Genomic DNA, 72,089 nt, shown 5'->3' with positions numbered 1-72,089 from the left:
CTCTGTGGGCAAGGGTCGCTTTCTGAGCGATCACCCTTCTAGCTTTTCAGGAGTCAGTGGGGTCATTAGCCTGGTAGGAATCATGGTGTTTGGATGGTAGGGGCAGTTAAAAACTGGAAAGCTCCCAGCCCCAGCAGGGAGAGGGACTTAGAAAAGGGAATTCAGTGACTCTAGAGCAATGGGTTGAGTCAGAGATCCTCTCAGAGAAAGGTTCTTTCAAGGTTTGGGCAGGGGTCAAGTGTTTTTAATTGTGGCATTTGTTAAGTGCTCACTGTGTGTGAAGCACTGTACTAAGCTCTAGCTTTGGGGTAGATACATGATAATCAGGTTAGACACAGGTCTGTCCCACCCGAGACTCACAGTCTAAGGAGGATCAACAGATATTTAGTTCCCATTTTACAGATGGAGGTAACTGAAGCATAAAGAAGTCAAGTGACTTGCCCAAGGTCACACAGCAGGCAAGTGACAGAGCCAGGATTAGAACCCAGGTCCTCTGACTTCCAGATCCATTTTCTTTCCAATAGACTATGCTGCTTCTGTTTCTACTAGATTTCATTAAACTAGGCGATATACATAACAGTGATTCATTCATTCAATACAGCGTGTCATACGGCATGAGATGGTGATGAATTTTTCTCTGCAGCACTTAGACATACAAACAGTACAGTGGAGTTAAGGTTATGCTGTGAAAATACTCTATTTAAAGAGGAAATCTGTATTACTCCCAGACCGCAAAATTGAGAGTATTAGATGGTTGTGGTAGTATTCCAATGGGTTGTGTTCACAAAATGTCACTGACAAAGGGCCCAGAAGTCTCCCTGTCACTGCCAGCTGGAATCCCCTTTTTCCACTTTTTTTCATCCCACCTTTCCCCTACTCCTCTGCCACCATTCTTCTTTAAACTTGTCCCATTCCCCTGAGTCCCGAACCCTACTCAAACATCTTTTTTTTTATCCTTCTTTCTTCATGATACATTGGCCCCCAGCTACTCCATCCTGGAATTTGAGGGGCCAAAACGTAGAATGGGACCAACTTGATGGTGTTGGAGCAGGGAGAAGACACTGAAAATGGCTTTTAAAAGGTGGGTGGGGATTGTTTGGGGTTTGAAGCAATGTGGCTTAATGGAAAGAGTCCATGCCTGGCAGAGGACCTGGGTTCTAAACTCAGCTCTGCCACTTGCCTGCTGAGTGATCTTGGCAAGTCATTTAACTTCTCTGTGCCTCAAAATCTGTAAAATGGGAATTAAAAAACTATTATTACCCTACTTAGGATGTGATCCCTCAGTGGGAGAGGGTTCTGTCTGACCTGATTATATCTACCCCAGGGCTTAGTACAGTGTTTAGCAAATAGTGAGCATTTAATAAATACCACAGTTATGATTATTGGAGAGGGAAGAGAAGGGGTGATGAGGTGAAGGGGATCAGTGAATAAGGAAGTTGGAGTGAGGACAGGATAAGTAACTCTTTGTGGGCAGAGAGCTTGCCTCCCAACTCCATTATACTGTACTTTCCAAGTGCTTTGTACAGTCCTCCCTGAAATTTTTCCTCCCTGGGCAACGGCTGGTAGTGTCAAGGAGATTTGCCAGAGATAGCAAACCCATACTCACTGCACTTTACAGAAGCAGTAAAACCTAACCTAGACACACCTTCAAAGTTTGGGAGTATAGGATATGATCTAACAGCAGGTCGACATACAATTTAGCAGTAAATTCAGACTGGAAAAAGAGTTGTTCAATACCCAATCAAATCAGTTTGACCACAACTGTGTAGGTAAAAGTGTAATTAAAATACGACTGATGCAAGGTCTACTGTTGCCAAGATGATGGGTTTGTTATGGTGATTCAGGAAAGTCTCCTTAACACTAAAAATGAGCTTGCATATATTCTGAATAAGAATGTATTTGATAAATGGAGATGTTAGTTAATAGCTAGCTAGAAAACTGAATTTATAAATGTAGTATGTACTACGTTGGCTGTAAGGGATTATACCAACAGGTGCGATAATACTGGTAAAATTGCGCTATCAACAGTTTCAAATTAGTGAGTGGATTAACACCATATAAGCATGACCGCAAGAATGTGATGGATAACAGCTGCTATAAATTGTTCTGATAGTGAACGGTGATAACAGATCAACAAATCCTGGTTAACAAACTAGTTTTCCTGCTTATACATGAACCAAAAAAGGGGCAAATCATTGATATTACTACTTCCCTAAATAGAAATATGTCAGACCTAGGCAGTGAAGGTAAATTCTGAAATAAAACAACTGTGGTAATAGAAACGAGGTAAAGTGAAGTCATTTATCATCTTGGAAACAGTGTGATTACACATATACTAATTGACCATTTTAAAGAACTGTAGATTTTTTAATACCGAGACCTCAATTTACAAGATAGGACTTCCAGATGTAGGTCATATAGCCAGCTAATTTTTTCAATGGATAATTATAAGGTACTGTATTGATGCTACCCCAATATTTATAATGAATAAAATTTATATTCTTGTGAGTATTAATACTAGTCAGTGCAAAGATAAATATTCTAAAAAATTAACTATAATTGAGGCTATTATAGTTTAATATTTTGGAACAATTAGGAACAAGAGAAAGAAAATTTGGAGAAAATAAAACAATATTAAAACTAACACCCTTATTTCAATTGGCATGCATTTCCCCAAAGATAGTGGCCTAAGCATTATTGTTTACCAATGAATTATACTTTTAAAATTTTGATAATTTAAGGCTCACTCTAGATCCCAAAAGTTTTCTAAGTACCTTATTCAAACTTGAGTTTTCCAAGTATAGTAACTAAAATCAGAAAAGAGAATACCACAGAGTGAGTTAATATGCTAAAATATTGTAATCACCCTATTGTTTGTACTTGCATTTTCAAATACTACTTTTAGCTGATAAAAATGTGTGATTACAGAATTTTGAAGAAAGCTAGAACAGATTTAAACCCTAGATCTTGTTTGCTGAGGATCTAGAATAGCATAAGATTCGCTGTATTTGATTGTTTCTTCCCATAATATGGAATAGTGCAAAAATACAGTCACAAAAGTGACAATTGTTTCAGGACATTTCTTTAGACTTCTGAAAAAAAAATTAAAGTTGTTGGGAGCAAAAGGGGTAGTGGAGGAGGAGGAGGAGGAAGGAAGTTAAAATCAGCCTCCAAAGAGCAGTATCATGAAAGGTTCCTCCTAGGCTAAGTATGTTATTTCGCCTGGGAAATTCCTTTTAATAGCAAAGCATTTTGGAGGTGATGGACTGATTCTTCTCGAGGAGAGAAAAGGCATTCCCGTGAGTTGGGTGTTGGCCTTTGTCTGCTTGATGTCATTTACATGATTTTCTGCCCTTCCGGAAGGGAGGGTTGGGAGGCGTCAGTGTGAGAGAATTTTAACAGAACCTTGGAACTTTAGCAGAATGTGTGAGGTTTGCTCGAATGGAAATAAAGTTAGAATTTCCCATTTCCTCTTTGTGGGATCCTTAGCATCTCCTGCTTTAGAGAAGGGGTTTGGGAAGGGAAAAGTCTGACAAAATGGAGTGAAGGATGAAAATGAGCTATTACATCAATAACATTAAAAATCTGCCAGGTTAGCATTTGCTTTCAAAATTAATTTAAAAATAGTACTAAAATGAATCATGCCAAAAACCAAAGAAATCTATGTGTAAATCATGCAATGTAATTTTCTTTTATTTAAATACATTTGTATACATGATATAAATGTGGTATTGAAAAAGGCAATATATTCTCCAAGAAGAAATCTCAAATTAAATAAAATAAAAAGCACAAAATAGAGTTGCTTCATTGAAAGTTATTCTAAAAGAATTACTTTGTTGACCTCTAAATTTCAGTTCCTAATAGCTGTCGGGTAATATTTCATGCCTTGGACTTAAATGTGTTCACTTTGTGGAGATGGGTTTTCTCACTAGTACTTTTTAGTTGGAAAATTACCTGCAAAGAATTAGGTAAAGAAAGATATGAGAGATTTCAAAATTCTCGAAGAACATTTCACCAGGTTGAATAGCAATGAACAGTCTTGAGATTTCAAATATATACTTTGGGGTATTTTTAAAGCCAAGTAATATTTTAGCACTGTCAGAAAGAAAACAATGCACAGGTTTCTCCTTTCAGATCTTAAATAAGAATAAGCACCAAGCCCTTTTAAAAAAACATTTCTTTAGCATCAGTTTTATTCAATAAATTGATCAGGGCTTCTTTCAGGATGAAAAATTAAAGTTTTAGCCCAGATAGAAGATTTCAGTTTCTGAAATGAGAATCAGACTTCCATATACATATATAATTATATTACACTTTCAAGGCAGTCCAAAACTCTCTTGAGTCTTGGGATCATTAATTTTATAGCATCCAGAATGACAATATTTATTCTCTCAATATTTTAAATATCAATTTTCTCTCAATATTTGAAATGTCAATGGGCCATTTTTTTCCCATTCAGGCCATCTACTGACCAGTCTCCTTAATAGATTTTGTAATTATAAACTTGAATACTCTCAGGACTAATTACAAATGATACTTTGAAGATCATGTTCCAAAGGCATCAAAGTAAGGACACCTTAAAACATGGCCTGTCGATATGCTGTTTCTCTGAACTGCATATTTTCTGAGTATTCTTATCTAAAATGAAATAGATTAATACAACACTACTCAGTGTCAAATGAGTAAAATCAACAAAATTAAAGGTACTGTAATTTCAGATTTTAATTTACACTACCCTAGTTCAGAGAACCAAGGGGAATGAAAGTCTAATGCCTGTTGGAAAAGTTTTTTCCTAAATTTATGTAAATCTTCCCTGCAGTTAAGCATTGTGATCAATTTAATAACAACATAGTTATCAATACTTAATGGTTTTTTCTTTGTAAATATAAATATTGGAAATTTGGCTATTAAGTAAATTAAACCATATGCAAGTATGATTCTGAATTTACCTCGATTCATAGTAAGCCTCTTTTTGCTATAGGCCGTTCAGTTGAATTTTCTCAGAATGGCACACTGCAGTAGTATTTCATTCATCACCAATCAAACAGAGAAAATCAGTTTTATGAGTGTAGAGTAAAAACATTCTTTTTTATACTGTAAGCTGCCCTAAATCACTGCCAAAGCTTTTTAAGCACTGCACAGCTGACACATCATTCTTTTCAAACTGTGGTCACTCCTCTTTGGAATTAAATTACTAAAATGATACTAAAACAATGTTAATATTAATAAACAAAATGGCAATTGAAAATAGCAATTCAGATCTAACAACAAATCCAGAGTTGTTTAAATATAAAATGAATCATTCAGTTTGGATTTTAATTAAGAATTCCTTTCCTTTTACATTTTGAAGAACATAAATTTAGCATATATATGTTTTTTTGTATGGCTGTATTTTTTTCACAAACCACCAAAACAAATTCAAGGGAAGTGCTGGAAAATATCTGGGAAAATGAACATTTTCAATGTGAATTTTTGATTCTTATATATAGTCTTCCATTTAAGAATAACCTGGTTTCATTTTTATGTAAGAGCATCTTGCCTTTCTGGCACTCATTTTCTAAAACATTTGTAATTTCTTTTTTTCCTCCTAATCCCTGAAGTTACTCCACATGCTTTTCATAATTTCTCTTGCTTCACATATTTAGTTCTTTCAGTAACCTGGAATAGGCAAAAATCCTTTCAGAGCCAAAAGAAAATCATAGACTCTGCATGTCTAAGAAAAGTATTCATTTTAAAAAAATGACCTTTAGCATGGGTCACTCACTGTATGGACAGGTTTAAAATTCAGAATTACCATATCAGTGATACTGATCTGCTATCTTTGCAGATGTGTCTATTGAACCCTTTTTTTTTCAAACATGTGATATCTCCTTAAACTAGAATGACGCCTTTATAAAAATTTAGATGTCGGGTTCATAGTGTACTTGTTGTAAATGGGTCCATTAAATTGCTTTCATGTTGATGCAACATGAAACCATCATAAAAATAAGTCACTGGGCACGTGAAGTGACAAATTTTGAAGAATTAGTAAACTACACAGCCAAGAAGAAAAAGTCTCAGTCATTTTATAAGATAATAAATATGTGAAATTTCATTGGAAAGAATCATGAGTTAAAAGCTTAAAAAAAACTAAACTTTTTTTGGTTTTTGCATTTCTGGTCTCAGGCAAATATTACTAGTAAAAATTTATTCAATGAAACAATATTTTTAACTCCCACCCCTACTGGCTCCTCCCAGGCATAACTTCACCAAACATGACTGCAGATGCTCCCCAGCAACATGATAGATCTTATTTCCAGATCTTGTTAATTCAAGTTTCTCTCTAGTCTAAAAATATACAATTGATTTCAAAAACTGTGTTAACTCTTTATAATGGAACCTGAAGAACACTTAGATTATTAACTGGGCAAGCTTAAAGAAATGTATATGTTATTCCTTCAGAAATAAAGATACTTCTATTTACAGTCATTGAAAAGAACACATTTCAATGGAACCCATTTATTATGTGTCAGTGGAATGCTGAACTATAGTGCAGATTAAAGGCCACAAAATTCAAGAATAAAACAAAATTTAAAAATGAACTCAAGGAGTTTCAAAAACCTCAAAGGTTTCTTAAAATGGGAGATTAAGGGTTTGTATATTTCATTCTCATTCTTTGAAATTATGTATGGACAAAAACATTTCAGTTACAAAAATATGGCAGCAACTGTTTATGAATGGGCTGTAACATAGAAATTTATTACCTTCCAAGTACATGACAGTGCCAAGTTCTGAACAGTATGAAATTCAATAATCCCGTCCTGTTTTATTTCAAATGAACAAGAGCCATAAAAAAAAAAGCTTCTTTATGTTGTTTGTATTTTGAAACAAAGCTAGAGATGTTTTCATCATATATAAAATACATTTTACTTCAGTGATTACTTTGGTAAAATCCAAACATTTCAACTAAACGTGAAAGATGTTCGTTTTTCTAATCTAATTATCTAGGTTAAACGATATATTAATTAGTCCTTTCATAAAAGTTACATGACTATAATAATGCCTAGTAAATTGCCTTGCACAACAGAATATATCATCAAACAAATCATCCAATAGATCATCAAATCATCAGAAAGCATACAACAGTGTAAGAAGTGAAATAAGATGAAAACTAAATTGTAAAACATTATTTTGACTAAAATATTTTATTTTATATCTAAAAGTCTAAGTATAAAATGAGAAGATATATATAGTAAGCAGACACAGAGAGCAAAAGAATTTTATTTAGTTTATGATGTTAATCCAGGATTGTATTTTTGATTACTGAATGAAAAAAATTCTGACCCTGTTTGAGAAGGCTACAAATGGAAAAATGACTATATCCACTGTATCTGATGCAGGCTCATTCACATTTTAAGATTGCAACTACAAGCTAATCATCTGTGTTCATTATTATTTTGCATTTCCTGGGCAGAAGAATATAAATATCTGGATTGGAGAGAAAATTGAAATCCCATTAATTTTTGTCTATCTCACACTATGTTACTAAAACAAAGGAAACTATTTTTGTTGCATCCAGTTGTGTTCAACTGCTGGAAAATAATAATAAAAGTGTACTATTATCACTATCTCAGGAAATGAGCTTCAGATGTAATATTATCCAAAACGCAGGGCTAATTTTAAACTTTCCAAGGAAAGATTTTCTAATATCCTTATTTTTGCTCATTTTGTGTTGGCTATTTTCTTCAATCTGTATATTAGCAGCTATTTACCATAAATGCCACTTTTGGGAATCTAGAATATGGACTCATTCAACAGAGCAAAATGCAAAATGCTGATTTCTTCATTCTCAAAATAGACAAATAAAGATAAATCCTCTCCCATTCAGTAAGGGGTTAATTAAACAAAAAAATCAAACATTAAAAAGAAAGGAAAAACCATGTCTTAAATAACAAAAAGCTCTATGAATGAAAAAATCATTTTACTATTTATGTAATTAAAGGATAGGCACTTAGTTTTTTCCAGTTCATATTTATGCCAAAAAAACCCAAAAACTCTATCTTTCTGCATTTCACTATGAAATTCTATGGAATTTTTTTAAAACTGTAGATCTTTTTCTATCAGAATTTCAAAATATTCTGTGAAAAGACTCTTTCCACGTTTTAGGACAGCAGTTTTGAAAGCATTTTTGTATTAAATGTATTAGCATTATCGTCCCAAACATAATTCAATTTCATTTTTAGCCTGTAAAATACCTTAACTTTCATAATACCCTGGTGCCCCCTTTTGGTCTGACTAGATCAAGGCATTTTCATATATATATATATGTGTGTGCATATATATGTATACATGTATATACATATACGCATGTCTTTAAAATACAGTAGCATATACCTTGGGAAGTGTTGATCTACACTTGAGGTTGTTGGTGGTTATTAGAGCTGTTTTCATGACTGACTTAAAAGTTAGTGATCTAAACACGTGAAAACGAACAAAGCTGCAGCAAACTCTTTGAAGGTCAAAGGAAGTATTTTCCCGAATAAAATTAGCATAGCATGGCCCAAATTTTACAGTTACCTTCTTTGGAACCCCTTACTTTTACCACAGTACTTCAGTGGGTAATACTGCTTGGTACTATATTTAAAAGATACCTCTTCTTTACTAGCTGCATGCTGTCTGCCTGTCAGTGCGAGGAAAGAAAGGAGCCCTCAGTGGTGAGAATGCTTGCAAGAGGTCTCTTAGTAAGAAGCAGGTTGGTGTCCCTGAGGTATAATCCAGAAAGTAAGCTTGTGCAATAGGAAAAACAAAAGTTAACATTTTTTAAGTTAGACAAAAAATGTAAAATATTCTTACGACTTTTCCTATCTTTTAGCTGGTAATTATGCCATAGAAACAAGTTCTTTCCACGTTCAACACCACTGTGTGAAGAAGACGAGCTTATTTCCAACAGGGATATTGAATCCTGCCATCTGAAGGGCCCAATCAAGTGTGAAGTACAGTATAGTTTTAGACTCAATTGAAAGGAAAAAGCTTGACTACTAGTTCAGAGCATGACAACTTTCATGGATTAGTTCAGACCCTATTCTACTCTCTGAAAGGGTATCACAGCATGAAGACAGTTTTCAATGCACTAAACTTTAATAGCTGAGTGGGGAGCCAAAGCTTCCTTTTGGTCTCTATAGAAACAGTATAGCCAAAATTTGAGGCAAATTTAAGATTCTCCGGTTCCAGTGCTGCATTTATCCTCTGAGGTGCCCAGTCACAGTCGGATTTCACCCTTTTATGAAATTTCACCCATTTGGGTGCACTGTAAACTGGATCAGGCGATGCCGCCTTACATTTTTTTCCCCTAAATTCTATCTCACATTTCAGACATTTCTGTGAAATGCCTGAAGCCAAATGTTTAGGCCCCGAGGCAGGTGGGATCGACTCCAGAAGAGAGACTTTCCTTTTCTTTCACAAACCCTCCTCTCCTATCTCTCCACCCCAACAATAGGCAAGGGGAGAAGTTAGTATGACAGGGGATGTATCCTCTACTGCCAAAGCTCAGTCCTCATGGCTCTTTCCATTTTTCTAAAGATGCAGAAGTTCTCAGGACCAGGGCAGCAAAGTGTCAGCAGAAGAAACCTTGCTTAACCAACAACCCAAGAACTTAACAAGTGCCACTAACACATCTACTTCAATAACAAGTTACACGTTCATTTTTTTTCACATTTCAAATGGGATTATTCAATGCTGAAAAATCAGAGAAATAACTTCCAAAAGTACACTCATCTCCCACTCAATACTGATATGCTGGAAACAGCTTCAGACACCATTTTTTTTCTTTCTCCCAAGTTACTATTTAGATGTATCTATTGTTATTATTATTTTATGGTATTTAAGTGCTCACTATGTATCAAGTACTGTTCTAAGCAGTGGGATAGATACAAGTTAATCAGGTCAGACACAGGCCCTGTTCTACATGGAGTTCCCAGTCTATTGTTTGGCTTTGCAGAAAAATACGGTCTACTGAGCTGCCTAAGAGTACGCATTAAAATTTCATTTACAAAAGTTGAGCAAAATGCAGTAGCATTCCAGAATTTTCATTTCTTATTCACTGGGTTTTAAGTGTATTCATAATACTCTTCACAAATTCACCAAATGTACTAGTGTAGATAGTAAAAAAGCCAAAATTATTTTCACACAGTTTGTTCCATACTCATCTCACTGGTCATAGAGGAGTCATTGTTATAGGCATTGTGGGGCACCAATTTTCCTTGAAAAAGAGCTGACATTGAGAGTTTCCTTCATAGATCTAGGTAGCTGCTTTCTGGGGTTCTTCTCAGCAAACACTAAGGGAGATATGGTAAATAATAATAATGATGATGGCATTTGTTAAGCACTTGCTATGTGCCAAGCACTGTTCTAAGCACTGGGGTAGTTACAATTTAATGTTGGTATTTGTTAAGCGCTTACTATGTGCCGAGCACTGTTCTAAGCGCTGGGGGAGACACAGGGGAATCAGGTTGTCCCACGTGGGGCTCACAGTCTTAATACCCATTTTACAGATGAGGGAACTGGGGCACCGAGAAGTTAAGTGACTTGCCCAAAGTCACACAGCTGATAAGTGGCAGAGCCACTTATGACCTCAGACTCCAAAGCCCGGGCTCTTTCCACTGAGCCATGCTGCTTCTCTATTTGTCAGGTTGTTCCACGTGGGGCTCACAGTCTTAATCCCCATTTTACAGATGAAGTAAATGAGGCACAAAGAAGTTAATGACTTGCCCAAAGGCACACAGCTGACAAGTGGTGGAGCCGGGATTAGAACCTACAACCGCTGATGCCCTAGCCCGTGCTCTTTCCACTAAGGCATGCTGCTTCCCAGTGAGAAAGCTCTCAACCACAACCAGTCAATCAGTGGATTAATCAATCATATTTATTGAATGCTTACTGTGTGCAGAGCACGGTACTAAGTGCTTGGAAGAGTACAGTGTAAAAGAGTTGGTAGACACGTTTCCTGCCCTCAGTGAGCTTACAGTCTAGGGGGAGAGACAGACATTAATATAAATAAATTATGGATATGTATGTAAGTTCTGTGGGGCATAGGGAGGGATGAATAGGAGGAACAAATCCAAGTGCAAGGGGGATGCAGAAGGGATGCACAAATCATTTGCATTGGATTTTTTACACCTCCCATAAAAAGTGATTTGAATTGGAGTTTTTTTATTTTTCTATAATATTTTCTTTCTATTCCCTATGAAACTCAAATCTGGAGTCTCAAGAGCCACAAACTCACTTTACAAAGTAATATTTTAGATGAAATTCACCTTACAAAGTAATACTTTAGATGAACCTAGTTCGAGAATCAGTGTGGTCTTGTGGGAAAAGTGTAGGACTGAGAGTCTGGAGACTCGGCTTCTAATCCTGGCTCTGCCACTTACTGGATGTGTGACTTTGGGCTTCTCTGTGCCTTAACTTCCTCATCCATAAAATAGAGATTAAATACCTGTCCTATGCAAGCCCATGTGCGACATGGACTCTGATCTGATTTTACGGTATCTACTCCAGCATTTAGCACAGTACTTGGCATATAGTAGGCACTCAACGAGTGCCACAATTACCATTATTCTGAACATTGCTCCTGAAAACAAAATCCAAAAGCATGGGGAAAACTCGGAGAAGCAGGGTGGTCTGGAGGAAAGAGCACGGCCCTAGGAGTGAGTCAGGTGAACTGGGTTCTCATCCTGGTTCTGTCGTTTGTCTGCTGTGTGGCCTTGAGCAAGTCACAGTTGGTCTGTTTCCTCATCTCTTAAATGGAGATTAAATATCTGTTCTCCCTTCCTCTTAGAATGTAAGTCCACTGTGGGACAGAAAAATCATATTTATTGAGCACTTACTGCATGCAAAGTACTCTACTAAACACTTGGGAGGGTACACTACGACATCAGACACTTTCCCTGCCCACAACGAGTTCACCGTCTACAGGAACAGCATCAAGCCTGATTATCTTGCATCTGTCCCGGCAATTAGTGCAGTGCTTGGCATACAGTAAATATCTCAATATCATAAATATCACAAGGATTATCACTATTTCAGTATTTTAGGACAAAAATCCCCCTTTAGGCTTTAAGCTTCTTGAGGGCAGGACTGTGTTACAATTTCTCCTTTGAATTTCCCAGTGCCAGCCCATTGCTCTGCTCAGAATGAATACTCAATAAATATTGTTGAATTAATAAATAATGAATCTGACCCTTATAAATAAATGCAATGCCTATGCTAGCTCCCTAGACGACACACTGTGCCCATCTGTTAGGGTGGCATCAGGCCCGCTAACAAAGGATTGTGCATCTTGTAGGAAAAAATACCTCGACAACCAAATACTGGTTGTATTTAAAAAGAGATATTTTCTACAAGGAAACATTCCAGATGGCAAGCAATCTTACAGTGGGAACCATTTCACTACACAGAATCCCATTTGCTTTGACTTCTAGGAATCAGTCCAGGAATGAATAATTTTTATCTTTTTCTCTTTTTCCTAATGTGGCTTTTGCTTGTTTATGCACAGGTTGCATCCACTGGCAGAATAGGGCAATCGACCAGAAGCTGCTGATTTCTAAATTGGCTAGAGCCTAGGACTGAAACCCTGATGGGATTTGGTAAGAGAAATTTCCCCTGCCTGGAAGGCCCTTCTGGCCTCAGCCAAAGTGATTCAGCACTGTGTCCTTCAGGAAAACTCATATGTCTTAGTAGAGTAACTCAGTGATCCCCTTAAATCTGAGCTATTTGTTGGATCCCACAGGCCACTAAGAATGCCTTTCAGGGCTACCAGGCTACTGGGCTTCCTGAACCAAAAATCCTGGACTGACTAGTCCCTGCCAAGGTCCCAGGAGTCAGTCTGGGCCTGGATAGGTTCCTCGATGTTCACTCTGATCTAGTTGCTGGTCAAGAACTCTGGGATTGGCAGGCTGACCTCATGATCCTCAGGACCCTATTCTGGCTTGGAGGAAGTCTGTAAAGTCCCATTTATAATAAGCCCTTTAATCCCTCCAAATGGATCAAAACATCTCAGATGCACTCTTCCTTCTCAGGTCTTCTCTAGGGGAGATGAAAACCCCAACTCTGTCATGGAAAGAGGATCGCCCTGGGCGAAGGCACGGCTATTGGAGGGGGAACTCACCTTCATGAGTCTTTCTCCCTGTCAACTTGGTCCGGCGTAACCCAGGGACAGGACCGGATTATCACCGATGATGCAGTGAAGCAGCTGCTCCGGGTCCTGTGTCCCAGATAGGGGGCCTATCAGCCAAGTCAAGCACCCAAAGTAAGTTCCTTAAAGTCTGCTGTGCATCTCCAATTGGCCCCTAGGGAAGAAGATGCTTGGAGGTGGCCAGGAGTGTGGCGCAGTGGAGGTAAAAGAACTTCCACTCCTTCATGTCTCCTCACTACCTGATCTCAGTCTTCCACGGGAACTTTCCAGTCAGGTCCCGAGGGCCATAGTCTGAGCTACAGAATCTCCAAAAGAGATGTTTCTTAAATCATTGCCAACATTTGCATCCTCATTTTCATGGTGAGAGATGGAGAATTTGCAGTGGTAGTTTTTGTCCCGCTGTAATAGAGAATTTAGCTGATGCCTTCCAACACCATGCTATTCACCAGCCCAGAGTTTGGCATCTTTGTGCGTGCCTCCTGATTGGCCCATGAGACCATTTTGATTGCAGCTGCTTCCAGAGTTTCTGGGGGCTCTGTGTTCCTCCGTCCCTCTACTCTGACCTGCCTCCCTTAATGGGGGCAGTGAGACAGGGATGGCAGTGCCACATGTGAATGTCACTGTTCTCAAGGCTGGGCTTGGAGGTGGGATTAGCATCACCATCTATGTATCAGTATTTATGGAGTACATATTCTGTGCGGACCACTATACTAGGCACTTGGAAGCATAACAGCAAAAATAGAAGATACAGCCCCTGCCCCTGAAGGACTTGCAATCGAGATAGATTTGGGTAATAAATGTACAATGAGAATAAAATGTAAAACGTGGAATTAACTTGAATGAAAAAACAAGCAAAAGGTGGTAGATTAAATAGAGATAATAACCCCATGTAATATAAGCTGCCGTATTAGTAAAGTGCTTACGTAGTTACAAGATAATCAGGTCAAACTCAGTCCCTCTCCCAGTAATCCAGCAATCAATCACAGGTATTTATTGAGCACTTACTCTGTTTGGAGGACAGTATTAAGTACTTGGGAAAGTACAATACAATCAAGTTGGTAGATATGATCCCTGCCTACAAGTCACTTACAGACTAGAGTGTAAGACCTCAGTAGCAATTCCCTCTGCCATTGTACCTGCCTCGGATGCCTGATGTGGAATCAGTGAAACTTCCTGACCCGGGCCAGTGGAGATGGAAATCAGTGATGGGTAATCAGGCAATTTGAGGATGACATCCACCAGCTAATTTAATATACATATCTTCTTCTGCCATAACTCATTCATTCATTCAATCGTATTTATCAAGCGCTTACTGTGTGCAAAGCACTGTACACTAACAGCTTGGGATAGTACAACACAACAAAAAACAGACACATTCCCTGACCATAACAAGCTCACAGTCTATCTGCCAGGGCCAAGATTGGGACTCTGACCAGTCCCACTGACCTTTGGTGACGAGACCAGGGCGTTCAATGTGTGAAGGTTCCGTTGAGAGGTTTGGCCTTGTTATCCACAATTTAGCCAGACTCATCACCTCAAAACTGGGTGAAGATTATGCTCCAGTGTCAAACCCTATTGTCCCCTACACCCAGTGAAACTGAACTAGGCACTCAAGAAGTAGAGAAATAAAGTGATTCATTTGCGATCCACAAAGAGCTTTCATTGTACATGGAGAGAAAAAAAAATACTCGCAACTAGAATGGTCAAAATAAAGAAATTGAGCATATATACATGAGTGCTAAAGAGGGTGGAAAAAACCTAAATAAACCCAGAGTTGGCTGAGAGGTTGATATGGTTCAGGGTACTGGGAAAGTAACTGAGAAAAGCTTGCTGGATTTGAATAAGGAGAGAACTGAGGTCTGCCTAATGAGGCGAAGGAGAGATGGAGGGAGTGAAACAGGAAGGGAGTTCCAAGCTGGAGAAACAGTGGAAGGGAAGGGTTGGAGGTGGGAGGATAGTGACAAGGTCCAGCTAGCAGGTTGGCTTGGAAGGAGTGAAGACAGCAATTTGAGGAATAGCAGGTGATCAGGGCAGAAAGGTAAGGTGGGTCCAGATGATGGATGGCTTGAAACTGAGTTTGTGGAATTTTTTTTTGAGTAAAAGGGACACAGGGAGCCAGTGGGGTGTTTTAGGAGAGGAGAGATGTGGGTGACCCATCCGTAAGGTTCTAGCAGTGGTAGACTTGTTGAAAGCTAGCACAATGTTTATCTCACAAACCCAGCTCATGCTTCACCTACCCCAGAAGTCTGAACACTAAACACTGGTCTAGCATATATCAGTAAGGTGGATGAATCAATCCATGGTATTTATTGAGCACTTACTATGTACAGAGCACTGTATTAAGTGCTTGGGAAAGTATAACACAATAGAGTTAGCAGACACGTTTCCCCATCTGCCGGATATCTGCAGTCAATCCACGAATCACACTGGCACATACGTTATGTTTTAATCCTTGATGAAAGGTACTTAAACACAGGTCTTGCTACCACCATTTCAACTTCAGCATGCCCAAGGCCTTGGAGAGCCTAACCAAGGAAACAAAGATAGTTAAGGGGTTTTTTTTTTCCAGTCTCCTCAAGGAGGATTAAATTCCCTCCAGAGCCAAGAGAGGGAAGCCTGCAGAGCTGGCATCAGCAAAATTGAATTCTGATGATTAGAGCCTTTGTGATTAGGACTGGAAGCAGAAATTAAGTAGACGTGCTTCTAGAGAAGCATTGTTTCGCTTGCTCTGGTAACACTATGTACTTCTGCTTCCATTAGACCTAGCCCCTCTGGAGCTACTGCTTTAATATGGTCCCAAAATAGCCCTGACTAATTACTTCTTCCTTTGTGTGACACTTGAAATTTATACAATTTTAAGGAATGAAGTGTTTTGTAGTGATTGGAATGATTCGTTAATTTTTCTTTAATGCTAGGGAGCTAAAGGAAAGTTCTGGGTGAAATAATAAATGCATGATACTGAGGTCACTAAGATGCAAGAACAAACCTACCCCCACCTATTCGTCTTCCTTTATAGCCCCAAATTTAACAGGGGAAGGTCAGAGAGAGTGGGTCCAAGGCTACATGGTGTGAGCGAGAGGAACAGCAAAGCCTACTGGAAGGAGCCTGGGTCTGGAAGTCGCTGACTCTAAATTCTAGTCCCATCTCAGTCACTTTCCTCCAGGGTGACTATGGACAAATCATTTCACTTCTCTGTGCCTCAGTTCCTTCACCTGTAAAAAGGGGATTAAATACCGGTTTTTCCTGCTCCGCAGTGCCTGGGACAGTGCTTGGTGCTTATTAAGCTCTTAACGCCACAATTACCGTTATTGCCACAGACCTGATATTCACACCAGCTCCTAGCCTAACTAATAAGCAGAGCTTCCGGGCTCATTCAGGCACCAGTACTGGAAACCACAATTATCAGGTTGCAACCTTTGAAATGCCCTGAGAACAACCACAGGACAAGGTTAGCGTGAAATTGACCAGCTCCAGGGAGGAATTCATTATCTTCACTTCCTGTGGTCTTTGGGCAAATTGGCCAGACAGTGGTTTTAGGGACAACAGAGTGTAGTGGAGGTGAATGGAAAAATTATAATAATAATAATGGTATTTGTTAAGCACTTATTGTGTGCCAGGCACTGTATCAAGTGCTGGGGTGGATACAAGCAAATCGAGTTGGATGTAGTCCCTGTCCAGCATGGGGTTCACAGTTTTAATCCCCATTTTACAGATGAGGTAACTGAGACACAGAGAAGTGAAGTGACTTGCTCCAGGCGACATAACAGACAAGTGGCAGAGCGGGGATTAGAACCCATGACCTTCTGACTCGCAGGCCCTGGGCTCTATCCATTAACCAACTAGGGAGACAAGGTTGGGCTCCTAGTTTGGGTGCAGAAGTGGGCAGCAGGTAAGCCGCTACAGACAGGATATGGTGGGAAAGGGCTGGTGAGGAGAGGAGATGGCCGGTAGGAAACTGATTTGACTGCAGGGATGAGATGTAATACTGGAGCTGAGGTAAAATACATGCAGGTAGAACTCCAGGAGAACACTCATCGTGAGGTGGTCATAACTTGGAGTAGGCCTGACTTATATCCTATTGTTTTCTCTAGGGTGGTTTACTTTTTCCCAACTCTCCTTTCTGTAGGGTTTCTGGACACCTGGCTGCAGGACCCACTGAACCAGGAGATTGGAGACCATTTCTAATTAAGCTCTTTTTAAGTTTGCCATAAAAATAAACCCCAAACCAAAAAAGCAAGGGCAAATTAGTACCTTCTGCCTATGGTTCTCGTCGTATATTTCTACATTTAAACCCTCTTCCTCTCTGTCCCCACTGATGAGAAGCCAGGAAATCAATCATTCAGTCAAGGACTCTAGCGTTTTTATCAGAGATTACACCCTTGGTTAGGACGCAAAGGGAAGGACATAGATGATTTTATGCTCTTTTAGAGACTAGAACACAGGATCTTGCCTTGCCTTTTCTTGCCTTGTTGAGATAGTCGCACCATCAGGGAGCTTGATGATGCACTTAGGGTTGCAACATTTCGGTCAGTCAATAAATCAGTGGTATTTATTCAGTACTTACTATGTGCAGAGCACTGTACTAACCATTTGGGAGATTACAATATGACAGAATTAGTGGACCAAAGAAGAGTGAATGCCAAGAATTGGATTACAATTGATCCTGAATCCATCAGGTACTTAGAAGCAGCGTGGCTCAGTGGAAAGAGCATGGGCATAGGAATCAGAGGTCATGGGTTCTAATCCCAGCTCCACCACCTGTCAGCTGGGTGAGTTTGGGCAAATCACTTCACTTCTTGATGCCTCAGTTACTCCATCTGTAAAATGGGGATTAAGACTGTGAGCCTCACGTGGGACAACCTGATTACCCTTTATCTACCCCAGCGCTTAGAACAGTGCACAGCACATAGTAAGTGCTTAACAAATACCATTCTTCTTCTTATTATTATTATTAATAGACTTCTAAATTTGAAACATAATCTGCAAAGGAACATATTGTATTAGGAAACTCCATCTTGGGAATTAAGGGCTGTATATACAGAATACAGTAGAAGTGGGGACAGATTATATGGCTTTTCTTCACTCTCAACATACTGAAGGTCTTCTTCCATGTTTAAAATTAATCTTTTTTTCTGTCTAGGAACATTGGAAAAAGATGGGAAACACTTTGTACCAAGATATTCACAAATGAGAGCACTGTCACTTATCCCTTGAGCCTAAGTTGAAGGGAAATAGAAGTGATTCAGCCCCCTAGTTGAAATAACTAATTTAATTAATTCAAGAGGTGGACTGAGGAGAAGGGAATTTTTCACTTTAGCATGTGAAATCTTAGACATCTTTAGATGAAAGGTATATAAAAGTACTCAATGCTCCTGTTTCCATCATCCAAATTGGAAATCCCACACTGAGAGCAACCTCGGGTATTCAAAGTCCTCTGAGATTTTTCAGCAATCCCTATCTGCTAACTAGATCATCATTTTAGAAATAGAAGCAGCAAGTTCACTGGAATCTGAGGAGTCATCTGTACCCCTCCAGAAAAGTTCACTTCCAGTCTCGTGAAACTCAGTGGGGCAACGTAGTAGAAGGAAATGACCAGGGAGAAAGGCCCCTGAAGAGGGCTAGTCCATGAGCACCAAAGCAACCAGGTAGAGTGTATATATAGCCTTAGCCTTAATAGGTTGTCCTGGTCATTTCCCTGTTTCTAAAAGAAATGTATTTAAAACATCCAGGCAGGTGACAATCTGTCCACTTCTTCAATCAATCAATCGTATTTATTGAGCACTTACTGTACATAGAGTACTGTACTAAGCACTTGGGAGATCACAAGGATCATGGGAGCCAGTTGTTTAGGGATTGTCTCTATTTTTTGCCACATTGTACTTTCCAAGCGCTTAGTAGCATGCTCTGCACACAGTAAGCACTCAATACATACGGTTGAATGAATCAATCAATCTTATACTGATTCACCCTTTCCTCTCCACTTTTTTGGTTACCATCCTGGTTCAAGCCCTCCTCATTTTCCAACTGGATTACAGAAACACCCTCTTGATTGAGGCCTCTCCTTTCATGTGCCTATCCTAACATAAAGTGGTACATAGCCTCCTCTCAAATGCCATTCAGAAGACTATACTTCTCTGTTCAAAAACTTCCAATCACTTTTTATTTCTCTTTGCATTAAAAAAAGAAAACCTTCTTTTAGCTTCCACCAGCTGCTTCTACCTCACCTTTCCACTCTCTTTTCCTGCTATACCCCAGCTTATACTCTTCTCTCCTTTCAAGCTAACCTAACTGTACCTCTCACTCATAACTTTCCTTTCAAATCCACTAAATCTCATCTCCCTTTTCAAAGCCACTCTAAAAAGCCACAATCTTCTAAAGGCTTTAATTTCCACTTTTTTGTTAGGACATCCTTTCAACCACTTTAATCTTCATGTGCATCTCTATTTCATTTAATTAAATAATTATAATAATAATAATAGTATTCAGTAAGCACTTACTCTGGGTTGAGCAGTGGGAAAGCTACAAGATAATCAGCTTAGATGGCGTATTTGTCCCACATAGGCTTCACAGCCCAAGAAATAGAGAGAGCAGGTGTCTTGGCCCCATTTTACAGATGAGAAAATTGAGTGATTTGTCCAAGGTCACACAGCAGGCCAGTGGCTGAATTTAGGTCTCCAGATTTCCAGACTTGCTTACCTTTGTTTTATCATTTGTATCTATGCACTTATTCTTTTGCCTATTGTTAGCATTGTGCGCTGTGTTCTTAAGTGTGCCAGGAGGTTTTGAGAAGCGTGGCCTAGAGGATAGAGCATGGGCCTGGGAGTCAGATGCAGTGCTCTACACACAGTAAGTGCTCAATAAATACAATTGAATGAATGAATGAATGAACCTGAGTTCTAATTGGGTTCCACCACTTGTCTGCTGTGTGACCTTGAGCAAGTTACCTAACTTTTTTGTGCCTCAGTTGCCTCATCTGTAAAATGGGGGTGAAGACTGTGAGCCCCCGAGGGACAGGGACTGTGTCCAACCTGATTAACTTGTATCTACCCCAGCACTTAATATTGTTTCTGGCACATAGTAAGTGCTTAACAAGTACCATTTTTTAAAAAAGTACCTAAATTAATAGATTGCATAACAGTGCTGAAATGGCAGTTTGGTAGATATAGCCTGGGTAGATAAGAGTCAGTCATCAGTCAGTTAGAGATTAATCTGAGTAGCCTTCCTGGAGAAGATGTGTTTTTAAAGGGCTTCAAAGGCAGGGAGAGCTATGGTCCATCATTCTTGAAAGGGGAGGGAGTTCCAGGTGTAGGGGGAGGAGAGATAAGGGCATGACCAAGAATCAGCATTGGGAGAAGTAAGAAGGAGGCACAGCGAAGAGGTTAACTGCTGGAGAAGAACAAAGAGTTAGAGCTGGGGTGAACTGGGAGAAGAGAGAGGTCAGACAGGAGGGTAGACAGACTGGTCATCAAACTGCTCCCTGCACCCTGGGACTCCTAGTTTTATAGTTCTCCCACACACTCCTCCTGAAGGGTCAGGGCTGTCATTCCGTGTTGGTCTGGCAGAGGCAGAGAGGCTGCTCTGGGCATTGGATGGTTGGCATTGCTACCAGCTGGGGGAAATGGAGCCCACCATCATCCCTCCTTATGTCTTGCTGCTCTAAATGGAGGAAGTGGCCTTGACTAGATCAGAATAATGATCAACAGTTGTTATCGAATACCTACCAGAAGCATGGCATAATGGATAGAGCACAGGCCTGGGAATCAGAAAGTCATGGGTTCTTATCCCGGCTCTGCCACTTGTCAGCTGTGTGACCTTGGGCAAATCACTTCACTTCTCTGTGCCTCAGTTCCCTCACCTGTAAAATGAGGATGGAGACTGTGAGCCCCACATGGGACAAGGCCTGTGTCCAACCTGATTTGTTTGTATCCACCCTAGCGCTTAGTACAGAGCTTAGTATTAGAGATGATCTTGACTCTCAAGGAACCTACAGTCTAATGGGGTGGGCAAGCGCACCCAAGACAATTAAATTACATTTAAAAAGAACATGCAAATAATTTAAAATTAACAAACACAGGAAGATATAAATAGCCAGTTAATAAACTGGGGAAAACATAAACTGTTAAAGGAGGACTGATATAGTGGAGTGGGGATGGCCTAATTGGGTCAGCATTTCACTGGAAGCTGAGCCCATAGACTGAGATAAGACAAAAAGATGCAGAGATGGATAGAGGCAGACAAAGCAGGAGAGACAAACTGACAGAGGCAGAAGTGACAGTCCTTTCCTAACACAAGCCCAGGGAAAGGCCTCCTCAGAGAACTCTTTGGCTTTCCTGCCATCCTACCCCCGACCAGATAGGGTGCCTGTTCCAGAGAGGGACTATTGTCACTTGTGCTGTGACTGGGACCTTCTCTTCAGGATTTTCTAGTCCCGGGGGCTGCTCCAAGCTGGGCCTCCAATGAAAAGGCCTCCCAAGAAGTAAGAGCAAGGCTGCCCACAGAAATAGGGAAACTCCAGCCAGGGAAGGGTGGCCTTGCTATCTTGCTTGTTGTGGGCAGAGAATGCATCTGCCAACTCTTTATTTATGGTATTTGTTAAGCACTTATGATATGCCAAACTCTATACTAAGGGCTGGGGTAGATTCAATTAATCAGGTTGGACAGTCCCTGTCCTATTTAAGGCTCCGAGTCTTAATCCCTTATATTACAGATGAGGTAACCGAAGCACAGAGAAGTGAAGTGACTTGCCCAAAGTCACATGGCAGAAAGGTGGCAGAGTCAGGATTAGAATCCAGGTCCTTCTGACTCAGAGGCCCGGGCTCCATTTAATAGGCCAAACTGCTTCTCCACAGTAGAACTGTGATGTAACTGTGATATAGAAGTAGTGTGGCTTAGTGGAAAGAGCCTGGGCTTGGGAGTCAGAGGTCATGGGTTCTAATCCAGGCTCTGCCACTCGTCTGCTGTGTGACCTTGGGCAAGTCACTTAACTCCTCTGTGCCTCAGTTCCCTCATCTGTAAAATGGGGATTAAGACTGTGAGCCCCATGTGGGACAACCTGATTACCTTGTATCAACCCCAGCGCTTAGAACAGTGCTTGGCACATAGTAAGCACTTAACAAATACCACCATTATTATTATTATTATAACTCTGCTATAGTGTACTCTCCCAAGTGCTTAGTACAGTGCTCTGCACACAATAAGTGCTCAATAAATACCATTGATTAGCAGATGGTTCCCTTTCTCTCTGCTTCACAATGCCCCCAGCGTTGGGATTACCGCCCTGGTAGCCGCACCAGGGGAGCCATTAGCCTTGCAGTGCAAACTTCCCAGCTCCTTCCATGGGTTCTTTGTCCCTGACCTTGACAGCTAGGAGATTTCAACCTTGGCCACAGGCTGCTCCTTGATGTCGTGGTAGAAATCACTCGGAAGGTAGAGAAAGCCACAAGTCAGGTTGGGGGGAGGTGGGAATGGAGGAGTTGACTGCCCCACATTCCCGGCATCTGACCCTGCTGCTGCTGACCCTACTCTGGATTACTGGCTGCTGTGGGGATGGGGGTGCTCCAGGGGCTCCCAGGGGCTCCCAACCACTGCCACCGCTGCCCCCCACCCCCCAACTTTGACCCATAGCAGAACCTTAACGGTGCACGGCAGAGCAGCAACCTAAAGTCCTGTGATTTTCCACTCATGTTACTCATAGCAAAGATGGCTAGAACATTGCTCAGAGGCCCACTCGGTCCTGTGAATCTACGACTTTTTCAGGTTACAATAGAAAAAGACAATCCTGAGGAACATCGTTCTAATATTCCTTCTAAAACAACTCAGGTTCCAAAATTTCCTACAGACTTCAGAATATGCCACAAAATATGCTCCTGTTTTTTCACTGTTTTTCAATCTTTCAATCATTCAGTTGTACTTATTGAGCTCTTACTGTGTGCAGAGCACTGTACTGAGCGCTTGGAAAGTACAATTCAGCAACAGATAGAAACAATCCCTACCCAACAACGGGCTCACAGTCTAAACAACAGGCTCACAGTGTATATACTACAGTCGGTCCTGGAAATTTTTGAGTCGATGTTAAATACAATTCCTCTGTGTATTTTAAAACTTCACTCCTGTAAGATTGGGGGGGAAGTACATCGGGGGAGAAGATGGGGGTCTGTCTCCAGGGGGAGGAGCTGAAGTCAGAAAGATATAGGACCAGAGAGGTACAGAAGCAGAGAGAGACAAAGGCAGAGATAGATAAGGTCAGAGAAAGACAGAAAGAGGGAAAGATAAAGAGACCGAAGAAAAACAGGAGACAGAGTGGTGGAAAAGAGAGAGACAAAGGGCAAGGAGAGGATGAAAGAGAGAGGGTGAGTAGGGAGAAAGGCAAAACATACACACTCTTAGATACACTCACAGATAAAAAGACACAAAGGAGAGAGACAAAAGGAGAGGAGAGGATACAAGAGAGATGGTGGATAGGGAGAAAGGCAAAACACACAAACATTTATAGACCCACTCACAGATATAAAGGCACATATGGTTCCACACAGACACATATACACCTGTACAAAGATACACAGATAAACCACTGACCATCTTGCCTGGGGCTTGGAGGTTGAGGCAAGCCCAGGCTCGCCAGACCATGTCAGCATGGTGTCCGCTTTGGCTCATCCAGACCCTGGCAGCTGAGCCTCTGGGAGGACCAGCCTGGGAATGAACTGAACTAGCCCCACCTAGGTCCTGCCAGGAGAGAATCCAGCCGGTGAGCAAGGGCCAGAGGCAGCAAGAGTGGCCTTTCCAGCTCAGCTTGCAAGTTCTGAGCCAGATCACTGAAGTTGCCCAAGCCATCTCAGCTGCTGCTTCCTTCTGTGGCCACGTTTCATTCAGTCCAGCCACCCTGAGACCCAAGCATCCGGTCCTTTCCTCTGCATCTAAACAGCTACCACATTAATCCAAGTACTTATCTTATTCCACCTGAATTACCGTATCTGTCTCGTGCTGACTTTCCTACCTCCTGTCTCTCACCTCTCCAGTCCATACTTCACTCTGCCGTCCAGATTATTTTTCTACAGAAATATTCAGTCCATGTTTCCCCAGTCCTCAAGAACCTCCAGTGGTTGCCCATCCACCTCCACATCAAACGGAAACTCCTTACCGTCGGCTTTAAAGCACTCAATCACTTTGCCCCCTCCAACCTCTCCTCACTACTGTCCTGCTACAACCCTGCCCACCCACTTCACCCCTCTAATGCCAAGCTACTCACCGTACCTCCATCTCGCCTATCTCCCACCAACTTCTGTCCTTCGTCCTGCCCCTGGCTTGGAATGCCTTCCCTTTGCATATACCCTCCCTTCCTTCAAAGCTTTATTGAAGGCACACCTCCTCCAAGAGGCCTTCCCTGACTAAGCCCTCATTTTCTCTTTCCTTCTGTGGCTCTGACTTGCCCATTTATTCACCACCCCTACCCCCAGCCCCACGGCACTTATGTACATAGTCATAATTTATTTATTCTCCCTCTCTAGACTGTAAACTCTTTGTGGGCAGGGAATGAATCTGTTATATTGTTGTATTCTTCCAACCCCTTATTGCAGTGGCCTGCACATGTTAAGTACTCAATAAATATGATTGATAATCCAGGGCTCAAATCCAGGGCCTGAGCTGCTATCGTCACCATCTCTCCTCCCCAACCTTTGCTACCTCCACTCCTCCTTCATAGAAAGAAAAAAACCTGTTCTCTCTCCTTCTTGGACTCTGAGTCTCGTGTAGGGCAGGAACTGTGTCCAACCTATCTTGTATGTACCCTGGACTTGGCACGTGCTTAACAAACACTATTTTTATTATCACTATTATTATTAGGAGGCTTTTTCCAGGAAGTAAACATTCCTCAAAGAGGTGAATGAGGATTCGCTGATATTTGTCAAAGCTATTTTTCCAAATTGTTCTTCCAGGAATGGGCTGAATCTCCCGGCATTGTTGAGGAGCCTCAGGTTTACAGGTTAAATGTGAATAATTTTAAGTGCAGGTGGACAAAAAGCAAACCAGGGAAAATTACTCCACCAAAAAGTAGTTGTAAAAAATTCACGTTTCCTCAGTATTCAATAGAGAAACAAACCAATAATGCTTTAAACAATCGGGGAGATAGGAGATACAAGAACTGCAAGATACAAGTGGAGACAGAGTTGCTATTGATCCAAAAGCATTTGGCATTATATGCTGGAGCAGCATTTGGGGACTCCTTTGGTCTAATTTTTCTAAATTGCATAAACAAAATATATCGCTTTGAGAGATGTATTACTCTGAACAGAGTTACATGAAATGGCTTTTTCCATGCCTGTGAATTTGGGCCAATAGCTGGATCCTGGCTGAAACCTTTGTGCTTCCCAGCAATTGTCATGCTTAAAGGGCATTCGCCCTTTCCCTTCCTTCTCTGAATTAGAAATCTTGTATTTCCCTATGTTCTTTGGATTCATAGATAGTTTGGGTTTGCATGTTCTACAATAGTGGGAGCTGTGCTGCTCTGTTGATCTTTTGTATCCAGGACTTTCAAGGCAAAGGGCACCAAGGAGCTTGCTCCAGTCTCGGGAATAAAAGGGTTAGCTGGTGCTCAGACATGTAATACTTCCTGAAAACAGAATCAGGCCACAAAGATAGCATTTTACCTTCTGCTCGGGCTGCACAGGGACTTGAATTTCTTCTAATTTTGCACTAATCTGTACTGTTTTGGCTCTTTCTCTTTACCCCCAGGACATCTTTTTTCCCAAACTTGTTTACCATCTCTTGGCAAGACAGACCCCATTCTCCTGAATTCTCCATCCACCTACTGAAGGAAGATAAGCCAATAAGAAACATTACAACCCCATTTTCAGATCATGAAGTAGCCGGAAAATACCCGGCAATTTCTCCTAAAGAAACAAGTAAATGAGTTTCACAGAGCAAAACTAAAATTGGCTTCCTCTGCACAAAACCATGAAGATATTTATATATAATTTATCTTTTTAAGTTGTCATGTGGCAAAAGACCTCTTGCTGTGCAGCAGACTTCTCTTGCTACTTAGAGAGAATTACGTGATTAAATAGAGACCTGAAAAGTTTTGAACAAGCACTGAAGAAGAAAAGGTTTCCTCTTAAAGCCTTAATGAAGTGGGCTCATTCCTCCTCCAACATCAACTTAGTCTTGTGTAGTTTGTTTTCACTCTGGTTAATCACTGACCAAAGCTGTAGTGCGGACCACCAGTTTCCAATAAACCATAAAAGGCAGATCAGTAGCCATTGTTCTTTTTTGTAGGGCTTAGCAGACAACAGCTGAATAAACCTGTTCAAAGTCAGAACAGTCAAGCAGGAACAGAGGCCCTACAATCGGCTCTGGTGAATCCTGAAAAGCAAATTAATTTATTATGACATAATTGATAGCATGTGCAAATACACCATTCAAGAATCCCCCACAATAATTTTGCATAATTAAATAGGGAACCGTTAATGAATAGCATTCAGAGAAAGCAACATTATGAAAAATATCCAATTATTCTCTACTGTATCACATGCTTGTTGTGTATTATCTTCAGTCCAACGCCTCTGTTTCTAGCCTTTTTCCCAGAGTGGGAAAAAGCCCTATGAAGAAAAGTCTTCCCAGAATGTAACCTTGAATTATGCTTCAAAAACTGCCGCCACTGAAGTAGGCACAGAGATAGCTGCTAGACAGCAAAGGTGAAAAGGACATGAAGCCTGACATGGTCATCCTTTTATAGTGTACTCTCCCAAGCGCTTAGTACAGCGCTGTGCACACTGTAAGAGCTCAAAAATTACCACTGATGGATTGATTGACCCTTTAGCCCTCAGTCAGGGCTTCTTTGGACTCTCTCTTTTGGATTAATATTTGGTTTCACAATGCAGGTCAAACCTGACTCTTTTGATTCAAATCTGACAGTTCCATTTGGGGGGAAATTTTCAGGTGCAGAAGCGACCTAAAAAAACAGATTTCTTTTGAAGGAGTCTGATGTCCAAGGGAAGACTGTACAGTGGGTGACTGAACGGCTCTGCAAAGGAAGCCTGGGTAATCAGTTGAAGTTGTGGTTGACTGCTGAGCACAGTGCTTGGCACACAGTAAGCACTTTCAAATCCATAATTAGGATGATTATTACCAGATCCCACCCTGCTGTTTTGCTTTGGCTTCTGCCATTTTGCCCGAAACTGTGACATTTTTGTCGGACCTTGTGCCACCTTCAGGTCATCTGCTTCCTTCCTGCCATTTCTGACAGAATCCCGGCCTCAGGAATGACTCCATCAGATGTTTCTGCTTCCAAATCTTGCTGGTAGGACTACCGGTAACCCATCATCCTGGCTAAGGAGACAAATGAAGAGGGGGGAAATCTCCACACGAAACAATTAGATAAGTAAAATCCACAAGCTGGCTGGGTCAATGGGGCTTTGAAGTATAGGGGTATCAGTATGCATGGGGAACGTCAAATGTCTAAATTGTGCCATTTTTCTCCAAAGGATCTTTGAAGCTGCCTTTGAAGATGGAAAAGGCAATCCCCTTTGTGCTTATAGACAAAGGTGGCATCACCAATCACCACATCCTCCTCTAACCCTTGCCGCCCAGATAGGTGGGAGGACGTCAGACGCTTTCATTTTCAACATTCGTGGACAAGGGTTTTCTTCGGAAAAGTCTCGGATCGGTGAAGAGTCCATTGTCATTAAGTGTTATGTTTATCTTCCCGACCGGGAGCCTCTTCTGGAGCATTTCAACTGCCTTTCGCCAATTGCACCATCATAGAACTGGGGACATTTCCAAATCGTTTGCTGCCGGTTGATATGTGACATGATCTTAAAGGCAGAGGTAATACGAGGCTTCCCCCATCTGCTCTGGTCAGTTTCTTTTCCCCAGCTGGCATCAGTGTGTCATTTCTATTCTCCACACTCTTGGAGCTTCTGACAGCTAAAGCTGCCAGATAAATGATCATTCTAGATACATTTGTGACGCATGATATGCTATAGAAACCAACCAGCATTAGAGCCGACCGGAGTATCATTTTAGAAATGGTAATATGCTGGCTAACGCAGCCTCCGTACGTTATCTTTCAGAAGTCCATTGGTTTTTCAAGGAAGTTGAGATGATTCTCAATAGCTTTGAGATTCAACCTAACTAAAAGAGTTTTTATAGTTTCAGACCCTAAACACAAAAGCTTCGAGCCACAGTCTTCCCTTCCCATTTGACCATTCTAAAATTTAGGCAAGAGTTACACCCTTCTCCAAATAAGACTGGGAGATTTCAGAAAAAATAGAACTGAGTTTTAAAACTACCTGCCAAGAGCAATAGCCTACTCTTACCAGCAAAGGTAGCAGGCAGATCTCATTCCAAGGGTGCAGAAAATGCCATTTAGGAAACGTTCCAATACCCGCTGCTCTGAGTCAAATAAGCGTGGACACACTTTTAGGAGAAACTGTTTCTGAACCGATAAACTGGGACTATGTTTGAAAATCTAGAGGACTCCGTTCCTCTTCACCTGCATCCCAAACCAAACCAACCTAAAAGGTGGCAATTGAAAACTGATGAGGAAGTGCTGACAGACTCGATTTTTGTAAGCCACCTCTGGAAGAGAGTTGTTTCGTTATTGGCTGCTTTCTCTAAGTAACTTTGATCTGGTGCATCTTGCAGAATGGAGTCCTCAAATTAAAATTTTTTTGTAATTTTCTATTTTACAGCCGTTTATTTTTCTCACCTGCACACCCCATGGGGAAACACTGATTGCTTTAATTCTAACATTTGGAGTGGAACCCATTCATGAAACTTTCAGGCTGTGTGATTCAAACGAGGCTTCTCTTGCCTCTTTTTGTTCTCACAAGAAAATCAATTCACTTGAAGAGCCTCTTAATCCCATTTTGGCAATCAACAATTGCCACTTGTATATCGCTCTAATAGATTAAGAAGTGGGATGATGCGGTTGTCTGGTCTAATTCAACCCTATTCAGGTAACTGCAGCCTGAGGCACTTTGTACTGCCAAGTGCAGAACTCTACAGGAAGACTTTTGCTATCATAATTTCCTGTGGAGCTATGCACTGCCCCCACTGAGTAGCCTGAATTACTTTGAATTAGGCCCGACAGCCACAGAGAGTAGAAATCCAGCAAGTAACAATAACCAACTCTTTGAGCATGACTTGCATGGGTTATTTTTTTCTTTGCATTAGAACAGAAAGGAGGAATTTCAAAACGCACATCTATTTAAATGACAGCAACCTGCCATAAATCAAGTGTGAAACAAAAGGGAAAACAGTTTAAGTGAGGGAGAAGTTGAAGTGGAGGAAAAATTAATCAAAACAGTTTTCAAAAACTTCATAGTAAGAGCCTGTGAAAAATTTCAGGCCTACGGCATCACCATGGCAACAGAGAGCAAGCACATGTTGGATACCAAAATCATAAAGGGTTTGTTTTGTGAGGATAAAACAAAAACAGATAGATTTGTGTATGTTTTTTTTCCCTCAGTTATGAAATGTTTAAAAATATTGAAGAAAAAACAGTGAAAGGAGGAAAGCCAAAATGAAGGAACAACTATTAGTGCTTCTTTGGTGGGTGGGTAATAGGCATTCGTAAACAGGCCTTTCTAAATACACACCGAATTCAAACTATGTTGTAATCCTCCCATTTCCGAAACCATGCTGACATCAGCTCAGGTAAGCAAATGCGTGCAGTTTTTCAGATGTGTGTTTGAATCCTAAAACAATCTCTACAAAGAATCAACCCCAATTAGAAAAAAAAAAAGACTCAACCCTGGCATATGTTAAATCATTATAGGCTTCCAAGAAATGCATAAATTGGAAGTAGGACTTAAAACACACTGTCTCGAGAGGTACAAGTTAAAAAATGTTCTGTATAAGGAAACTCTGATCTTGGCTCTATTTGACGTAATTCCTTAATTATTACCAACATGATAAAAATGAATTAAATCTAAATAAATATAGAAGGTTTCTCTTTTTAAGAGTTTCAATCACTATCCCTACTCTTTTACCTTTCTGTGTTCAGAAAATAAAGAGAACAAAGGGGGAGTCCTACTGATTCAAAACTAGCAGAACAGACAAACAACAGAGCACAACTGTTCTCTCATGCATGACTGGGATTAGGATAAAAGCAGAAAAAGACTTCTGAGAAAAAGAAAACAACAAAAGAAACAGGAGTGCTGACAAAACTTTTTTTCTTTCTATTGAGGCAAAGGAGAGAAAAAAAGAGCCCTGCTAATAAAAAAAAGATAGAAGAAGAAAGATTAACAAACAGAAGTAAGGGCTTTCACCTCCTGTTTTACTTTTAGCCCAATCTGGTCAGAGAAACAAAACCCAGAAGTAAAGTAGATCATAACCTCAGACACTGCAGCAATTTTACCACTCAGAGAAGAAGCCCTAACACTACATGATGTACTTTTATGTTATCAGACCATTATTCCCTCAGATATACAGGATGTAGCACAATGTCTCAGGTTCTGAATTTTTCCCTGCTCAGTTAAGACAGGATGTGTGTGAGTGTGTGTGTGGAAGAATGAACACATTCTTCAGAGGAGGGAGATCATGGGAGAGTGGTTAAGCGTTTGCATCGTAAATTGTAATCACAAATAAAACATAAGTGTTTTTAAAAAAACAGCCCACAAGTCAAAGCCACCATGAGCCTGGCTTCAGAGGAAGAGAGGAAGGGAGATTGTGAAGTTTAGTGACTCCATAAGGCCCCTTCATTTGGAAGAATTTCACAAGTCAAAGCCACCATGAGCCTGGCTTCAGAGGAAGAGAGGAAGGGAGATTTTGAAGTTTAGTGACTCCATAAGGCCCCTTCAATTGGAAGAATTTCATCTGCATCTTCATCAAGCACTCTTTCCCCAATTCTTACACTTAAGATTAGTCCAACACTAAATAGAGCAGTATTTTGAACCAGACTGCAAAGATCTTGTCTATCCAAGGTTAGGAAATAATTCTAATCTTAATCTAACCCCTTACTACTCCCACTTTTTTCACCTTTCCAAGACGGGGCACTTAGTTGGCAACACTAAGAATCACAGATACTTGTGGAAATTAGAATTCTTCAACAATGCGTTTGGCCATAAGAATTAATCAGAGCCAGATACACTTTAGAGCCAAACTCAGATCTAGGGGCCAGTCTCTCTCTCCCTCTCTCTCTACATATATTTATATATTCCATATATATATGGAATGAGGGAGGGTTTGTGTGCTGAAATGTAGGTTTTCATTATGGCAAAATATGCATCCTTTGGAGTCACTGCAGGGTACCAGATTTACATGTTTGTTTGGTTTTGCAACCCAGAAACTAGATAAGACTATGGCCAAAATAAAATACCAAAAGATGTACCCCAGTAACCAATTAACCCATTTCTAATATTTTAAATGTCGACAATAGAAGCAAAATTTGCAAGCAATGAAATTTCACTTTTACCACATTCATTTACTCATTTGTGGTTAACGAAATCTCAGATTTTGGGCCATGCAGATAGACTACATAGATTAAAAGCAGACTTCAAACAGATTATTTTAATCCCTTAATGAATCAATTTCACATTTCATATTTTGATACATAGTTATTCCTTAAAGTCCTTTCAAATATAAGCAAGTGAAAAACTTTAGAGGTGTTGATAGGGTGAAAAATATTTACTGGATTTTCAATGATCCATACTATCCCCTCACTCCCTAACTCTCTTTTCTTCACATGCACTCATATACAATGACCAACTGGTTGCAATATTTTAAGAGCCTCTTGGCTATTACCCCTCTGACCAACCTGACCCCAGGGACCAGAGATGTTTTTCATTTCAACATGCAGGGACCTAGGAGTAAGTCGAACTGTGGCCATCCAGAACTCTTCCAGATCTAGTCTTGCTGGGGCAATATAGAACCCTATAAAGCTTTTCCAAGACTAACCAAGAAAAAAAAAAAATCAGAACATATGGCCAGACTAATTAGATCTGCCTTAGGGCAGATCAGAACTTTGCTTTGAAGAGACTTATGGATTTAGGTCTCCATTCATGTACTACTAGCCCATCCTGTTAAAAAAAAATAGAGAATTAAAAAAATACATTGATCCTCATCACATGCTTGCCCCGGTAATCTATTATGAACTCTTTCATTCGTACTCCTCTAACGCTCAGCATTTCCAAATGCATTGTATGCCTTGTGTGGATGAATATTGATTCGGGTTATATAGATGTGTTAATTTTTGAAAATAAGCTAGGCAAAGGTCAGGCTCCAATAGGACACTCATCATTAGGACCTTGAATCTGCAGGAGAGTCCATTTTAGAATACAATGCTCAGAAAATGTACCTTGGCATGGGTCCTCATCTTCCTTAATCCTCTAATAGTTAGGAAAGCCCTGCTGTGTGCTAGATTAAAATCAATGTTCATTTGTGGCCCTGACCTGCACCGATCTGATACTCTGAGACTTTACAGAGAAATAAAACCACATCCCTCCCTCTGCATCAAATTCAGAAACAGAGTAGTCCTAATTGCAGAGTAAATCTTGAGGAAGATGCTCCACTGCCAGATATCCAAGTTTGCCTTTCACGGGTTTTTGGATTGATTTTCCTCTCTGTCCCTTTGCTGGATGCCAGTTGAGAGTCTGAACTGGTTAGGGGAAAGGGAGAGGTGAACTGGTTAGGAAGTAATTTAAACTTAATAGCAAGCTTAAATGTTACATAGACATTAATGTGAAGTAGAAGGGTGATGATCTGCTTCTTTAGAGAAGATGAACCTGACAAGAAGTTTGGACTGCATTGAGTTCATCACTATTGGAGGAGAGTGACAGATACACATCTAACTCCTCTGGGATTAGGCCTACTGACCACTGGATGTCACTATTGCTCCACCAGAGCCTACCTAAATTTAATATTTTTCTGGCTGTATAGAGTGGGATCTTTAATGGCCTCAAGGGACGTTTTGCCCGTGAGCTTATTCTCCACTTCAAATCTTTACATTCTCCTCTTATAGTACTCTTTCTCTCTATGTCTCCATATATACCTGCACATACATACCCAAAAGACTTTGCTTCGGCTTCTTGACTGGAGTGGGTTAGCACAACTAGCTTAGTATGGAGCCCAAATACCAGGGGAAAAGAAAAATCTTCCAGAGACAGTCCCCAGATCCTAAAAATTATTAGCTTCTGAACTGACCGAATTTTTCTATTAACCCATCACATTCTCTGAAACAAAATATAAATAAATAAGATATATAAATAAAACACAATTTCAAAATATAGGTAGTGAGCCTCAGTTTAGAAGAAATGCTCTGAGCAAAGAACCTTACCAGATTTTCCATTTGTCTTCTCTAAAGTTCACCAGAACACTTAGCAAAGACCACCATCCCTGCTACTCGTCCCCCGGGGCTAACTCTCTTACCATCCTGGACCTTTGTTCCAATTTGGTCCTGTCCCAGCAGGTCAGCAAGGGACTCAAGCAGTATTAGTGATGCCTCCACACATTTTTAGAAAACTGGGAAGTTTTGTTTTACAAATCAGAGGACTTGGATTTTAATCCCAGATCTACCACTTGCCTGGGTGACCTTGGGAAAATCGCTTCTCAGCACCTCAGTTTCTTCATCTATAAAATGGGGATTCCATATCTATTCTTCCTCCTACTGATTGTGAGTCTTATGAGGGAGAGGGGCTGTATTTGACCTGAAAATCTTGTGTCTAACTCAGCTCTTTGTACAGTGCTTGGCACACAGTAAACCCTTAACAAAGACCATGACTATCTGTATACCTCTAGACCGTAAGCTCATTATGGGGAGGGAATGTCAGATAATTATGTGGTACTGTACTCTCCCAAGATCTTACTATGGTGCTCCACACATAGTAAGTGCTCAGTAAATACATCTGATTGATTGAGTTTTATTATTATTGCTATTGTGACTGGGCTCTGGACAACCTGGGTGGGAGCACCATGAAACCCCTGCTGGTTCCTCTTATCCCAGATCCCTTGGACTCTGAACCACAAGGAGCCAGAAACTTTGTTTCTCCCTGTTGTTCTTAAGTTATTCATCGTTGTCCAAGTCTTTAATGTCTTTAAGGGGATTTTATCATTTCATCTTTCGAGTGTCTGTTGCCAAATCTGCCTATCCCTGTTATTTTATCTACTTCCAACTGTATTTCCTTTGGATTGTACGCTCCTTGAGAGCAGGGCTTTTGTCTAACAATTGTATTGTACTCTCCCAAGAGCTTAATAAATTCCACTGGTTGAATAATTATATTTATCATATGATGCAGGAGGATGGGTTTCTTCTTCTATTTACTTCTCAGACCTTTCTTTCAAGTGATTATTCCATCTAGGAAAATGTATTTCCTGATTAGATGTTTTGAAAAAGAGGAAATAATATTCAAGAGCAAAATAAGGGGCACAGGTTAGATTAAAGAAGAAATTGTTTGAGTTGTGAAGGAGTGGATTGAATTTCTAGGGGAAAACATTGAATCCCCCCAGAAGAGACTTGAGAAAATGGTAAATGGTGTTTCAGAGTGGTGTAAAAGTAGTTGTGCCCAGTAGCAGAAAAATGGTAATCTTTGATTTCATTGTACATTTTCAGTGACATCAAGAATGGCATTGTCTGGAACTTGGATCTTAAGACTTTTTTCATGTAGGATATTTTGTAAATGTCCAAATCTCACATTCAACCAGCCATGAAAAATAATCTAGGATTTCCCTCCATTCAATTATAAGAATTTTCAATCAATTTTTTATTTTGTTGTATTTTAAAATGCAACTCAGAAGAAGGTTTTTTACTTTGTCATGTAACTAATGTTCACTGTAACCAAATAAAACTAAAAGACATGGCTATGTCCTGATCAGGTCAGAAAGCATATGCAAAAATTTTCTAGACTGATCTGCTTATAATAATAATTATGTTGGTATTGTTAAGTGCTTACTACGTGCCGAGCACTGTTCTAAGCGCTGGGGTAGGTACAGGGTAATCAGGTTGTCCCACGTGAGGCTCACAGTTAATCCCCATTTTACAGATGAGATAACTGAGGCACCGAGAAGTTAAGTGACTTGCCCAGAGTCACACAGCTGACAAGTGGCAGAGCCGGGCTTTGAACCCATTACCTCTGACTCCTAAGCCCAAGTTCTTTCCACTAAGCCACACTGCTTATCCTGTACCTACCCCAGTGCTTGGCATATAATAAACACATAAATTCCACAATTATTATTTGACAGAGTTACCAGAATCTATATGTTGGCCTGGGCTAAACCTTAATTTGGAGCTATATGATTAGTTCCATCCATAATACTGTAAAAAGAAAAACCCATATGCATCTCAGAATAAGACAAACAACTGATGACCAGGTTAGAGAAAGATGTGAGGGGAAAGCACTTTTTAGCTGTAGTGTTAAAAAGAAAGTTTAGTGCCTGGGGATAATTTCACAAACTGTGCCCCCTCATAAAACCAAAGCATGAACAGCCTTTTAATTTTAATTGCCCTGTATTTTTCTTTCATTTTAAGTGATACTTTTATTTCATGACACAAATTACAGGCCAACAAACAGCTTTGTTCATAATTAAATTGAAATAAAAATAAATAAGTGCAACGCTCCCTTCTGCCTCTGCTTCCATCTCTACCCAAGATAAGGTTGGCTCTGGATTTGCCTCCTGCTCCTACCTCAGCCTGGGATAATCCAGCCACAAGATTCTCTTCACACCTCGACCCCTGAAATCCCAACCAGCTCCCACCTGTGTCACCCAGTCTGCCTCTTCTCTTCTAGAATGGGCTTACACAGCTCCTCATTCATTCATTCAGTTGTATTTATTGAGCATTTACTGTGTGCAAAGCACTGTATTAAGTGCTTGGGAGACTACAATATAACAACAGGCAATTCCCTGCCCACAGCGAGCTTACAGTCTAGAGGGGGAGACAGACATTAATATGAAGAAATAAATAAAATAAATTACAGATATGTACCTAAGTTGTGGGGCTGGAGGGGAGTGAATAAAGGGAGCAAGTCAGGGTGACGCAGAAGGGAGTGTGAAAAGAGTAAAGGAGGATTTAGTCAGGGAAGGCCTCTTGGAGGAGATATGCCTTCAATAACGCTTTGAAGCGGAGAAGGTAATCGTCTCTTGCATAAGAGGAGGGAGGGCATTCTGTCCCAGAAGCAGGATGTGGGTGAGAGGTTGGTGGTGAGAAAAATGAGATCAAGGTACACTGAGAAGGTTAGCATTAGAGGAGAGAAGTGGGCGGGCTGGGTTGTAGAAGAAGAGTAGTGAATAGTAGAAGAGTAGCAAGTAGTGAGTAGCTCCTCCCAAAGGTACTTGGCCCCTGCTGGACTGTGAAGCATTAAATTAATGAAGTCTTGTGAAGTCCAGTTGCTTTGGGCAGGGGGCAAATAGGAGAAGGGGCCTCAGGTTTAGGCTAAGGCTTGTCCCATTGGTTGGCTTCACCCATTCTGGTTGGACACAAGGTACTTGCTTAGCTTGCTCCACTCTTCATAACAGCACTGCTTTTATGAGGGGATTTGAGTCTTCTCATTGGTAATGTTTAATTCTGATTGTGAAGAAATCTTAGTGAAAAAGAGGAAACTAATGAACTAGTGCAAGCATAGATGACACCCTCCTACAGAGTCAGCCTTCAGGAAGAGTCATTAAACGTTAAAAAAAATTTAAAAAATCAATGGTCAAGTAAGGAGTTCAGATTTTCATAGTTTCCACATGGTGGGAAAATAAATGAACAAATTTCCCCTCTCCATTTATTTTAGAAAGAGAGTCTCGGGGAGGGGAGTGGGGGAGAAAATCTGAGATGAGTAATCTGATTTAAACTGCAATTAAGAAAAGAAACATCTAAAGATAAAGAAGGAGCCTCACCAGGCCTCCTCTCCGCACTAAAGCGGCCACAGAAAATCTGCAGTGATTTCAAACAAAGGAATGTAAGCACGGCAATAGCTGCAAGAGCAACAGTGGGGGTAACCCTCTTCATCTGCTGCTTCTCTTCCTACCCTCCAGTGCCAGCAGGAACAGCAGCTAATATGTCTGCCTTCTAAACAACAATGTTAATAATGTAAACAACGTTAATGAGCCCTGAATAATTCAGCTGACTGTGCCAAGATCTCCTTCCCCTGTAGAAAGTGGACCAACTGATGAGAAAGCTTTGAGCCCATTTCATACGCATGTGAAGCTCTACTTTCTTGCAGTGTGATTTCTTAGTCAATTTATTTTTTCCAGTTTAGCCAGTAACTTTGGTTTCTCCATTTCCTTGCCTTCACCCTGCTAATAAACCCAGCGTGGCTCAGTGGAAAGAGCACGGGCTTTGGAGTCAGAGGTCATGGGTTCGAATCCCTGCTCGGCCACATGTCAGCTGTGTGACTTTGGGCAAGTCACTTCACTTCTCGGTGCCTCAGTTACCTCATCTGTAAAATGGGGATTAAGACTGTGAGCCCCACGTGGGACAACCTGATTCCCCCGTGTCTACCCCAGCGCTTAGAACAGTGCTCGGCACTTAGTAAGCGCTTAACAAATACCAACATTATTATTATTATTATTATTAACAAACCTGACCCCCAAGTTCAAAGAAATGAAGACGGTCCGAGCATTTGATCCTTTGCCACTGAAGTGGAACATTCGTAAGAGAAGAACAGAGGAGAAAGTAGGAGGAGAAAGATCTGGAAGAAGAAAAGAGAAAGGTAGAAAAGGAAGAGCAGAGAGGAAGAGGACAAGGAGGAAAAATAGAGAACAAAGAGAAAGAGGAGGAAGGATGATTTATTTAGTATCTATTTTGTACAATGCATCATAGTAGCAAGGCTATTTCAATCGTCACATGGTCTATCCATCTGGTCAGTGGTATTGAAACACTGCATTCATTTATTGAGCATATCAATCATCTGCTTTGGTGATTTCACTAATCATTCAATCCTTAGTATTGACAGAACATCTACTCTGTGCAAAGCAGTGTACTAAGGACTTGGGCAGGTACGATGAAGGCAAAAGGCATCAATCCCTGCCTTCAAGGAGTTCCTAAATTAACAGGGGAGGAAGTCATAAATTATCTACAGATGGAGGAAAATCATACAACCCATAAGGATAGAGAGAAATGGATAAGTACTGTGCAAAAATGCACACAGTAAATGTACATTTACATTTACTCTTACTGTGCATACACACATTTGTGCACAGGGTATCTTCCTATCCACACTACCAACCAACATATCACTATCGTGTGGCCCACACATAACTGAGCAAGATGGGGAAAGAGAGAAATGTTCAACATCAGAGAAGCAGTGTGGCGTAGTGGGTAGAATCTGGGTTTAGGAGTCAGAGGTCATGAGTTTTAATTCTTGCTCCACCACTTGTCAGCTGTGTGATTTCGGACAAGTCACTTTACTTCTCTGTGCCTCAGTTACCTCATCTATAAAATGGGGATTAAATCGTAAACCCCACGTGGAACAACCTGATTACGTTGTATCTACCTCAGTGCTTAGAACTGTGCTTTGCATATAGTAAGGGCTTAACAAATACCATCATTATTATTATTATCAGAGTTACTTCATAGATTAGACCACAGAACTATCCACTTCACCAGTTTTCAGATCATTCCTGTGCTATTTACCACTGTAATTACTGAAACACTTCTGTTGATGGAGCCAATGAAGAAATTACCGGGTTTTCAAAGGGGTCATTCTTGTCATGGAGATTGGTTCCTTAAGTTACATACCTGCTAGAAATCCAATCCAGAAATAACCAGTTGGCCATGTTGGAGGTTTCCATGTCAAAAATATTTCCATTTGAATAAAAACACAAATTTAACACTTCCATGACCTTTTTATTTGAGGGGGAACTAGTATTAGGGTTTCTTTGGCTTGTTAACATACATTTAGTGTATTAGTTTCTGCCATCTCTGTTATACTGCACTCTCCCAAGAACTAAGTACAGTGATCAACTCAGTTAGTGCTCAATAAATACGATTAATTGATTGATAGTTTCAACATTTTGATAACCAGTGAAATGACAAAAAACTTCAAAATATTTGTATTTGGGAGTAAACTCCAGCAGCTTAAATTGCCTCTTTGAAAAATATTTCAGTAGTTAAAATGAAAAGACTTCCAGAAATAGCTAAAATTCTGAAGATGTATAACCAAGAAAGTGACAAAAGAGCAAGAGACTGAGGAAAGGAAAAAATGGTAATAAAAGAAGGCAAGGAATAAAGAAAAAAAATAATGTGAGAAAACGAGGGAAAAGGGGAGGGAGAGATTTTGGACACTCCTCTACTGTAGAATTAGCGGACATAAAATTGCAGCCTCTCATAGGTAATTCACAATTTCTAAATATGCCTCACATTTCTTTTCCATACAGTGGCATGTCAACCACAGCCAACACCACTTACTGAATACTTTGGCAGGTATATAATCTTTCATTCAGGGTTATTCAGCTTCAGAAAATCCTAAACTAATCCTTTTCCTCATAATTAAAAACCAAAGAAGAATTCAGTGAATAAAATGAAAAGCCCCATCTTTCAAAGCAGGTTTAACTTAGAGAAAAATGAAATTAATGATCTTTCAGCCATCTCTATTCTGTTGTGGAGAAAGGCCTCCTCTCCCAGATCTCAGGTGTACACTCCACTTTTTCTCACCCAGTAGCACGAATTACTTGTTTTCCAGTGTGAGTGTGTATGGGTGTCTCCTCATTTGTGGACCTGAGCGTGTATTGCTATATGCTTTCACATGCTGTTGGTAATTAGAAGCTTGAAAACATGTCTAATAAATGATTAAAATATCAACTTCTTTTATCTCAAAATCAAATTAGGATATGTGGTCAAAGTCACGGCGTAATTATTTCTATGTGATGAGGGAGAAAATACAAAAAATGAACTGAATTCTTAAATAAGCATTCAAAATTTTACACCTGAAAACAAAGCATTTCCAGGTGTTCAGAACCAAAGCCACGCTAATTTGCTCACCATCCCTCACACTGGTTCTTCTCTCCTGGGGTCAATGGTCATGCTGGAATCATCTTAGCCCAAACACATCCCCTACCTCCCTCAAACCACAGCTAAAGGCCCCACTTCCTTCATGAACAGTTGCTCACTGTTCTCCAAACACTCCAGCAACCGCCTCACACTGCCTCCCTGCCAACCCTTATCTACCTTCTGAGTTCTATATCTCTGCCATTTGTGGTTTTAGTCAACTTCTAAGTTATATATTCAGTTCAAGCTAGGCTTTCCTATACAGGCTAGACAGTGACCTGCTTGATACGTTATGCCCTTAGGATTCCTTCACAGTTGCCTGGGAACTTGAAAAGTTGGGATTTAGAAGCTCTAGTATGAAAAAAAAATAAAACTCACTTTCACCAAGGCTTCAGGAGAACAAGGGGAAGGTTTCAGATTCTGGTATGGAAAATGAGGGCACCTGCCCTCAAGCCAACATCCAGAGTCTGGGTGTTCTAGTGGTTTTCTGTAGTTTCCCACCTTGAGGGAGCTCATTTAGTCTACGTCACAACCAGAGTAGGGCTGTTAAAATAGATGCTGGTGTCTGGCGGGGTGGGAGTAGAATTCATTTTCTAAGCATGCAGTGGCATCCATGGAGTGGAGTCAACTCCATGGTCAAAAGTGGAACTCACTTCATCCCCTGCACTCTTGGTGTTTCTGTTGGAGAGAAGCTATTAAAGCATACCTTCTGTCTAGAATCAGGGAGTTGTGAAAGAGTTAGGAGTCATAAGTCCCATTTTTTGCCCAATCGCCCCTGGAATAAGCAAATATCAAACAGAACCCAGGCATTCCCTTTTACCCAGAGGCCAAGACTACCAGGAGGAGGGAAGGTGAAATAGAATATACTGTTGGAGGTAACTACCCCTCCCCTGTCCTTGTTGACACGGACATCCAGGACGGCACTCTGTACATGGCACTCAGGCTGTAAACCCATTGTGGGCAGGGATTGTCTCTCTTTATTGCTGAATTTGATTTTCCAAGTGCTTAGGACAGTGCTCTGCACACAATAAGCACTCAATAAATATGATAGAATGAATGAATACATGAAATCTTGTTAAAGTGCTTATTATGTGTCAAGCATTGTTCTAAGCACTGGGGTAGATACAAGATCATCAGGTCAGACACAGTCCCTGTCCCACATGGGGCTCACAGTCTAAATAGGAGGGAGTAGGATTTAGTCCCCATTTTACAGATGGAGTAACTGAGGCACAGAGAAGTTAAGTGACCTGCCTAAGGTCACACAACAATTATGTGGCAGAGCTAGGATTAGAACAGAGGACATCTGCCTCCCGCTCCCATACTCTTTCCGCTAGGCTATGCTGCTTCTTTCCACTAGGCCATGCTACTACGAACCAGTGAATAAACCTTTGGCAAATAATTTCCTCATTGCCAACACAAAATCTTTATTTTGTTTTGGGACTTCCAGTGACAAACTGGTGTCAGTAAAATACACTGAAGGGGGAACTGCAAAATGTCTTTTTAAAAAAGGCTTCTGACCTCTTCTGTTTCTTGCCAACTGAGAAATCATTTCTCACACTTTTTTCTTCAGTCATCAAAATAAAATATCAAATCTAAGAAAAGGTGTTGCCTGCTGTTAGCCAGGTGTTTCAGTTGGTCAGTAAATCAATATTCCATCAGCATTCCTTTCTCACCATGAAATTCATGCAATGACAGATATTTTGGAAGCCATTTTCTTAATTTCTCTGGTTCTGTGAAGCTGAGATTATCGCTGTCTCTCTGCTCAGAACTGCAGTTCATATTTATTTTGTTACTTTACCGCTAGGAGATTTGAAATAATCTTTTATCTTAGTAAGGCTGTGACACTAACAGCCTCAAGCCAATTTGCAGAAGGGGGCGGGGGCGGGGGGGGGGGGCGGGGGCAGTGGTGGCAAAAAACCTTCTGCTTCATTTTGAAAGGCAACTGAAATTTCCCATATCTAAATTCTGTTTTTGTGCAGAATAGAAGCTGGCAACCTCCAATTTTCTTGGCTGCCTATTCACCTTAAGGGAGCTGGGTTTCGCTTCAGTTCTCTCTTTCATACCAAGATTGGGAGTGGGGCTACTTCACAGACTGGGAACCCAATCTCTTTCACTACAAACAAAAGCTTCTGATCTGGGGCTTAAGTGATAATGTCTGTCCTTAATCAGACCAAGTTCTTCTCTGGAGTCAAGAAGAGTGTTCCTCATAACGGTACTCAGTCAAGTTCCAAGTCACTGCTTGGTTTTAACTCAGTGGTCAGGAAAGCATTTTAAAAAGCGTTGAGTCAGTCCCAGAGTAGCATCTACCTGGACACCTGTAAAAGGTAACCATTTGGCCTGTCATTAATTAAGGCAGGAGGAAGAGTGAGGCACCAAGAGATGTCCCACCTGTTTTTTCTTTTAACCCCGGCATTAACCTTGCTTTCAGAAGGTGGCAGGGGAGTTGCTGGGGCTGTTGCTCTAATTCATTAGATTTATTGCAGAAAATGCCATTGTAGGGAGGTTTGAATTAGCACTGATCACCAAGAGAAACACTTTGCTTCTTACTATGAAAACATTCCTCACAACATAGTTTGGTCCAAAGCCGATACTGAAATGCATTACCTTTCATCTCAGTTGGGAGATATTACTGTAGTTTTCAACTGCCTTAACTTCTTCAGAACAAAACCATTTGCAGGCAGTGCACCCAATCTTCCCACCTAGACAAAAACTTCTGGGGAATTCTATAGTAAACACTCAACTCAGGAAGCTATCAAAAGGGAAGCCCATCTATATTTACCTGCCTCTTCCTTATCCTTTGGGAATATGCATTTCCCATAAAAGAACAAAAAGGAATCTGAACACTTAAGAAGTATTAATAACACTATTTGTGGTATTTGTCAAGTGCTTAATATGTGCCAAGCACTCTCCTAAGCCCTGGAGTAGATACAGAATAACTTGGTCAGACACAGTCCCTGTCACACATGGGTCTCACATTCTAAATTGGAGGAAGGGCAGAAATCGAATCTTCATTTTACAGATGGGAAAATAGAGACACAGAGAAGTTAAGGGACCCACGCAGCAGGCAAATGGCAGAGCCAGGATTAGAACCCAATTCATCTGATGCCCAGGCCTGAGCTCTTTCCACTAGGCCACCCTGCTTCTCCAAGAAACACCATTTGTATACTGCCAAGGCATTTCAGAGCATTATCCTTTCACCATTGGTCCAGAGGACTACTGTTAAGCAATTTAGCAAAAAAACCCTCATTTCTTCTCTGCCAAAGAAATGGATGGAACATAAGTGCTAATTCTACAGTTAATTCTCCACATCTGTGGTAAATTAATGGCCTTTTGAGTGATGTATCCAATTCTCCTGTAACATGGAGGTTTCATTCTTGTGGTGGCTCTCACTCCAGTCTTTGGCTGTGTCCTTGGGTCCTCAGAAGATCCCTTCTTTACATAGCTTTTTCATGCTACCCCCAGAAATCCACATATGATCCAAAAATTATTATTACTGTTAATATTATTATCATGGCATAGTGGATAGAACATGGGCCTGGGAGTCAGAAGGTCATGGGTTCTAATCCCAGTTCTGCCACTTGTCTGCTGTGTGTCCTTGGACAAATCAGTTAAATTCTCTGTGCCTCAGTTCCCTCATCTGTAAAATGGGGATTAAGACTATTAGCCCCATGTGGGACAGGGACTCTGTCCAACCTTATTTGCTTGTATCCACCTCATGCTTAGTACAGTGTCTAGCACATAGTAAACACTTAACAAATACCACAATCATCATTATTAGTAGTAGTAGTAGTATTACTAAGTGCTTACTATTTGTCAATCACTGTACTAAGTGCTGGGGTAGGTACAAGATAATAAGGTCCCATATGGGACTCACAGTTTAAGTAGGATGGAGAACAGGTATTGAATCCCCATTTTGCAAAAGAGGAAACTGAGGGGCAGAGAAGTTAAGTGATTTACCCAAGGTCACACAGCAGATGGGGATTAGAATCCAGGTTCTCTTTCCTCTAAGCCAAGCTGCTTCTCTTGAATGAAATTTAAAATAGAAAGTTGTCCCCTTTATCTGCATTATTATTATTATGATATTTTTAAGCACTTAATATGTGCCAGGCATTGTACTAAGGACTGTGTGTATGTGTGCCTGGGTGACTTTGTCTGTGAATTTCTCTGACTCTTTGTTTCTGACTCCTTTTTAATAATGTTGGTATTTGTTAAGCGCTTACTATGTGCCGAGCACTGTTCTAAGCGCTGGGGTAGACATAGGGGAATCAGGTTGTCCCACGTGGGGCTCACAGTTTTCATCCCCATTTTACAGATGAGGGAACTGAGGCACAGAGAAGTTAAGTGACTTGCCCACAGTCACACAGCCGACAAGTGGCAGAGCTGGGATTCGAACTCATGAGCCCTGACTCCAAAGCCCGTGCTCTTTCCACTGAGCCACGCTGCCTCTCGCCTTCTCCCTCTTCCCTCTCCCCAGTCACGATTGAGCCACTGGCCCATATCCAGGGAGTCTCCGTCCTGTCTTACTTTGGGCTGGAGAAAAAATGGTCACTCAAGGCTAGTATTTACATGTCAGTCTGTCAACCATTGGCCCTAAATATTCCAAGTCCTTTTTCAGTCCTTTTGCAAGCTTTTAAAAGGCAAGCTCTCCTCCTTCAACTCAACCAGAGAACATGCCTTGGGTCAACTGGCAGCATTTCTTTCTGCTACCACTGATTGATTCATTTAACAGTGGCATTTATTAAGCACTTACTGTTTGCAAAACACTATACTACATACGTGGGAAAGAACCATATAACAGAGTTGGTAGTCACGTTCTCTGCCCCCAAAGGATCTCACAGTTTGGAGCGATTAAGGGTAGGGGAAATAGAATCTTCTGTGGTAGCAGGTTAAGTGGGGGGAAGCATACTCCCGGGTTGCTCATGACTCCATTTCAGCAGGGAAACCGATCCATGAATCACTGATAAACCTTGGGTCTACAGGCTGGGCTAGGTATTCTAAAATGACCACATGGCATTTGTTGGCTATTGCAGACTCATTGTACAGTGACTTTTCTATTTTCAAAATTTTATTCCTTTGAAGTTGCGGGGAGGGAAGTGTTGGATAGTTGCTCACTGGCCAAAGCAGAACGTCAATGCCATCATCCCGCCTCTCAGTTATTAATGTCGGTGTCTGACTGTGCCAGACAAATGCAGCAGCAGCTGGGCCTCTTTCTGTTGTTTCACATGAGCGGCTGGGAGGGGAATCGCGTCGTTTCCTTTCTATCTTTTCTTTTCTGATCGGCCTAATATTTTCCTGGATTACACATATTTGAGGCCTGTGATGCTACCCCAACCTTGTCAATTTCCACTGATGCTGTCATTCCTCCCATCCCGATGTTAACCCTACAGTAATTAAAGCTTCACACACGCACAGCAGCCTTTCCCCTCTTTTCTTATTGCTGGCATGGGCCTGGGGATTGTTTTAAACTCAGAGGCTCCTAATTGGAATCGGGCAAAATCCAGGCTATGGAATACAGTAGGACTGAGTAGCCTGGACCTAGAAGAGATCGGGGCCTGGATTTCTCCTGAACGTTTCGCGGACTTGTAGGGTTGATCCAAACAAAGCAACCTCTTGCTGCCCTACCAGTTGCCTCCTCAGAGAAGCTATCTGAGCAGACTACTTGTAATGAAATCACCTTCTTCAGATCTAGTGGGTTCATGGGCAAAGTTGATTCCTGGAGTAACTGGATCCAAGCCTATCTATACGCTTGACCTCTTCTCAGCAGAGAAATAAAAATTGAAAATTGAGAGTAAAATATATGTCAATCATATATGTAAATAAGCATCTGTGACAACTCAGCAGGTAGTTTTGCTTTCCCAGTGGTTAGAAGATTATCCTTTTTGCATGCAAATGTGGAAGTAAGCAGGTTCACCTGTTGTGCCTCAAACTGAAAATATTTCCCCTGGCCAGGTAAATAATAGTATGGTCACTAAATAATCGTATGGCCAGTCAAAGGTTGCATATTCAAGCTGTTCTTTCTGCCATACACTCTGCAACCTTGGGTAAATCAAATACCTGTCTCTAATAGTAATTATAATTGGGGTATTTGTCAAGCACTTACTATGTGTCAAGCACTGTATAAAACTCTAGGACAGATACAATATAAACATTTCTGACTCGGTCCCCGTTCTGCATGGGACTTGCAGTCTCATGGGGAGGGAGAAGTATCTTATCCCTACCTTTATTGTTCTGTTAGTGCTCAGTCCATGTGGACCAAGGGGAGTATATTTAGCGTTGCCAGCCTTCTGTTTTGGGAATGCTGGAGCTGGCTACACTCCAGCTTCACCTGCCTTCCACTCCTATGGTGCAGTGAATCTTGTGCAACTTGCAAACAGAACCACTAAAAAATCCCCTCCCCACAGATCTTCCTAGGGAAATTCACGCAGGCATTTAAACGGGGATAATTCTGTGTATAGGGACTGTGTCTGGCAACCCTAACTGTTGGTGATATTCTATTATCATGCGCTTTCAAAATTATTGCTTCTAGAAAATAAGCCCCGCCATAGATTTAGTCCCCAGATTTCATAAGGATTGGAGTTGGGGCTCTCCTTATATTAACCTCTTTTTTTAGTTCAAATCCAAAAGCCTTTAGGCATCCACCATGAAAGAGATCAGGAAAAGCCTGCATACTGTTGCTGGTTCTTCACTGAAGCCACAGTCCAAGATGAAGCCACTGCTTCTGTCTGATCAGCTTCTCCCGCCTCGAGGGAAGGAAGCTTGTGGCAATGGGATCTCCTCCGCCCTACTTTCTTCGTCCCTTCCTCTGAAATCCTAGTTACAAATTGACTGTGACAGGAGCCGATAGAAAGCCTGAAGTTAGTGCTTAGAATAATCTCAGTTTTCAAAAAAATAAAACTGAGGATGGTATTTTTTTAAACTGACAACCATGGGAATTTTTAGCCATTAAACTATCTATGGACTATAACCAGAGACTTCCCAGAACCACAGGATGAAAGGGACATCAGAAATGATCTATTCTACCCTTCTTATCCACCCCTACCTTCCGGAAGGCTGGCAGCTAAGCCGTCCTAGACAGGTGCATGATGTATCTATAATATTGTTAAAGAGCTCTGAGGAAAGAAATCCCACCGCCTCCCTTAGTAACTCTCTCCAGTGTTAAACTTCCTTCATTTGGATTTACTGTCATTCCAGCGGGAGCTATCCAGCTTTCTCTGCTAAATGAAGTTGTTTGCGTTCTTTTTTTCTTTTATCAGAAGTTCAGTTAGAGGCTTTGACAGTCCAATCATAAGTGTGGTACTCATTAAATACGAACTACATGCCAAGCACCGTGCTAAGTGCTGGGCCAGGTACAAAATAATCAAACTGATCACAGTCCCTGTCCCACAATGGGTTCACAGTCTAAGAGGGAGGGAGGACAGGTATTTTACCCTTATTTTACAGATGAGGAAACTGAAGGAAAGAGAAGTTAAATGATTTGCCTAAGGTCACACAGCAGAGATGTGACAGAGCCAGGGCAAGAACCCAAGTCTCCCGGATGTTTCCTGGAGAGGAGAAATTCAGAAAAAGCCTTTAGAATGTGAGTTCCTTCTGGCTGGGAATGTGTCTACTGACTCTAATGTATTGTACTGTCCCAAGCACTTAATACAATAAATACTATTGATTGATTGAGTTTTTTGGCCATATTTTTTATCTGCTGTTGAGTTTCAAAAGCATAAACAATCTCTCTCTCACACCCCTCACTCCATCTGCCTTCTGGGACAGTTGAACTTGAGTCTGCTACCTGGAAGAACAATCACTGCAATGGCAGCAGATGTGCCTCTATCTCCTGCAGGAATCAAAGCAATCCTCTTCTGTGTGATGGGGAACAGGATAGCAGAATCGCCACAGCTGGCTCCTCCTGCTCCCTCCACTGTAGGCCTGGTCCCAGGAAAGGGCCTCTCTTCCCTCTCACAGGGAGGGATTCAGTCAACTTCCAAAACACACACTGACTCCCACCTCCTTCCAATGGGAGAGAATTAGCTTCACTCTTCTTTAGAATAAGTCTTTTTTTTATGGTATTTGATAAACACTAATTATGTGCCGGGCAATGTACTAGGTAGATACAAGACAATCAATTTGGACGGAGTCCGGGTCCCATATAGGGCTCGCAGTCTTAATCCACATTTTACAGATGAGGAAATTGAGGCACAGAGAACTGAAGTAACTTGCCCAAGGTCTCAGAGCAGACAAATGGCTGAGCTGGGATTAGAACCCAGACCCTAAATCTTCTATCAGATCATTGAAGATCTTGAAAGAGAGAGAGACAGACAGACAGAAAGACAGACATTTCCATCTGCCCTGATTGGATTAAGCACTCACTTTCATGGGGTTAGGTGCAGACAAACTCTTGAGATCTTCTACTTCTAGCATTCTAAATAGGAGAGGCAACAGGTAAAAGTAAGTCTGCATATTATTCAAAATAAAAACCCAAAACTGTTTTCAGAAATTAACGCAGAAGCTACCACTGCCTGGAAGAAACAGTAATCCCTTGGACAGATACACATCTTTCCCATTTTATAATGAGGATACCCACAATAGTTGATTCTCCTACTTCTCCATTCTATAGTATCTGGAGAGTCTGTGTATACCAAGGAGTAGCTATTAAAGAAAAAAGTATTCAACCTTTCCATTTGAGGCTTTGTACATCCCTTTAATTGCCGAATAATCCTTTGCCAATTCCTCCCTAACATTAAGTGCTGAGAGAGAGAATACAATCCATTTCAACTATGCCTCTCTACCCACAGGCCCAAAATTACATTAGGCCTACCAATTATCAGGCTAAAGGCAAATAAGAATTGGAATAAAAAATAAAAATACAACCCACGGCATTAATACCTTCCTTCTGCAGGTTCTTGTTTCTCACTGCCGGTGGCTGAGTCATCACAGTGAAATTTCCAAGGCCAACAATTTTATGGACTGTTAGTTTTTTTGAATCTCTATGACAAGATGTGAGGTTCTAGAATTCCCTTTTTCCTTGCGGATATGACATTTAAATTTGGTGCATAATCTGAAGGGTCTTTGTATGAATGAAAGCCCTCCATGCCCAGATTTGATCATCTCACATTGCCAAACACTTCCAACTTTCCTACTAACTGACCTCTGCATCCAGCAGCTTTCAAGCATCTGCATGTGTAACGCCCAAATTCTGAAATTTGGATTACAATTTAGATTTATTATTGTTTTTTACTACTGTCAGCATGTGAGAGAAGGAAAAATGGGCATATTACAAAAATGAATTCAAGCATAATTAAGGCTGTTTTCAATTGGGACTGCAGTCGGTACAATTCTTTGGCTAACAATTACAGACAGATGCCATGCAATAGAATTTTTTTCCTGATAGCAAGCTCGCTGTTTAACAGACTACTGAGGTAGCTCATTAGCAATCTTGGACCTGTTTTTGCATTTGTGATGTGACTATAGATGTCTGATAGTAAGCGATCTGGGCTTTTTGCCATGAAAATCTTTAATGACATTTCCACATAAACCCTAGTTATTGATGGAGGAGTTCTCATTCCTGATTTCTTATCCCACACTTTCAGTTTCAATTACCATAACAAGTCTCAGATTCAGCAGCACTCTCTTTTAGTCTAAGAAGAGTCATTGCAGTGCAAATCAATCAATCAATTGTAATTATTAAGTACTTACTGTGTACTGTACTAAGCATCTGGGAGAGTACAACACAACAATATAAAAGACACATTCCCTGCCCACAATGAGCTTACAGTCTAGAAAGGAAGCAGACATTAATATAAATAAATAAATTATGGATTTATACATAAGTGCTGTGGGGTTGGAGATGGGGGTGGTGAATAAAGAGAGCAAGTCAGGGTGACCCAGAAGGGAGTGGGAAAAGAGGAAAGGAGGGCTTAGTCAGGGAAGGCCTCTTGGAGGAGATGTACCTTCAATAAGGCTTTGAAACTGGGGACAGAAATTGTCTTTTGGATATGAGGTGGGAGGGCATTCCTCGCCAGAGGCAGGATGTGGGCGAAAGGTCGGCGGTGAGATAGAGGAGACTGAGGTACAGTGAGTAGGTTGGCATCTGTAGTAATGAGTAGTGGGGCCGGTTCAGTTGTAGTAGGAGAACAGGGAGGTGAGGTAGGAGGGCACAGGTGATTGATTGCATTGTGCCAGGGAAACATTAAGAAAGAAACTCCATCTTTAACCTAAAACAAACCCTGGTGCAATTTAGAACCCTCTTGAAGGCTTGAGATGATGGTCCTCTAAACTGTAAGCTCCTTGAGGGCAGGGAAAGTGTCAAACTCTGTTGTACTCTCCCAAGTGCTAAGTAGGGTGCTCTACACACAGTAAGCGCTTAATAAATACTATTGCTTGGTCTGCTACACAGATTTCCTGTCGTGAAAGCACATCATTTACCTGGGCCTAAGGTTCATTTCTTGTTTCATTTTGTGTTTTCCTAGGGAGCTTTGAGACTCATAAAGGGGGACCAGATGACTAGGGCCTCAAGGATTGCTTTCACTCTCTGTGGTGTCACTGCACTAAAAAATGCCAGAGACACTGAAGGGTTTTTTTGTTTTGTTTTTGTGGTATTTGTTAAGCGCTTATTATGTGTCAGGCACTGTATTAAACACCAGGGTAGATACAAGCTAATCAGTTTGAACACAGTCCCTGTCCCACATAGGGCTTACAGTCTTATTCCCCATTTTATGGATGAGGCAACTAAGGCCCCGAAAAGTTAAGGTAGTTAAGCCTCTGAGTTTGCCCTTCTATAGCTCCTGTATTCCCCGACTTGAGCAAACCAGAATGTAGATAATTATTAATAATAATATTGTGGTATTTGTTAAATGTTTACTATGTGCCAAGCACTGTTCTAAGCACTGGGGTAGATACAAGGAAATCAGGTTATTCCATGAGAGGGTCACAGTCTGAATCCCCATTTTACAGATGAGATAACTGTTGCACAGAGAAGTTAAGTGACTTGCCCAGTGTCACACAGCCAAGAAGTGGCAGAGCTGGAATTAGAACCAAAGACCTCTGACTTCCAAGTCCATGTTCTTTCCACTAAGCCACACTGCTTGAGATGAGAATATAATTGTACAAAATATTATTTTTAAAACATCATTATCTTAAATATTTCCTCATCGCCAAGAAGCCAATAATGGATCCAGGAAGAGCATCTCTCCTGTAGAGACATATCTGTCCCTTTTATTGTTGTGTTGTACTCTCCCAAGTGCTTAGTACAGTGCCCTGCACATAGTAAGTACTCAATAAAATATGACTGGCTGATAGTTCACCCTCATCTAGCTTAGTGTTTTGTTTAACAAAGGGCAGTTCTGGGGTCTGTATTCTACTCTCACTGTCCTTAAGAGTATTTGTAATTTGTAAGGGCAATTGTGATATTTGCTATGAATTTATTTTATACCAAATACTGTGCTACACACTGGGGTAGTTGCAATACAATTGATCAGACACAGTCCCTGTCCCTCAAGGGACTCACATTCTATCAATCGCATTTATAGAGAGCTTGCTTTGTATGCAGAGCACTGTACTAAGCATTTAGGAGAGCACGATATAACAATATAACAGAGTTTGTAGACACAATCCCCGCCCACAACCCATTTTACAAATGCAGAAATTGAGGCACAGAGCAGTGACTTATCCGAGGTCACACAGCCAGAACGTGGTGGATTTGGAATTAGAACCCACGTCTCCTGACTCACAGTTCTTTGCTCTTTCCATTAGGCTACAGAGCTTAATAATAATCATGGTACTTGGTCCCGCTTACCATGTGCCAAGCAATTAGTAACCACTGAAGTAGATATAAGTTAATCAGGTTGGACACAGTCCCTATCGCACGTGGGGCTCACACTTTAAATTCCCATTTTACAAATGACATAACTGAGGTCCAGAGAAGTTGTGTTTTAACCAGCGCTTCAAACAGTGCTTGACACATAGTAATTGCTTAATAGATACCATAATTATTATTATCTAAGGTCGTGCAGCAATGTGGCACAGCCAGGATTAAAACCCAGGTCCTTCTGACTCTCAGGCCCGTGCTCTATCCACTAAGCCATGCTACTCGCAGAAGCACTGACTCCACAGCCATTTTAGAAGCTTGTCTGCATTCTTCCATGACCTGCAGAACAGGGAGAGAAGTTGGGAAAGAAGCTTTCTCATGTTATGCATCCCGCTCTCAGATTCCCTGTATCCTGAACTACAGAAGCTGCAATGTTCCAGCCAAAGGGTGTAGTCAGTGCTCAGCCTCTTCCATATTTCCGAACAGGACAGCTCCTTAGGAAGGATTCTCTTCAATAAATAAGCCAAAATCTTGATTCCCTTTAAAAGTGGATTTATTTGAATCACCTGCCCCTTTGCGTATGGTAAATAAAATCCCTTATAAGGTCCTTGAGGGTGGGAATCATTCCTACTAACTCTATTGAACTATCCCAAGTCAGTCAGTCAGAAGCAGCGTGGCTTAGTGGAAAGAGCCTGGGCCTGGGAGTCAGAGGTCGTGGCTTCTAATCCCACTTCTGCCACTTGTCAGCTGTTGTGACTTTGGGCAAGTCGCTTAACTTCTCTGGGTCTCAGTTCCCTCATCTGTAAAATGGGGATGAAGTCTGTGAGCCCTACTTGAGACGTCCTGAGTACCTTGTATTCACCCCAGCTCTTAGAATGGTGCTTTGCACATAGTAAGTGCTTTACAAATGCCATCATTATTATTATTATTTATTGAGTACTTACTGTGTGCAGAGCACTGTACTAAGTGCTTGGGAGAGTACAATAAAACAATGTAAAAGGCACTTTTACTACCCACAGTGAGCTTACAGCCTAGAGGGACTAGCTTACGGTCTAGAGTCCTAGTGCTTAAAACAGTGCTCTGTACAGAGTAAATGCTCAATAAATACTACTGATTGTCTTTCATTTCCCTTAAAAACAGAACAAAACAAAAAACCTGTAATGGATATTCCACCCGCTGTCTTGTGTGGATGGTGGTGTAGACTTTAAGTTTGTCCTCTAGACCAGAAGCCCCTCCGTGGGCAGGGAATGTGTCTATTGTTACATTGTACTCTTCCGAGGTCTTATAACAGTGCTCTGCACACAGTAAGTGCTCAATAAATATGATTAAATGAATTAATACAGCTGCTGACTGGGACATCTATTTATCAGTGGGAGGTGGAGGGGGCTGGGGTAGGGATGAGCAGTTGGAGGGATAAAGAGAAAGAAGGGGAGAGAATCCTTGCCAGACCTGACATCCTTCTCCACGCTGTACTGTATTCTGATTTTTGGATCCCTAGCAGAGGTTAAGGGCCTGTGTTGGGGATCGGGAACAATCCTCACTTAGAAGCTATTTTACAGGCGCTCTGGCTTGGCACAGCATATATTCAAGTGGGATTTGATTAAGATGGACAATTGGCTTCTGCTTCTCACCTAATCCAAGGCACTGGAGCAGAGAGGACGATGCCTGAACAATTTGGAGGCAGCTGCGGCTCCAGATCGACCTTTCCTTGGCCCTGATTTGTAATCAACCAGTTTTGTGAATTTCAAATCACATCAGACTCACCCTGTGAGAAGACTGTTGGTTTACCAACCATTAACCATGCAGTAAACTGCCCTCAGAAGTTCGGGGTGCCATGGTTCCGGCAACCCGGGCTTCCTCGGCTTAGATCGATGGCTCTGGAAACAGAGAAAAACCCCAAGAAAATGAAGCATCCCTCCTCGTCAGGCCCCAGAAACCAGGAGGACTTTTTCTGGCTGTTGTTTAATTCTCTCACTACAGATATTGCTGCCGAATCCAGCTTCACATTGAAAATGCTGACTCCCACGCGGCCATTAATGCAGTAATGGAAAAATGAATTACAATAATGATATGTGCTTCTGCAACTTTAATTTACAGTGGGCTTGAGAAGCACTTCCAGGAGAGTTGACGTCATTACACTCGTGGCAGGGTTGCCCCACCTAAGGTGCTGGTGAAGACAACACCTGCAAGCTAAGAGCCGAGATCCCGGAACTTCGCCCTCGAGGCCCAGCTAGATTCCCATGGGTCACGGAGGATGATTGCTCTCTGAGGTCTCCCCTCGCGCCCCAGAACCGCACGCTAATTACACCCTGGGTTTGGAGGGCTCCAGGTTGGAGAACAGAATGTGCTAATTCTTCAGTTCACCCAGTTTATCTGGTGCCATTTCAAGTCAGCCCATACCTAAAATTAAATTGCAATTAGCTATCCAGTTATTCTTGGTTTCTGTTGTATTCCTTCCCCTGGTATTTCCACGGACTAGTCCAGTCTCTGTTATCATTCCCCTCCTCTAAGATCAGATTGGGGGGGCCTATAATCCCCTGATTATTTCTTAACTGAATTGCTTTAAGAAGGGCCCTTGACTAAACCATTTCAAGTAAGATCCTTTAGTAATCATTCTTTCTTATTCTTAGTCAGAAAAACCATCAGTTAATCATATTTATTGTACACTTACTGTGTGCAGAACACTGTACTAAGCACTTGGGAGAGTATAATATATATAATACTCCATCGTAATTCTTCTCAACCTCTCAGCTGCCTTTGACACTGTCAAACACCTCCTCCTGGAAACGTTATCCAACCTCAACCTTACTGACACTCCCCTCGGCTGCTTCTCCTCCTATCCCTCTGACGGCTCATTCTGTCTCTTTCGCAGGCTCCTCCTCTACATCCCATTCCCAAACTATGGGAGTCCCTCAAGATTCAGTTCTGGGTCTCCTTCTATTCTCCACCTCCACCCACTCCCTTGGAGAATTCATTTGCTTCTATGACTTCAGCTACCACCTCAATGCGGATGATTCCCAAATCTACATTTCCAGACCTGATCTCTCTCTCTGCAAATTTCTTCCTGCCTTCAACACATATCTACTTGGATGTCCCACCTACACTTCAAACTTAACATACCTCAAACTTAACATGTCCAAGATACAAGTCTGTATCTTCCCACTCAAACCCAGTCCTTCCCCTGATTTCTCCATCACTGTAGGCAACACCACCTTCCTTCCTGTCTCTCAAACCTTGATGTTATCCTTGACTCAACTCTCCCATTCAGCCCACATATTCAATCTATCACTAAATCCTGTTAATTCAACATTCACAACATCGCTAAAATCCAACCTTTCCTCTCCATTTGAACTGCTACCATATTAATCCAAGCATTTATCCTATTCCCCATTGATTACTGTATCAGCCTCCTTGTTTACCTCCCTGTCTCCTGTCTCTTCCCTCTCCGGTTCATATTTCACTCAGCTCCCCGGACCCTTTTTCTACAAAAACGTTCAGTCCATGTTTCTCCACTCAAAAACCTCCAGGTATTGCCCATCCACCTCTCCATCAAAGAAAACCTCCTTACCATCTACTTTAAAGCACTCAATCACCTTGCTCCCTCCTACCTCACTTCACTGCTCTCTTACTACAACCCTGCCGGCACATTTCATTCCTCTAATGTCAACCTACTCACTGCACCTTAATCTTGTCTATCTTGCCGTTGACTTCTTGCCCATGTCCTGCCTCTGTCTGGGAAGACCCTTCCCTTTCATATCTGACAGATAATTACTCTCCCCTCCTTCAAAGCCTTTTGGAAGGCACATCTCTCCTCCAAGAGGCCTTCCCTGACTAAGCCCTCCTTTCCTCTTTTCCCACTCCCTTCTGCATCACCCTGACTTGCTTCCTTTATTCACCACTCCCGACCCCAACCCCACAGCCCTTATGTACATATCCTTAATTAATTTATTTATATTAATGGCTCTTCCCTCTAGACCATGAGCTCATTATGGGCAGAGACCGTGTCTATCAACCGTTATATTAGACTCTCCCAGATGCTTAGTACAGTGTTCAGCTCTCAGTAAGCACTCAATAAATATCATTAATTGATTGGTGCACTAAGGGCCAAGAAAAGAGTACATGAATGAGGTGTAGACTCCATCTCTGTTTGCTAAGGGACTCATAATCTAAGAGTTAGCCAGTGGGGAGGGAGGTTGAAGACAGACATGCAAGCTTAGAGGTAAAGAAAAAAGATAAATAAAAAACCAGGATGATGATAAGTATAACAAATGCAGGAAGGAACTGTGGCTAGTGGAGAAGGGTTTCAGGCTCCTTGCAGTTCATTATTATCATTATAGTACATATAATATGTAACATAATATAATAATATAGTATTAGCTATTATAATTAATAATAATAATATGAATAGTTATAGTACAGTAACACTTACTGTGTGCCAAGCACTGTATTAAGCCATGAGGTAGACACGAGATCATTAGGTCATGTACAGTCCCTGTCTGACCAACAGTCACAGAAGTCATAGCCTCTGCCACAGTCTTCCCAGAGTTCTAAAAGTTGAGAAGACCTCACTCCACTGCTGTTTCAATCAATCAGTCATTTACAGAGCACTGCACTATGCTCTTGGGAGAGTACAGTGTAACAGAGTGGGTAGAAATGTTCCCTGCCCACAAGGAGTTTGCAGTCTATAGTTTACAGTCTAGTCTGAGTCCTTCACAGGATGGAACAGGAGCTTATGGGAGGCATTTATGTGTAAATGTTGGCTGGAGGGGTGGTGCTTGTGTATGCATGCATGTGTATTTTGTGAGGGATTTTTGCACAAGGGGCAGAAGAAAATGTTTCTTTGTTTACCCCCCATCCCAAAAAATAAAAAATCTGTTGGGCTTTCCTCCAATGTGACAAAATAGTTATTAGTCCCTGTTTAAATGAAACTGGGAAGTCCTTGATGCTGTAATTATTGAATCACTTACTTTGATTATTGAATCTTACCCAGAAACAAAAATGTTTCTCTACAAAAGAAATATTATAAATTATTGCAATGATACTTACAGCTTGGCTAAGCCTTCAAAAAATATTCTGTCATTACTGAAAGAAACAGATTGCTAATCTGAAATAATGACCCGGTTAGGTGGCAAATGCAACAAAGTCATGAAAGGAGAGATGAGAGAAGGAAGGCCCTTTGACAGTCGATAAATAGGGAAAGTTGGATAACTAAAGTAAGAAATCTTGGAAAAACCAAACTAAGTCACTGGTTCATTAACAATTTTGTAGCCTCAGATATCGCATATTCAGAAGCTTTCAGATGCTTCCAAGTCTGGGAGCTCCACCACCATCTCTGGGCTCAGCCAAGATCCCTGCTAGCTGCCTCTGCAAACTACTAGCTCCACAGCTCAAGTTAAATGCTCTTTTATCAAGGGTTCCATTGGAATAGTGGGATCAAAGATAACAAAATAATAATAATATTCCTTGGATAGATAGCACTTTTTAAGCTTTCCAAAGTGCTTTCACATCACTGTGTGTATTTACTCTCACATTACTAAACTATGGGGGGAGAAGGGGAGAGCTAGTATTGTGCCCATTTAGCAGTGGGGGAAAATACAGAGGGTAAGATCATCAGAGCCAGTGGTAGAACTGTTTGTGTAATGGGATTCGTGGCGCAGTGGAAAGAGCACGGGCTTTGGAGTCAGGGCTCATGAGTTCAAATCCCAGCTCTGCCACTTGTCAGCTTTGTGACTGTGGGCAAGTCACTTAACTTCTCTGTGCCTCAGTTCCCTCATCTGTAAAATGGGGATTAAGACTGTGAGCCCCATGTGGGACAACCTGATTCCCCTGTGTTTACCCCAGCGCTTAGAACAGTGCTCTGCACATAGTAAGCGCTTAACAAATACCAACATTATTATTATTATTATTAGGTCACTATATAGTATCACCAAGATTTTTAACAATTAAGGGCTTACAATCTCATTTGAAAACTCCTTGAAGGCAGAAGTCATGTCAACTAATTCTATTGTACTGTACTCTTCCAAGCACTTAGTACAGCATCCTGCATCCAATAAGCGCTCAATAAATATGGTTGACCTGGAATCTCATCCAATGGAATACCCAAATGAAACTATTTGTTATTTGAAGGAATTAAAATTCAGAATCTATAAAATGCCCAATGAGAATGGAGTCACATTAAATCCTCAAAAATCTTCACTGGTTGCCTATCCACCTCCATATCAAACAAAACCTCCTCACTATTGTCTATAAAGCTCTCCATCACCTTCCCCCCTCCTACCTCACCTCCTTTCTCTCCTACTACATCTCAGCCCGCACGCTCTGCTCTTCTGTTGCTAACCTTCTCCCTGGACCTCGATCTCGCCTGTCCTGCCGTCAACCCTTGGCCTACGTCCTACCTCTGGCCTGGAACATCCTCCCTTCTCAAATCTGCCAATCACTCTTCTCTCCGTCAAAGTCCTACTGAAGGCACACCTCCTCCAGGAGGGCTTCCCAGACTAAAGCCCTGCTTTTCCTCAGCTGCCCCTCCCTTCTCCGTTACTATGACTTGCTCCCTTTGCTCTTCCACCCTCTCCCCGCTTCAAAGCATATATGTATATACGTGTATAAGCATATATTTATATATGTATACTTCTATACTTCTATTTATTTATATTGATGCTTGGTTACTTGTACTGATGTCTGTCTTCCCCCATCTAGATTGTTAGCCCTTTGTGAGCAGTGATTATCTCTTGTTTTATTGTACTTTCCAAGCCCTTAGTACAGGGCTCTGCACACAGTAGGCATTCAATAAATACGATTAAATGATTGCATTAAATGTAAGCTCATTTTGGGCAGGGAACTTGCCCACTAATTCTATTGCATTGTACTCTCCCAAGAGCTTAGTACAGTGCTCTGCATCTAGTAAATGCTCAACGAATACCATTGATTGACTGAATGCATGATGGACTTCAGCTGGATCTCACTTTCTACTGATAATGTCAACTCAGCCTATATTGATCTCACCTTGAATACACAAATCTGTTGCTTTCTGCCCTGAGAAAATGAGGATTTGCATTCAAGTTTGCAGTTTTTGATTTGTGTGGTTGTTTTATGGAGGTGGGTTGGGTTTCTCCCGTATTAGTCTGCCTGCCATGAGTTTTAAGAACTGTAGCATTACTTCTTTCTTCCTTGAAAACAATCTGGGTCAAGTAGAATATTTCTAATTGGTGTTTCAATGATAGCCTGTTCATAAGGGGCAAAATGCTTTATTTGGAACATGGAAAGCAAATAAAAGAAAGACTTTATTTGCTCTGAAAAGCAGATAGTCTACCCACAGATAATGTTTCTACTGTGTGCATTTTTCTTCATTCTAATCCAAACCCATTGGGTAAACAGCTGCAAATGCTGATGTAGCTGACTTCCAAGTTGCCATAAAACATTATCCTAAAGATCATCAGGATGTCAGAGTTAATAAATCAATCTAGGGGTTGAATAATACTCCTGGATGAATAGCTGATCAGTGTATTTGTGCAAGATTTGATGAAAGCTCAGCAGTAGGTGCCCTGCACATTTTGTTTGTAAATAGGAAAGACAGAATTGGTACAGAAGGGAAATGATTAATCCAGTAAGCAGTAATTAGTCCATAAGTTAAGGATTTGTTTAATTGTGGTTTATTCCAAGTAGCTTTTGAACAATATTCTGAATTAAACCCAAAGTAGTTTCTACTTACTAACTTACCCTTTCTTCCTGGCAGAAGCCCCTGAGTTCATGTGTATTCATTAAAATTCAATCCTAATTGCTCCCTCGTCAGCTATGAATCTTAAGAAGCTTAACTGCCAAGTGCTTAAATTGTGTTTGCTAACAGAAAATAGAATTTTCTGTAATGATGAGATGTGGGTGACTCGGTATTATTTTTATTACAGTGATTTCACCAAACTACATTTTAGAGACTATACTGAGCCTACTGACTTTATTTCTAAAATACAAATCTTGGTTCAGTGAAGCTCACGACTTAGAGAAACCAGATGTAGAATTAACTTACGTTTTTCCCAAACATTTATAGCTGATACTGGCAGAGGGCAGTGGGGTGGGGAGTGTCTGGAGCTGGAGCTTTGTGCCTGTGGTGGGGTAATAATAATGATGGCATTTGTCAAGTGCTTACTACGTATCAGGTATTGCACTAAGCACTAGGATGGATACAAGCAAATCGGGCTGGACACTGTTCCAGTCCCCCTTCCATGTAGGGCACACAGTCTCAATCCCCATTTTACAGATGAGGTAACTGAGGCCTAGAGAATAATAATCGTGGTATTTGTTAAGCACTTACTATGTGCCAGGCACTGTACTAAGTGCTGTGCAGTGAAGTGACTTGTCCAAGATCACACAGCAGGCAAGCGGTGGAGCTGGGATTAGAACCCATGACCTTCTGACTCCTAGGCCCGTGCTCGATCCACTACACCTTGCTGTTGGTCTCAGACCACTATTCTCAGCCCCGCTGATAGACGACAGCCTTCAGCGCTTTCAATCCAACTACATGATAGGGTACAAAAGTGGCAAAGATCATGCTGCGGTGGGGAGGTGGGATGGCAGGAAGGCCCAGGTTCTTCAGTGCACAAACCAAGTGACATATTCCTGATCTACAAGGAGCTTACACTTTAATGGAGGAGATACACATAATATTTCTAAATAGAATAATCAAAGGAAGTAATTGAAGGTACAATTGAATCAGCCTAGTCTGGTCGAAGGAAAACGAGCCTGGAAGTTAGAGGACCCGGATTCTAATCCCTGCTCTGCCACCTGATTGCTGTGTGACCCTGGGCCAGTCACTTAGCTTCTCTGCACTTGTTTCTTCATCTGTAAACTGGAGATTCAATACCTGTCTTCCCTCCTACTTAGACTGTGAACCCCACGTGGGACAGGGACTGTGTCCAACTCGATCATCGTGTTTCCATGCCTGTGCTTAGTATGGTGCTTGGCATCTAGTAAGTGCTCAACAAAAAATATTATCATTATTATGAAAGTGCTCAGGCTGGTTATACATCAGTGCTGTAAATTGCTGGGGGGTTGAATTGCTGAGGGAAAGTTTGTTGTAGGGGATGTTGAATGTGGGGAGTACTGTGATCTGTTGAATTTGTGGAAGGAGTTCCAGGCTTGGAGAATAACATGGATAAAAGAGTGAAGGTGGGAGAGGTGAGAGCAAGGTAGGTAGGAGGTTTGCTTGAGAGAAATGAAGAAAATGATCTGGGTAGTAATGGATGACAGAGCAGTGGGTGTAAGTTGGTGGAGTTTTGGAGCTGAATGGAAGAACTTTTTGTTTTATTTGGAGGGTACATGAAGCAAATGTAGGATTCTGAGGAATGGAGAGAGGTGAACTGAGTGACTCTCCAAGAAGATGTTCTATTTTTATGTCTGCCTCCCCTTCTAGTCTGTAAGCTCCTTGTGAGCAGGGATCCTCCCGTCTACATATTCTGTTGTACTGTATTCTCACAAGTGCTTAATACAGTGCCCTGTACTGAATAAGTGCTCAATAAATACCACTGAATTAAAAGATTGTTGCTTCTACCCAGAAAGGGAGAATTTGGTAGGACTAAAGATTTCCACAGTTCTTTCTTTAACATTTTCTTTAATGGTATTTGTTAAGTGCTTACTATGTGCCAGGCACCACACTCAGCTCTGGGGTAGAATAATCAGATCAGACACATTCCCTGTCCCACACAGGGCTCACAGTCTTAATTCCCATTTTTCAGATGAGGTAACTGAGGCACAGAGAAATTAAATGACATGACCAAGGTCACACAGCAGGCAAGTGGTGGAGCTAGGATTAGAATCCAGGTCAATTGACTCTCAGGCCCATGTTCTTTCCACTAGGCCATGCTGCTTCTACACATTCTACACCCTATTCCAATATTTGGATATCGGGTGACAGATGAGAAGTTCTTCGTAATACCTAACAAAATCTCCTGCTATATTAAAACTTCTTCCCTTTTGTTCTGTCTTCTGTTGGCATGGAGAACAAGTGGTCACTTGGACCCATTTTTCTAATAATCGTATTAGATTTAGCATGATCAGAAGGTGAATTGCGTACATCTTGCTGTCATTTGTTTGGTTCTGCTCTTTATTCCACTGAGGAGCAAGTTATTGATTATTTTAGAACTCATCTGAGAGACAGAGTCCTCTAGAGGACAGTAGAATGAGACAGGTTTTTCACGGAAAAGTGTTCTTAAGTGCTCAGAGGAGGAATCACACTTTACCACCCGTAAACATTCAGTTTATGGTTGCCTTAGTTTATTAATGTTAAAATTTTAAATTATAAAATCATTTTATTGATTCATACAATATGTGAACTTCCTTTCAAATTGGCCCAAAACACTCACCCTTTCTTTTAGCCAAAGAATTGATGATGTCATAGGAGATCAGTGACAATAATTTGTTGACAATACATGCACTTCTTTCACTGTCTACTTGAATATATTTTTTACACTGACCTCCACTCTGTCATGTTATTCCAACACTTTGAAAGAAAAATACCCTATCTTATGTAAACAGTGCCTTCCTCTTCTCCCAAAGTGAGTTCACTTTCAGGATCTTGTGGACCTGGAAGGAACTGCACTTACTTGTTGACTGGATTGCAAGGAATTTATGTAGTTTGTAGGATCTAATTACATAGATAAACCTTGAATCATTGCTAGAGAAGGATGTCTTTTGTATTAGTGATTTTGCCGACAAAACTGCCAATTTTCACCCCCAAAAAGTTGATCTTCTATCCAGGAGTCAATAGATTTAATGGAAATCCTTCTCTGCTAATGCTTCTATTATCACTGGATCCACAGCTCATGCCAGCTGCAAAATGGTAGCAGCAAGATATTGCCCCTGAACCTGCATCAGTCCAGAGCGGACAATTTGGTCATCTCTGGAACTGCTCAAGGAGAAGTTTCATGCACACCAGCGCTGAAAAAAGGATCTCTCAAAGAAATGGTTACCACCTACTATCAACAAAAAGTAGTGTAATCATCAGTACCATTTGCATCACCAGAAGAGGAATTTCTTTGGAGAAAGGGTTCCCATATACTATCACCAAAGAAAAGAGTAATTTGTTCATCCTGCAAGGCTCTTTAATGAGATAAGTGCTAAAAGGGAGGAGTATGGGAAGCATCTGGGAGTTTGGATTTCTTTGGCTTTATATTAAAAAAGACAAGACTTCTCTGCAAAGGTGTCTATCTACCAGACTGTGCTGGGCTAATGTACTCTGGCATGTGAGGCCAGTGGGTCACTTTAAGAAAGAGAATCTATAGTAAACCATGATCCTGGTATGTGGATGGTCACCTCATGGGACATTCCTGTTCTCTTGAGTGGGTCAGTGAAAAAATTCTCCCCCTGAGAAGCAACATGGCCTAGTGGATAGGGCACAGGTCTGGGAGTCAGAAAGACCTGGGTTCTAATCCTAGCTCTGTCATGTATCTGCTGTGTGACCTTGAGCCTCAGTTGTCTCTCAGTTATATCACTTCCCTGGGCCTCAGTTATCTCATCTGTCAAATGGGGATTAAGACTGTGAGTCCCATGTGGGACAGGGACTGTGTCCAACCCAATTTTCTTGGTATCCACCCCAGTGCTTAGAACAGTGCCCGACACATAGTACGTGCTTAACAAATATGACAATTATTATTATTACCACACAAATATTTGCTTTTCTTAGCCATCAATATCTATGTTCATGGTTCTCAACAATTTGCCAGCTTAGCCCATAAATTTGGGTCCAGGGCAGCTCTCCCATTGGACAGAGGTGGGAAATAATAATCATCATAATCGTTATGATTCTGTTAAGCACTTACTATGTGACAAACACTGTACTAAGCACTAGGGTAGACTCAAGATAATCAGATTGGATACGGTCCCTATCCCACATGGGGTTCAAAACCTAAGTAAGAGGGAGTTGGGGATTGAAGCCCCATTTTACAGATGAGGAAACTGAGGCACAGAGAAGTTGGGCAACTCAACCAAAGTCACACCACAGGCAGGTGGTGGAGCCGGGATTGGAACCCAGGTGCTCTGACTCCCAGTTCCGGGTTTTTTTCAGTAGGCCATTCCCAAATATCAACACCTGTCACCTGGCCAACCATGCCCCAACTCCTGACCACTGTCACTCACAGCAAAAGCTCCTTTGAATCCTATTGAGCAGGAGTAGCGCTCAATAAATATGATTGATTGATTGATTGATGGGTGAGGCCATTCTAGAGTGCCAGCCTGGGGTAGTGTGGCATTTTTCCAGAAGTGGGGAGTCTCAATTAGGGGGGAGGCTGTGTTGGAGAAGGAAATTTAGGGGAAGAATGTCCAAGTTCTAATTCCCCACCTCAGGTCAGTTGCCCTGAGTTCTACCTCCTGGTCCCCTCAGGGATACTTCTGCCCTAGGCCTCTCTCCCAAATGTGCTTTTTGATGATAATCTGACTCTCAGGTTCCCTTAATCCTGATTAAATTACCGTCAAAAATTGGTAAAGATAGCTCAGTTCACAATCACTGTGTCACCTGAGGAATTCAAAGCTTCCTCTGAAGGAGAGAGGTCACATTCAGTTTAGAAGTCTTTCATCCCAGGTGCTCATATAGCTAAAAGGATCCTCTTATTCTCTGCCAGCAAACATCCTTATTAAATCAGATCAAAATATTTTGGCCAAATAGGTTCTAGTGAACAGCCTGGAGAGAATTACTATGGTGTGCTTTGATCAATTCAGATCAGACTGCTCCTTTAAAAACATGCAGCAGTATCAGAAGCATTATAGGAAGAGAGAGAGACATCCTTACAAGGAACAGGAATCAGCAGCAAGCATCTCATTAGATCATAAAATTGATTTTGATTGTTTGAGTGGCCTTTTCCTGCTTAAAATTCTAGATCTTGTGAAATTAGGAGGAGGCTTCATCAGCTGGGTTCAGTTCCGGGACCCAGTGGCCAGCAGCACTTAGCCTTAGTATTCACCTCTCTCATCTTTTTCATCTAAAAAAAAAGACAAGGCAAGGTTCCCCCTTCCTCCACTCCCCTTGTCATACTTAACGAGCAATTTTAAGACTCTTTTATATAGACCTCCATTTTTCAGGAAGAAATGTGTTGAATTTTAAAGGAAAAAGCACCCTAAGTAGTATACCTACCAAACAGTACACATCCTCCTCATCATTACAGGCAAAAATCCTAACTCTGGAATTGTAGGAGAGTTATTTAAACACATTGACAACAGATACAAATTCCAAATCCTGTGAAAAAGCCAAAATAGCAAGAGCTAGAGCAATTTTCCTATTGTTTTTATTTGTGAAAAAGCAAAAGAACAATCTGTTTTATGCCTAGACCTCTGCATACAAAGTACTGCTTAAAGAAGCAAAACTCTGGAAGGAAAAAGGGAATCTGACATTCTACTCCACTTTAGCCCAAAGGCAATGGGCAAAGGAACCATATCTCCACAGGAACCTCCATTTCCTGGGATGAGCCAGTGGAATGAAGAGCACCAATGCTAAAGAAAAAACAAAACAAAGCACAGAGACGGATTCCTCTGCCTGCTGCTTTTCTGCTGCCTGATCCTAGGTCTGCCTCCAAAGTACTACAGAAAAATACCCACCAGACCTACTGCAACAACCCACATTGTGTGTCATCAGTCCATTCAGACTTTTTTCAGTTCCTGCTCCCACTCTCTCCCAGCTTCAAAGTCTTTTTGAAAGCACATCTCCTCCAAGGGGCCTTCCCAGACTAAGCCCCACTCTTCCTCATCTCCCACTCTCTTCTGCATCACCCTAACTTGATCCCTTTGCTCTTCCCCTCTCCCAGCCCCAAAGCACACATGTGCATATCTGTAATTTTACTGATCTCTTTGCTCTTGCCCCTTCCCAGCCCCAAAACACTTATGTACTTATCTGTAATTTTATTTATTTGTATTGAAGTCTGTCTCCCCAACTCTAGACTGTGAGCTCATTGTGGGCAGGGAATGTCACTGGTTATTGTTATAATGTACTTTCCCAAGTGCCTAGTAGAGTGCTCTGTCTCTATTTGTATCTTTGTACTCTCAAAGCACTTAGTACAGGGCTCTGCACACAGTAAGCACTCAATAAATACAAATGAATGAATGAACAATAAGCCCTCAAATACAATCGAATGAATAGATGAAAAGTGTGACACAAGTTTTAGGGACAAGCCCACAACAACTTGATGTGAGCAAGGCTCTGCTGTTTTTACTTCGTGTGTGTGTGTCTGTGTGTGTGTGAGAGAGTGTGCGAGTGTAGGGGATGGGGGCAGGAGAAGCAACCTATTACACCCTACTCACTGTGTCTCATTCTCATCTCTCTCACCACTGACCTCTCACTCACACCCTCCATCCTGGCTGGAACCCTTTTCTCCTTTGCATCAGGCAAACCTCAACTCCCACCATCGTCAAAATCCTACTGTTGTCCTACCTCCTCCAGGAGGACTTCCCTGATTAATTGTTGTTCTCCTTGTCCTGTTTCCCCTCAGCTACTGCTTCAGTACTTCCACATCATCTTAGCACTTGAGTGCTTACTCCCTGTACCCCTAGCTGGCAGCATTTATGTTCATATATCTTTAAACTCTACTGCATCCCCCTACTTTTAATTTACTTTAATGTCTGTTTCTGCTGCTACATTATAAACTCCTTGAGGGCAGGGATATGTCTGCTAACTCTATTGCATTTTGCCTAATGCTTAATACTGTGCTCTACACAGAGTAACCTCTCAATTTTTTATTTCTTTCATTTATTATGGTATTTAAGCACTTACTATGCATCAAGCATGGTTTTAAGTGCTGGGGAAAATACAAGTTAATCAGGTCAGACACACAGTCCCTGTCCCACATGGGGTTCACAGTCTAAGAAGGCGGGAGAACAGGTATTGAATCTCCATTTTAAAGTTGAGGAAACTGAGGCATAAAGAAGTTAACTGATTTGCCCAAGGTGACACTGCAGACAACTGACAGAGCTGGGATGAGAACCCAGGTCCTCTGACTCCCAGGCCCAGGCTCTTTCCACTAGGCAACATTGCTTCACCCCAAAATAAAATACAAATTGAGTGAAAAGGTGGGGGACAGGGGAGAGAAGGTTGATGGGAAGGAGGATAAGGAGAAGGTGTGATGGTGAAATTAGCTCCTCCATTTATAAACACATCCTGTCTTTTTAAGATAAAAACACAGCCTTCCATGTTGCATGGTCTTCAATGAATCGTGTTCTCATACAAAAAAAAAACCATTTTTGCTTAAAAAGCAAGCAAATCCAAGTGCTTGAGTGGTTCTTATTTTCTTTTTGATTTGGAACAATGTTTCTTTTGGCTCTTGATGTATTTATGAAGTCCTAACTGGGAAAAGTATTGCAAACAGCAGGTCATAATTCTTTGACATGTGACCTATAGATTTCAAACAGTGAACTGGGCAGAGTGACTACTGGGAATGTGTGTTTTCTCCTCCTAACTTCTCCTTTGAGACATATTTACTGAAATACTTTATTGCCTCAGCATTGAACATAATTTAACACTGCAGTTAAGTACTCAAGCATTTAAGTAAAAGCATGCATCATTTGGACAGCATTTGCTGAGAAAAATCAGCTGTTCACTAGCTATCTACCCTGAAATTTCTAAAATTTTAAGCAATTAGCTCTTTAAAAGGAAAAAAAGTACTCTAATTTAGTTAGCTTCACTGAAGTGTGCTCTAAAGAGCAATTCAAAGCTTCAACTTTTGCTTTCTGTGTTTTAAGGGTAAGCATTCTGGATTGGCAAAATATGTGAATTTAATTAATGTTATCTAAACAAAAGAAGAAATACCAGAATCCTTTCATTTAGAGGGGACCAATATGTTGACTTGTCAATGAGAATTTAATTAGAGTCTTCAAGCCTACCTCCAAAATTTCCTTTTATCTAATTATCACTTTTCTATAAACCATTATCACATATTACTTGGTTTGAAATGTTTTGCTAAACAATCCAGACTGCAGTTGTGAGGTGTTGAGTGCTCTTAACAAGCTCAATATGCTTCCATAGAGCAACTTTTGTATCCATATTGAGACAGTTTGGGCTTAACTGTAGCAGAGAAATTAGCTGCCAGGAGGAGGTGATTTAGGACTTCTTTGGTCTTGAGTCATGCTTTCCCTTATGAAAGAAGTCAGATTCAGACCAACCTCTTTGAGTGAGCCTCTGCTGGGGGTAGGAAGAATCAATAAAGAGGAGATGGGACAATCAATCAATTGTATTTACTGAGCACTAATTCTCTGCAGAGCCCAGTATTAAGCACTTGGGAGAGTACATGGGTTCTAATTCCAGCTCCGCCACATGTCTGAGTGACCTTGGGCAAGTCCCTTCACTTCTCTGGACCTCAGTTACCTCCTCTGAAAAATGGGGATTGAAAATGGGAGCTCCATGTGGGCCAGAGACCGTGTCCAATCTGATTTGCTTGTATCCACCCCAGTGCTTAGCACAGTGTTTGGCACATAGTGCTTAGCAAATACCACAATTAATTTATTATTATTACAATTAAAACATAAGGCCATGCCCAGGATTTGCTTACAGTGACAACCGGGTTCCATAAACTGCCTGCTTCCTGGGATAATCTTGCCATGTGCTTGTTTGTCATGAGTACACCATTGTAGAAACTTGATGAAGGTGATGATAATAACAATAGTAGTATTTGTTGAGCATTTACTCTGTGCTTAGCATTGAGTGCTGGAGTAGATACAAGGTAAGCAGATGGACCACTATCCCTGTCCCACATGGGGCTCACAGTCTAAGAAGGAGGGAGAACAGATAATTGCCACTCTACAGATGAGGAAATTGAGGCAAGTTAAGTACCTTGCTAAATTCACACAGCAGGCAAGTAGCAGAGTTGGGATTAGAATCCAAGTCTCCTGGCTCCCAGGCCCGTGCTCTTTCCACTGGGCCAAATTGTAAGGTTAATGGAATTTGTATGTATTGAGATGTTGTAGCTGTGATTTAGCTTTAGCTTTCTTTTATTCTCTTTCTGTAATTTGAAATTAAACTCCATTGGGTGCTTCAGTTCTGAATATTTTGGAATGTGTAGCAAACTCATTATGGGCAGAGAACGTGTTTCCTAATCCAGTTGTGTTGAATACCCTCCCAAGTGCGTTAGTACAGTGCTCTGCACATAGTAAATGCTCAATAAATACCATTGATTAATTGACTATAAATTTCTTTTAGAACCCAATCCCAGCAACTGCCAGTAGATTAGTCATTCAGCTCCTCAAAGTGGACTTTATAGGTAATGACCATAATTCTGAAATATTTTAAAGGACTCAGGTTTCTAACCTGATTTTTGCTCTCTTATACTTCCTTCGTTGCAGACTTTAGACATTTATTGAGCATCTCTTGTCTGTGTATGGCAAAAATAATTTATTTGGGAAGGGCTTTTCTAGTGGAAAATTCCTCTTACAATCTGAACTGGCATAGGGGACATTCACCTACCGGCACTAATCCAACACTTGATGGAAATGTCTGGTGGAGAGAGAGGATGTGTCCCCTATCATTTCTCAATCAGTCGTTTCCTAGAGTCTGCTCTGGAAATCCTAATATAATAAAAAATAATGGTATCTGTTGAGCATTTACTATGTGCCAGGCACTGTACTAAGAACTGGAATATTAGCACACCCTTCAGATTGACAGACTGCCCTGCCTGAATTTTTGGCCAATTTGCTTGTCTTGATTTTGGACTGAACATTTGCTTGTTCATAGTTTTTTCTTCCTGGATATTTGCCTTGTTTTCTCTCTCCTGTCAACACAGCATAGAGTGAGGAAAGGGGTGAAGAGTGGAAAGAGAAAAATAAAAGATAAAAATCGATGTGTAGATTCAAGAAATAGTATTTGGAAATGCTCCTAAAGGCAAAATCGTCCTCTACAATTAGCATCCCGTTAAAAGGATTGGAAAGAGTTTAGACCTTCCTATGTTATTTACAAAAGTTTGGGATCTTGAAAATCAATCCTGAATGCTAGTTTGAGAAATGTTGCCCTTTGGATATAGACTGCAACAAAATATAAAGTAGCAACCAAAATCCAGAATGCTTGCGACCTGGATTTCTGATTAGTAAATGCTCAAGCAAAACATATGATACCCTTGGCAATAGCAATGTTCTTCAGACAGTAAGTACTCTAATCACTGATTGATTAGTGAACAGGGGAAGCAATGTGGTCTAGTGAATAGAGCATGGGCCTGTAAACCATTAGGACCAAGGTTCTAATTATTCCAGCTCTGCCCCTTGTCTGCTGTGTGACCCTAGACAAGTCATTTCACTTCTCTTTGCCTTAGATACCTCATCTGTAAAATGGAGATTAAGACTCCATGGGGCAGAGACTGTGTCTAACCCAATTATCCTGTGCCTATTCCAGAGCTTAGTACAGTGTCTGGCACATAGTAAGCGCTTAACAAATATCACATTTATTACAGTTATTATTACAAACATGGGCGGGGGGATGGACAGTGCACACTCAAAAGACAAATAATTCCTTCCGCCAGAAAATTGTGACCTACATGCCAAATTTCCCAGAGTCCTGATAAATGGATTTTCTTTACAGCATATACCATTCTGAGAGGAGAAAGAAGAGTAAAGAAATGTATCAAAACTGGAAATTGTTCATTATCTAAACAGAGAAGTTGAAACGGAACAAACAGCATGAAGTGTCAATCAGGCTGCCTCCTGGACAAATTAGAAGGCAATCAATCAATCAATGGCATTTATTGAACACTTATTGTGTTCAGAGAACTGTAATAAGTGCTTGGGAAAGTTTTAGAGGCTCAAATATCATAGACAAAAAAAACCCCAAAAACCACACAGGTAAAATCCAGACATTTCCACCAGCTTCCAAAGTGATTCCCATATTTTATGGCTTCCTTCAAAATAGCAATTTATAGACCACACTTAGTCCCACATGTGTTTAGTCACTAACCAGCTTGACGACCTCAAGCTAGGTTATCTCTGAGAAGCAGGGTGGCTCAGTGGCAAGAGCCCGGGCTTGGGAGTCAGAGGTCTTGGGTTCGCATCCCGACTCTGCCCCTTGTCAGCTGCGTGACTGTGGGCAAGTCACTTCACTTCTCTGTGCCTCAGTTCCCTCATCTATAAAATGGGGATGAAGAATGTGAATCTTACTTGGGACAATCTGATTACCCTGTATTTACCCCCACGCTTAGAACAGTGCTCTGCACGTGGTAAGTGCTTAACAAATACCAACATTATTATTATTATTATTATTAAGGAAGCTTCTTCCTGATGATGATTCTATGACTGTACTATTCACTGTACTATTCATTACCACCTTTCTCTTGAATGAAAAAACTGTACTTGTGCCAAGATAAATATCAGGTTTGGAATTTGGGGGGAAACTTAAGATGGGTTGTACAGTGCTGCCATGATCACTGTAACCCATCACCAGGAGGCCCCTGAAATGCAGTTCTTTGGCCAATTCTTAGGGAAAAAGGTCTCTACAACTAAGTATCAAGGCTCCCCCTGCCTCACAACCCTCCAGGTAGATCTTTGGTTAGGAGATCTGTGAATTAATCTACTAAATGTCTCAGGAGTGTTAGGAAAATTAATTAGTCTGTGCTTGCAAAGTGTTGAAAAGAGCAAAATGGCTTTATGAGTATTAAGTACTCATTCCCAGTTCCCAGTACTGTTATATTTGGGTCCAGAAAAGTAGAGGGTGAGCCCCATATGGTCTCATTTCTCATACAACTGATGGACTCTTTGAAAATCCAGCACTGTACTATTGAACTCAATAAATCAATGGTATTTATTGAGTGCTTACTACATGCAGAGCACTGTTCTAAGCACTTGGGAGAGTACAACACAACAGAATTTGCAGATATATTTCCTGCCCGTAATGAACTTACAGTATAGAGGCAGACTCAAGGCAGACTTATTTAAGAGAGACCTCATTTAAATCACTATGGCATTAATGGGGCCAATTTTAATTAGCCACCCTGAAACTCTCAGCTGCCATTTTGACATATTCCTCACACAACAGAGCTCAGGACCAGGGGGAGGTAAAATCTGCCGACGGCTATCTTTCATTTCCTTTAGTAGATCATTAATCATAAGGAAACAAATTTCATCTAAAACTACACATAACATGTCCCTAGTACCTACCACTAGTCACTTCTACATCTAAATATTGCCAAAACTAAAACCAAGTAGAAATCTAATTCCCAAATGTCATTTGTCAAATTTAATGTTTAAATTCTCATGGGGTTATGGCTATTATACATGCAGATTAAACTCTT

Source organism: Ornithorhynchus anatinus, chromosome 6 (assembly GCF_004115215.2).
Source record: "Ornithorhynchus anatinus isolate Pmale09 chromosome 6, mOrnAna1.pri.v4, whole genome shotgun sequence".
Lineage (NCBI taxonomy): Eukaryota > Metazoa > Chordata > Mammalia > Monotremata > Ornithorhynchidae > Ornithorhynchus > Ornithorhynchus anatinus.
Note: the sequence above shows the minus strand (reverse complement) of the source record.